A 72089-nucleotide genomic window follows, 5' to 3' on the forward strand; every position below is an offset into this window, starting at 1 on the left:
GCCGGTAACGAGATTGAACGAGGTATTGGGATACCGACGATCGAATCTCGGGCGAGTAACGTACCGATTGACAAAGGGAATTGTATACGGGATTGATTGAATCCTCGACATCGTGGTTCATTCGATGAGACCATCGAGGAGCATGTGGGATCCAACATGGGTATCCAGATCCCGCTGTTGGTTATTGACCGGAGAGTCGTCTCGGTCATGTTTGCGTGTCTCCCGAACCCGTAGGGTCTACACACTTAAGGTTCGGTGACGCTAGGGTTGTTGAGATATTAGTATGCGGTAACCCGAAAGTTGTTCGGGGTCCCGGATGAGATCCCGGATGTCACGAGGAGTTACGGAATGGTCCGGAGGTGAAGAATTGTATATAGGAAGTCCAGTTTCGGCCACCGGTAAAGTTTCGGGGGTCACCGGTATTGTATCGGGACCACCGGAGGGTCCCGGGGGTCCACCGGGTGGGGCCACCTATCTCGGAGGGCCCCATGGGCTGAAGTGGGAGGGGAACCAGCCCCTGGTGGGCTGGTGCGCCCCCCTTGGGCCTCCCCCTGCGCCTAGGGTTGGAAACCCTAGGGGCGGGGCGCCCCACTTGGCTTGGGGGGCAAGCCACCCCCTTGCCCGCCACCCCCCCATCTAGATGGGACCTAGAGGGGCCAGCGCCCCCCTGGACCCCTATATAAAGGGGAGGGCTGCGCACCCTAGCCCCTGGCGCCTCCCTCTCCCTCCCGTGACACCTCTCCCTCTCGCTGAGCTTGGCGAAGCCCTGCCGAGATCACCACTGCTTCCACCACCACGCCGTCGTGTTGCTGGATCTCCATCAACCTCTCCTTCCCCCTTGCTGGATCAAGAAGGAGGAGACGTCTTCCCCAACCATACGTGTGTTGAACGCGGAGGTACCGTCCGTTCGGCGCTCGGTCATCGGTGATTTGGATCACGACGAGTACGACTCCATCAACCCCGTTCTCTTGAGCGCTTCCGCTCACGATCTACAAGGGTATGTAGATGCACTCCCCTTTCCCTCGTTGCTAGATAACTCCATAGATTGATCTTGGTGATGCGTAGAAAATTTTAAATTCTGCTACCTTCCCCAACAGTGGTATTAGAGCCGGATCTATGCGTAGTTTCTATGCACGAATAGAACACAAGTTGTTGTGGGCATTGATTTTGTCAATTTACTTGTCGTTACTAGTCTTATCTTGATTCGGTGGCATCGTGGGATGAAGCGGCCCGGACCGACCTTACACGTACGCTTACGTGAGACTGGTTCCACCGAGTGACATGCACTAGTTGCATAAGGTGGCTAGCGGGTGTCTGTCTCTCCCACTTTAGTCGGATCAGATTCGATGAAAAGGGTCCTTATGAAGGGTAAATAGAAATTGGCATATCATGTTGTGGTTTTGGCGTAGGTAAGAAACGTTCTTGCTAAGAAACCTATAGCAGCCACGTAAAAATTTGCAACAACAATTAGAGGACGTCTAACTTGTTTTTGCAGCATGTGCCGTGTGATGTGATATGACCAAAAGGATATGATGAATGATATATGTGATGTATGAGATTGATCATGTTCTTGTAATAGGAATCACGACTTGCATGTCGATGAGTATGACAACCAGCAGGAGCCATAGGAGTTGTCTTAATTTATTTATGACCTGCGTGTCAACATATAACGTCATGTAATTACTTTACTTTATTGCTAAACTGTTAGCCATAGTAGTAGAAGTAATAGATGACGAGACAACTTCATGAAGACACGATGATGGAGATCATGGTGTCATGCCGGTGACGACGATGATCATGGCGCCCCAAAGATGGAGATCATAAGGAGCAAAATGATATTGGCCATACCATGTCACTATTTGATTGCATGTGATGTTTATCATGTTTTACATCTTATTTGCTTAGAACGACAGTAGCTTAAATAAGATGATCCCTCGTAATAATTTCAAGAAAGTGTTCCCCCTAACTGTGCACCGTTGCGAAGGTTCATTGTTTCGAAGCACCATGTGATGATCGGGTGTGATAGATTCTAACGTTCGAATACAACGGGTGTAAGCCAGATTTACACACGCAATACACTTAGGTTGAGTTGACGAGCCTAGCATGTACAGACATGCCCTCGGAACACGGAAGACCAAAAGGTCGAGCATGAGTCGTATAGAAGATACGATCAACATGAAGATGTTCACCGATGTTGACTAGTCTGTCTCACGTGATGATCGGACACGGCCTAGTTGACTCGGATCATGTTTCACTTAGATGACTAGAGGGATGTCTATCTGAGTGGGATTTCATTGAATAATTTGATTAGATGAACTTAATTATCATGAACGTAGTCTAAAATCATTACAATATGTCTTGTAGATCAAATGGCCCACGCTAATGTTGCCCTCAACTTCAACGCGTTCCTAGAGAAAACCAAGCTGAAAGATGATGGCAGCAACTATATGGACTGGGTCCGGAACCTGAGGATCATCCTGATAGCTGCCAAGAAAGATTATGTCCTAGAAGCACCGCTAGGTGACGCACCCATCCCAGAGAACCAAGACGTTATGAACGCTTGGCAGCAGCGTGTTGATGATTACTCCCTCGTTCAGTGCGGCATGCTTTACAGCTTAGAACCGGGGCTCCAAAAGCGTTTTGAGCAACACGGAGCATATGAGATGTTCGAAGAGCTGAAAATGGTTTTCCAAGCTCATGCCCGGGTCGAGAGATATGAAGTCTCCGACAAGTTCTTCAGTTGTAAGATGGAGGAAAACAGTTCTGCCAGTGAGCACATACTCAAAATGTCTGGGTTGCACAACCGCTTGACTCAGCTGGGAGTTAATCTCCCGGATGACGCGGTCATTGACAGAATCCTTCAGTCGCTCCCACCGAGCTACAAGAGCTTTGTGATGAACTTTAATATGCAGGGGATGGAAAAGACCATTCCCGAGGTATATTCAATGCTGAAATCAGCGGAGGTGGAGATCAAAAAGGAACATCAAGTGTTGATGGTGAATAAAACCACTAAGTTTAAGAAAGGCAAGGGTAAGAAGAACTTCAAGAAGGACGGCAAGGGGGTTGCCGCGCCCGGTAAGCAAGCTGCCGGGAAGAAGCCAAAGAATGGACCCAAGCCCGATACTGAGTGTTTTTATTGCAAGGGAAATGGTCACTGGAAGCGGAACTGCCCCAAATACTTAGCGGACAAGAAGGCCAGCAACACTAAAGGTATATGTGATATACATGTAATTGATGTGTACCTTACCAGTACTCGTAGTAGCTCCTGGGTATTTGATACCGGTGCGGTTGCTCACATTAGTAACTCAAAGCAGGAGCTGCGGAATAAGCGGAGACTGGTGAAGGACGAGGTGACAATGCGCGTCGGGAATGGTTCCAAGGTCGATCTGATCGCCGTCGGCACGCTACCTCTACATTTACCTACGAGATTAGTTTTAAACCTCAATAATTGTTATTTAGTGCCAGCTTTGAGCATGAACATTGTATTAGGATCTCATTTAATTCGAGATGGCTACTCATTTAAATCCGAGAATAATGGTTGTTCTATTTATATGAGAGATATGTTTTATGGTCATGCCCCGCTGGTGAATGGTTTATTCTTAATGAATCTCGAGCGTAATGTTACACATATTCATAGTGTGAATACCAAAAGATGTAAGGTTGATAATGATAGTCCCACATACTTGTGGCACTGCCGCCTTGGTCACATAGGTGTCAAACGCATGAAGAAGCTCCATGCAGATGGTATTTTGGAGTCTCTTGATTACGAATCATTTGACACGTGCGAACCATGCCTCATGGGTAAAATGACCAAGACTCCGTTCTCAGGAACAATGGAGCGAGCAACCAACTTATTGGAAATCATACATACTGATGTGTGCGGTCCAATGAGTGTTGAGGCTCGCGGTGGCTATCGTTATGTTCTCACCCTCACTGATGACTTGAGTAGATATGGGTATGTCTACTTAATGAAACACAAGTCTGAGACCTTTGAAAAGTTCAAGGGATTTCAGAGTGAGGTTGAGAATCAACGTGACAGGAAAATCAAGTTCTTGCAATCAGATCGTGGGGGAGAATACTTGAGTCACGAATTTGGCACGCACTTAAGGAAATGTGGAATAGTTTCACAACTCACGCCGCCTAGAACACCTCAGCGTAATGGTGTGTCCGAACGTCGTAATCGCACTCTATTGGATATGGTGCGATCTATGATGTCTCTTACCGATCTACCGTTGTCATTTTGGGGCTATGCTTTAGAGACTGCCGCATTCACTTTAAATAGGGCTCCGTCGAAATCCGTTGAGACGACACCATATGACTTATGGTTTGGGAAGAAACCTAAGCTGTCGTTTCTAAAAGTTTGGGGATGCGATGCTTATGTGAAGAAACTTCAACCTAAAAAGCTCGAACCCAAATCGGAAAAATGCGTCTTCATAGGATACCCTAAAGAAACTATTGGGTATACCTTCTACCTCAGATCTGAAGGCAAGATCTTTGTTGCCAAGAATGGATCCTTTCTAGAGAAAGAGTTTCTCTCGAAAGAAGTAAGTGGGAGGAAAGTAGAACTTGATGAAGTATTACCTCTTGAACCAGAAAGTGGCGCAACTCAGGAAAATGTTCCTGAGGTGCCTGCACCGACTAGAGAGGAAGTTAATGATGATGATCATGAAACTACAGATCAAGTTGCTACTGAACTTCGTAGGTCCACAAGGACACGTTCCGCACCAGAGTGGTACGGCAACCCTGTATTGGAAATCATGTTGTTAGACAACGGTGAACCTTCGAACTATGAGGAAGTGATGGCGGGCCCAGATTCCGACAAATGGCTAGAAGCCATGAAATCCGAGATAGGATCCATGTATGAAAACAAAGTATGGACTTTGACTGACTTGCCCGGTGATCGGTGAGCCATAGAAAATAAATGGATCTTTAAGAAGAAGACAGACGCAGATGGTAATGTGACCATCTACAAGGCTCGACTCGTCGCTAAGGGTTATCGACAAGTTTAAGGGGTTGACTACGATGAGACTTTCTCACCCGTAGCGAAGCTGAAGTCCGTCCGAATCATGTTAGCAATTGTCGCATTCTATGATTATGAGATATGGCAAATGGACGTCAAACGGCATTCCTTAACGGCTTTCTTAAGGAAGAATTGTATATGATGCAGCCGGAAGGTTTTGTCGATCCTAAGAATGCTAACAAGGTGTGCAAGCTCCAACGCTCAATCTATGGGCTGGTGCAAGCATCTCGGAGTTGGAACATTCGATTTGATGAGATGATCAAAGCATTTGGGTTTACACAGACTTATGGAGAAGCCTGTGTTTACAAAAAAGTGAGTGACCGTAGCATTTCTCATATTATATGTGGATGACATACTGTTGATGGGAAATGATATAGAATTCTTGGAAAGCATAAAGGCCTACTTGAACAAGTGTTTTCAATGAAGGACCTTGGAGAAGCTGCTTATATATTAGGCATCAAAATCTATAGAGATAGATCGAGACGCCTCATTGGTCTTTCACAAAGTACGTACCTTGACAAGATATTGAAGAAGTTTAATATGGATCAGTGCAAGAAGGGGTTCTTGCCTGTATTGCAAGGTGTGCAATTTAGCACGGCTCAATGCCCGACCACGGCAGAAGATAGAGAAAATATGAGTGTCGTCCCCTATGCCTCGGCCACAGGGTCTATTATGTATGCCATGCTGTGTACCAGACCTGATGTAAACCTTGCCATAAGTTTGGTAGGAAGGTACCAAAGTAATCCCGGCATGGAACACTGGACAGCGGTCAAGAATATCCTGAAGTACCCGAAGAGGACTAAGGATATGTTTCTCGTTTATGGAGGTGACGAAGAGCTCGTCGTAAAGGGTTACATCGATGCTAGCTTCGACACAGATCTGGATGACTCTAAGTCACAAACCGGATACATGTATATTTTTGAATGGTGGGGCACTAAGCTGGTGCAGTTGCAAGCAAAGTGTTGTGCGGGATATACATGTGAAGCGGAGTACATGGCAGCCTCGGAGGCAGCACAAGAAGCAATCTGGGTGAAGGAGTTCATTACCGACCTAGGAGTCATTCCCAATGCGTCGGGCCCGATGACTCTCTTCTGTGACAACACTGGAGCTATTGCCCTTGCCAAGGAGCCCAGGTTTCATAGGAAGACCAGGCATATCAAGCGTCACTTCAACTCCATTCATGAAAGTGTTCAAAATGGAGACATAGGTATTTGTAAAGTACATACGGACCTGAATGTAGCAGATCCGTTGACTAAACCTCTCCCTAGAGCAAAACATGATCAACACCAGAACTCTATGGGTGTTCGACTCATCACAATGTAACTAGATTATTGACTCTAGTGCAAGTGGGAGACTGTTGGAAATATGCCCTAGAGGCAATAATAAAATGGTTATTATTATATTTCCTTGTTCATGATAATTGTCTATTGTTCATGCTATAATTGTGTTATCCGGAAATCTTAATACATGTGTGAATACATAGACCACAACACGTCCCTAGTGAGCCTCTAGTTGACTAGCTCGTTGATCAAAAGATAGTCATGGTTTCCTGACTATGGACATTAGATGTCATTGATAACGGGATCACATCATTAGGAGAATGATGTGATGGACAAGACCCAATCCTAAGCATAGCACAAGATCGTGTAGTTCGTTTGCTAGAGCTTTTCCGAATGTCAAGTATCATTTCCTTAGACCATGAGATTGTGCAACTCCCAGATACCGTAGGAGTGCTTTGGGTGTGCCAAACGTCACAACGTAACTGGGTGACTATAAAGGTGCACTACGGGTATCTCCGAAAGTGTCTGTTGGGTTGGCATGAATCGAGACTGGGATTTGTCACTCCGTATGACGGAGAGGTATCTCTGGGCCCACTCGGTAATGCATCATCATAATGAGCTCAATGTGACCAAGTGGTTGATCATGGGATCATGCATTACGGTATGAGTAAAGTGACTTGCCGGTAACGAGATTGAATGAGGTATTGGGATACCGACGATCGAATCTCAGGCGAGTAACGTACCGATTGACAAAGGGAATTGTATACGGGATTGATTGAATCCTCGACATCGTGGTTCATCCGATGAGACCATCGAGGAGCATGTGGGATCCAACATGGGTATCTAGATCCCGTTGTTGGTTATTGACCGGAGAGTCGTCTCGATCATGTCTGCGTGTCTCCCGAACCCGTAGGGTCTACACACTTAAGGTTCGGTGACGCTAGGGTTATTGAGATATTAGTATGCGATAACCTGAAAGTTGTTCGGAGTCCCGGATGAGATCCCGGACGTCATGAGGAGTTCCGAAATGGTCCGAAGGTGAAGAATGGTATATAGGAAGTCCAGTTTCGGCCACCGGGAAAGTTTCGAGGGTCACCGGTATTGTACCGGGACCACCGGAAGGGTCCCGGGGGTCCACCGGGTGGGGCCACCTATCCCGGAGGGCCCCATGGGCTGAAGTGGGAGGGGAACCAGCCCCTGGTGGGCTGGTGCGCCCCCTTGGGCCTCCCCCTGCGCCTAGGGTTGGAAACCCTAGGGGTGGGGGGCGCCCCACTTGGCTTGGGGGGCAAGCCACCCCCTTGGCCGCGGCCCCCCCATCTAGATGGGATCTAGAGGGGCTGGCGCCCCCCTGGACCCCTATATAAAGGGGGAGGGCTGCGCACCCTAGCCCCTGGCGCCTCCCTCTCCCTCCCGTGACACCTCTCCCTCTCGCTGAGCTTGGCGAAGCCCTGCCGAGATCACCACTGCTTCCACCACCACGCCGTCGTGCTGCTGGATCTCCATCAACCTCTCCTTCCCCCTTGCTGGATCAAGAAGGAGGAGACGTCTTCCCCAACCGTACATGTGTTGAACGCGGAGGTGCCGTCCATTCGGCGCTCGGTCATCGGTGATTTGGATCACGACGAGTACGACTCCATCAACCCCGTTCTCTTGAACGCTTCCGCTCGCGATCTACAAGGGTATGTAGATGCACTCCCCTTTCCCTCGTTGCCAGATAACTCCATAGATTGATCTTGGTGATGCGTGGAAAATTTTAAATTCTGCTACGTTCCCCAACAGGTAGCATTCCACATCAAAAATTCTGTTTTTATCATTTACCTACTCGAGGATGAGCAGGAATTAAGTTTGGGGATGCTTGATACGTCTCCAACGTGTGTATACTTTTTGATTGTTCCATGCTATTATATTATCTGTTTTGGATGTTAATGGGCTTTATTTTACACTTTTATTTTATTTTTGGGACTAACCTATTAACCCAAGGCCCAGTGCAAATTGCTGTTTTTTTGCCTAATTCAGTGTTTCACAGAAAAGGAATATCAAACGGAATCCAAACAGAATGAAACCTTCGGGAACGTGATTTTTGGAACAAACGTGATCCAGAGGACTTGGAGTGGACGTCAAGAAACAAACAAGGAGTCCACGAGGCAGGGGGCGCGCCTACCCCCCTGGGCACGCCCTCCCCCCTCGTGGGCCCCTCATGGCTCAACCGACCTACTTCTTCCTCCTATATATACTCATATACCCTGAAAACATCCAGGAGCACCAAGAAACCCTATTTCCACCGCCGCAACCTTCTGTACCCAAGAGATCCCATCTTGGGGCCTTTTCCGGAGCTCCGCCGGAGGGGGCATCGATCATGGAGGGCCTCTACATCAACTCCTTGGCCCCTCCGATGATGTGTAAGTAGTTTACTTCAGACCTTCGGGTCCATAGTTATTAGCTAGATGGACTCTTCTCTCTCTTTGAATCTCAATACAAAGTTCCCCTCGATCTTCTTGGAGATCTACTCGATATAACTCTTTTTGCGGTGTGTTTGTCGAGATCCGATGAATTGTGGGTTTACGATCAAGTCTATCTATGAACAATATTTGATTCTTCTCTGAAATCTTTTATGTATGATTGGTTATCTTTGCAAGTCTCTTCGAATTATCAGGTTGGTTTGGCCTACTAGATTGATCTTTCTTGCAATGGGAGAAGTGCGTAGCTTTGGGTTCAATCTTGCGGTGCTCGATCCCAGTGACAGAAAGGGAAACGACACATATTGTATTGTTGCCATCAAGGATAAAAAAGATGGGGTTTATATCATATTGCTTGAGTTTATCCCTCTACATGATGTCATCTTACCTAATGCGTCGCTCTATTCTTATGAACTTAATACTCTAGATGCATGCTGGATAGCGGTCGATGTGTGGAGTAATAGTAGTAGATGCAAGCAGGAGTCGGTCTACTTGTCACAGACGTGATGCCTATATACATGATCATGCCTAGATATTCTCATAATTATTCGCTTTTCTATCAATTGCTCGACAGTAATTTGCTCACCCACCATAATACTTATGCTATCTTGAGAGAAGCCACTAGTGAAACCTATGGCCCTCGGGTCTATTCACCATCATATTAATCTTTCGTCAACAAGCTATTTCTATTACCTTTTATTTTGCAATCTTTACTTTTAATCTTTATCATAAAAATACCAAAAAAATTATTTTATCATCTCTATCAGATCTCACTCTCGTAAGTGACCGTGAAGGGATTGACAACCCCTTTATCGCATTGGTTGCGAGGTTCTTATTTGTTTGTGTAGGTACGAGGGACTTGTGTGTGGCCTCCTACTGGATTGATACCTTGGTTCTCAAAAACTGAGGGAAATACTTACGCTACTTTGTTGCATCACCCTTTCCTCTTCAAGGGAAAACCAACGCAGTGCTCAAGAGGTAGCAGTGTCCCACACACTCTTCGTCATTTTGGGGGCTTGTGGGCAGTAGGCTCCTTAATGGGCAAAACCATTGACGTTAATCTCTTCAGTTTGAGAGGATGTGGGGTGATTCGCATTCTGGTAGCCATGATAAATACTCAGGTTTTGTCGAAGGAGAAAGATGATGTTGGGTATTTTATTTCCAAGGATGTGGTGGTAAACTCAAGGGCTATGCATTCACATTCAGGAGAGAACCACTGGGCTATGTTCCGGATCCGGATTTTACTCCATTTACGTAAGGAAGATGATACTGACGATGATAACATTGGGAAGGAGAAGGACGACGAGGTGGATGCCTCAGAGCAAGCCGGTCTTTCCTCAAAACAGGCGCCATCCGGTTCTACACCTACTAATGATGTTCATGTGTCACATGTTCAAGGACATGTCCTTGGTGGCGTGGTCTCCTCCAAGACGTCGAGTACTGGCTATGTAATGATGGCCGTGACTCCTTTTAACCCAAATCCGCAGACTCCTCGACGAATTCAGCTAGTGGAGAATATGAGAGCTAACTCACCATAGTGTGGGTGTCTTGAACGATCGTCAGAGGTGCAGCATCACAAGACTCCGGCGGAAGTCGTCCATTCGCTGGTGCTGGAAAATGATAGGCCACCTGTGCATTCTCTTCAGGAATCGGAGGATCGGACAAACATGCATGCAACTGGATGGAAGCCAACCATGCAGTACAAGTTGATGGGCACAAGAAAGGACGTGCACGTCCACCCGAATCACATGCATGCACCAGGTCCGGTGCCATTCCGGCCGATCGAGAAGCTGGCCAGCTCTCAACCGTCCCACATGCATGCAATGGGTTTGGGGCCGCTACAGCCCACCGAGCACCTGGTCAGCACGCAGGTTGCCCCCGCCCAATCGAAAAATGTTCAGGTGGCAAACACGGCAGGTGGTTTGGAGGGGCCCGACCTGGTAAGCTGCGTCTCCGACATGATCGTTCCTGATCAGGAACTGCTGGAGCCAGGCAGAGCCTCTTCTTCGACGACGACCCTTTCTACAATGATTGTTATGACACCGACATTAACGTCTTCGACGGTTACTATTGGAGAGGGATTTCTACACCACCGCCACCCCCTCCATCGGCAACCACGCACATGCAACAACCATCGTTCGAGGCAATGTCGGTCCGTGACACGCTTCTGATGGTGGCCTCGTCGCTAGAGCCGGCGGTTGAGACTGTCGGGGAGGGGGTTGCTACTTCACCATCTTCCCGTCCTCCAGCGACAGAGCCGACGTCGCGACCACAGCTGGGAGTGACTCCTACACGTCGAAGTTGTCGGCATACGGTTGCCGACGACGGTTCTGCGGACACTGATGAGGACTCCTTGGCCAAGGCTATGCGGCGTAAAGCAAGGCACAACCTCGACAACCAAGGTATTACGTCGTCATCGAAATCATTTTTAGCCAAGAATGATAAGAATATTTCTTTTTCGACTAACGCTTTGAAACATTTGGAATATGACCGATTAAAAGTTACTCCACGTGTTTCTAGCAAGTCTTATGCCTCCCATACTGATGAGGAGGAGCTGCATGCCACATCAGATGGTCAGCTACTCTCTCATTTAGTAGGAGCGGTTTCGGAGGGTCTAGATGAACCCGGGCTCAGTTCATTGATTGAGCTTACAGCATCCGGACGTAAATCAAAGACCGCACATTTGAAAAAAGATAGTAAGTCCCATAAGAGGGCGAAGTGTTCTAAATCTCCTATTGTTTCCTCATGAATGGAATGTTTTTTAATAGCAGAGATCTTCGTGACTTCACTAAACATTTATTCATTGTGGAATGTAATAGAGAATACAATTTAGATTTTTCTTGGCTATCTCTGAAACGGGGAGACGTGATTTCTCAGTAAGTCTGCTTAACCGTCTTTCTGGCAGGATATACTTTACTTGGGTTTCACGACCGCCTAGAGGTCGTTCTGAGGGCATTTTACTTGGCGTAAATATAGGGACTATGGATGTGTTGGCTAGTTCGGATGGTGAGTTTCATGTTAAACCCCATATTCGCAACAAGGCCGACAACTTCACATGGACCCTCGTCGCCGTGTATGGGGCAGCCCAGGATGAGTTCAAGGCCGATTTTCTCCGTGAATTGGTTAATCTGGCGAAAGATAATCCCTATCCCATTCTTATAGGTGGGGATTTCAATTTGGTTCGATTTCCAAATGAGAAAAGCCGCGGTAGGTTTGATAATCATTGGCCTTTCCTTTTCAATGCTGTCATCGACAGTCTAGATATGCGAGAGGTTTCGATGATTGGAAGACAATTCACTTGGGCGAACAGTCTTCCCGAGCCGACATATGAGAAACTAGATCGCGTTTTAATGGATACCGACTGGGAATCTAAATTTCCTATCGTCTCTGTTCGTGCTCTACCTCGTATCGAGCCTATAACAGACCACACACCCATTCTCCTAACTACTGGGTTGCCACGACCACAACATAGACGCAAGTTCAAGTTTGAACTTGGGTGGTTGCTTCGGGATGGCTTCCATGGCATGGTTAAGAGGTGTGGGAGAAACCAGTAGCCGGGCATACCCCAATACACACATGGAATAACAAAATGCATGCATTACATGTTGGGTTTCGTAGTAATTTCAAAAAAATTCCTACGCACACGCAAGATCATGCGATGCATAGCAACGAGAGGGGAGAGTGTTGTCTACGTACCCAACGCAGACCGACTGCGGAAGCGATGACACAACGTAGAGGAAGTAGTCGTACGTCTTCATGATCCAACCGATCAAGCACCGAAACTACGGCACCTCCGAGTTCGAGCACACGTTCAGCTCGATGACGATCCCTGGACTCCGATCCAGCAAAGTGTCGGGGAAGAGTTCCGTCAGCACGACGGCGTGGTGACGATCTTGATGCACTACAGCAGCAGGGCTTCGCCTAAACTCCGCTACAGTATTATCGAGGAATATGGTGGCAGGGGGCACCGCACACGGCTAAGGAATAGATCACGTGGATCAACTTGTGTGTTCTAGGGTGCCTCTGCCTCAGTATATAAAGGACTAGAGGGGGGAGGCTGGCCGGCCATAGGAGGCGCGCCAGGAGAGTCCTACTCCCTCTGGGAGTAGGATTCCCCCCCCCCCCAATCCTAGTTGGAATAGGATTCGCGGAGGGGGAAAAGAGAGAGAGGGGGCCGGCCACCTCTCCTAGTCCTAATAGGACTAGGGGAAGGGGGTGGCGCACAGCCCATGTAGGGATGCCTCTTCTCTTTTCCACTAAGGCCCATCATGGCCCATTTAGCTCCCGGGGGGTTCCGGTAACCTTCCCGGTACTCCGGTAAAATCCCGATTTCACCCGGAACACTTCCGATATCCAAACATAGGCTTCCAATATATCAATCTTTATGTCTCGACCATTTCGAGACTCCTCGTCATGTCCGTGATCACATCCGGGACTCCGAACAACCTTCAGTACATCAAAATGCATAAACTCATAATATAACTGTCATCGTAACCTTAAGTGTGCGGACCCTACGGGTTCGAGAACAATGTAGACATGACCGAGACACGTCTCCGGTCAATAACCAATAGCGGGACCTGGATGCCCATATTGGCTCCCACATATTCTACGAAGATCTTTATCGGTCAGACCGCATAACAACATACGTTGTTCCCTTTGTCATCGGTATGTTACTTGCCCGAGATTCGATCGTCGGTATTCCAGTACCTAGTTCAATCTCGTTACCGGCAAGTCTCTTTACTCGTTCTGTAATACATCATCCCGCAACTAACTCATTTAGTTGCAATGCTTGCAAGGCTTAAGTGATGTGCATTACCGAGAGGGCCCAGAGATACCTCTCCGACAATCGGAGTGACAAAACCTAATCTCGAAATACGCCAACCCAACATCTACCTTTGGAGACACCTGTAATGCTCCTTTATAATAACCCAGTTACGTTGTGACGTTTGGTAGCACCCAAAGTGTTCCTCCGGCAAACGGGAGTTGCATAATCTCATAGTTATAGGAACATGTATAAGTCATGAAGAAAGCAGTAGCAACATACTAAACGATCGGGTGCTAAGCTAATGGAATGGGTCATGTCAATCAGATCATTCAACTAATGATGTGACCTCGTTAATCAAATAACAACTCATTGTTCATGGTTAGGAAACATAACCATCTTTGATTAACGAGCTAGTCAAGTAGAGGCATACTAGTGACACTTTGTTTGTCTATGTATTCACACATGTATTATGTTTCCGGTTAATACAATTCTAGCATGAATAATAAACATTTATCATGATTATAAGGAAATAAATAATAACTTTATTATTGCCTCTAGGGCATATTTCCTTCAGTCTCCCACTTGCACTAGAGTCAATAATCTAGATTACACTGTAATGATTCTAACACCCATGGAGCCTTGGTGCTGATCATGTTTTGCTCGTGGAAGGGGCTTAGTCAATGGGTCTGCAACATTCAGATCCGTATGTATCTTGCAAATCTCTATGTCTCCCACCTGGACTAGATCCTGGATGGAATTGAAGCGTCTCCTGATGTGCTTGGTTCTCTTGTGAAATCTGGATTCCTTTGCCAAGGCAATTGCACCAGTATTGTCACAAAAGATTTTCATTGGACCCGATGCACTAGGTATGACACCTAGATCGGATATGAACTCCTTCATCCAGACTCCTTCATTTGCTGCTTCCGAAGCAGCTATGTACTCCGCTTCACATGTAGATCCCGCTACGACGCTTTGTTTAGAACTGCACCAACTGACAGCTCCACCGTTTAATGTAAACACGTATCCGGTTTGCGATTTAGAATCGTCCGGATCAGTGTCAAAGCTTGCATCAACGTAACCTTTTACGACGAGCTCTTTGTCACCTCCATATACGAGAAGCATATCCTTAGTCCTTTTCAGGTATTTCAGGATGTTCTTGACCGCTGTCCAGTGATCCACTCCTGGATTACTTTGGTACCTCCCTGCTAGACTTATAGCAAGGCACACATCAGGTCTGGTACACAGCATTGCATACATGATAGATCCTATTGCTGATGCATAGGGAACATCTTTCATATTCTCTCTATCTTCTGCAGTGGTCGGGCATTGAGTCTTACTCAATTTCACACCTTGTAACACAGGCAAGAATCCTTTCTTTGCTTGATCCATTTTGAACTTCTTCAAAATTTTGTCAAGGTATGTTGTTTGTGAAAGTCCAATTAAGCGTCTTGATCTATCTCTATAGATCTTAATGCCTAATATGTAAGCAGCTTCACCGAGGTCTTTCATTGAAAAACTCTTATTCAAGTATCCCTTTATGCTATCCAGAAATTCTATATTATTTCCAATTAACAATATGTCATCCACATATAATATCAGAAATGCTACAGAGCTCCCACTCACTTTCTTGTAAATACAGGCTTCTCCAAAAGTCTGTATAAAACCAAATGCTTTGATCACACTATCAAAATGTTTATTCCAACTCCGAGAGGCTTGCACCAGTCCATAAATGGATCGCTGGAGCTTGCACACTTTGTTAGCTCCCTTTGGATCGACAAAACCTTCTGGTTGCATCATATACAACTCTTCTTCCAGAAATCCATTCAGGAATGCAGTTTTGACATCCATCTGCCAAATTTCATAATCATAAAATGCGGCAATTGCTAACACGATTCGGACAGACTTAAGCATCGCTACGGGTGAGAAGGTCTCATCGTAGTTAATCCCTTGAACTTGCCGAAAACCTTTTGCGACAAGTCGAGCTTTGTAGACAGTAACATTACCGTCAGCGTCAGTCTTCTTCTTGAAGATCCATTTATTCTCAATTGCTTGCCGATCATCGGATAAGTCAACCAAAGTCCATACTTTGTTCTCATACATGGATCCCATCTCAGATTTCATGGCTTCAAGCCACTTTGCGGAATCTGGGCTCACCATCGCTTCTTCATAGTTCGTAGGTTCATCATGATCTAATAACATGACTTCTAGAACAGGATTACCGTACCACTCTGGTGCGGATCTTACTCCTGTTGATCTACGAGGTTCAGTAGTATCTTGTTCTGAAGTTTCATGATCATCATCATTAGCTTCCTCACTGACTGGTGTAGGTGTCGCAGAAACAGTTTTCTGTGATGTACTACTTTCCAATAAGGGAGCAGGTACAGTTACCTCGTCAAGTTCTACTTTCCTCCCACTCACTTCTTTCGAGAGAAACTCCTTCTCCAGAAAGTTTCCGAATTTAGCAACAAAAGTCTTGCCTTCGGATCTGTGATAGAAGGTGTATCCAATAGTTTCCTTTGGATATCCTATGAAGACACATTTCTCCGATTTGGGTTCGAACTTATCAGGTTGAAGCTTTTTCACATAAGCATCGCAGCCCCAAACTTTTAGAAACGACAACTTTGGTTTCTTGCCAAACCACAGTTCATAAGGCGTCGTCTCAACGGATTTTGATGGTGCCCTATTTAATGTGAATGTGGCCGTCTCTAGAGCGTATCCCCAAAACGATAGCGGTAAATCAGTAAGAGACATCATAGATCGCACCATATCCAGTAAAGTACGATTACGACGTTCGGACACACCATTATGCTGAGGTGTTTCGGGTGGCGTGAGTTGCGAAACTATTCCACAATTTTTCAAATGTACACCAAACTCGTAACTCAAATATTCTCCTCCACGATCAGATCGTAGAAACTTTATTTTCTTGTTACGATGATTTTCAACTTCACTCTGAAATTCTTTGAACTTTTCAAATGTTTCAGACTTATGTTTCATTAAGTAGATATACCCATATCTGCTTAAATCATCTGTGAAGGTGAGAAAATAACGATATCCGCCACGAGCCTCAATATTCATCGGACCACATACATCTGTATGTATGATTTCCAGCAAATCTGTTGCTCTCTCCATAGTACCGGAGAACGGTGTTTTTGTCATCTTGCCTATAACGCACGGTTCGCAAGTACCAAGTGATTCATAATCAAGTGGTTCCAAAAGTCCATCAGAATGGAGTTTCTTCATGCACTTTACACCGATATGACCTAAACGGCAGTGCCACAAATAAGTCGCACTATCATTATCAACTCTGCATCTTTTGGCTTCAACATTATGAATATGTGTGTTACTACTATCGAGATCCAACAAGAATAGACCACTCTTCAAGGGTGCATGACCATAAAAGATATTACTCATATAAATAGAACAACCATTATTCTCTGATTTAAATGAATAACCGTCTCGCATCAAACAAGATCCAGATATAATGTTCATGCTTAACGCTGGCACCAAATAACAATTATTTAGGTCTAATACTAATCCCGAAGGTAGATGTAGAGGTAGCGTGCCGACTGCGATCACATCGACTTTGGAACCGTTTCCCACACGCATCGTCACCTCGTCCTTAACCAATCTTCGCTTGATCCGTAGTCCCTGTTTCAAGTTGCAAATATTAGCAACAGAACCAGTATCAAATACCCAGGTGCTACTGCGAGCATTAGTAAGGTACACATCAATAACATGTATATCACATATACCTTTGTTCACCTTGCCATCCTTCTTATCCGCCAAATACTTGGGGCAGTTCCGCTTCCAGTGACCAGTCTGCTTGCAATAGAAGCACTCAGTTTCAGGCTTAGGTCCAGGTTTGGGTTTCTTCTCTTGAGTAGCAACTTGCTTGCCGCTCTTTTTGAAGTTCCCCTTCTTCTTCCCTTTGCCCTTTTTCTTGAAACTAGTGATCTTATTGACCATCAACACTTGATGCTCCTTCTTGATTTCTACCTCCGCAGCTTTCAGCATCGCGAAGAGCTCGGGAATAGTCTTGTTCATCCCTTGCATATTATAGTTCATCACGAAGCTCTTGTAGCTTGGTGGCAGTGATTGAAGAATTCTGTCAATGACGCTGTCATCTGGAAGATTAACTCCCAATTGAATCAAGTGATTATTATACCCATACATTTTGAGTATATGCTCACTGACAGAACTGTTCTCCTCCATCTTGCAGCTATAGAACTTATTGGAGACTTCATATCTCTCAATTCGGGCATTTGCTTGAAATATTAACTTCAACTCCTGAAACATCTCATATGCTCCATGACGTTCAAAACGTCGTTGAAGTCCCGATTCTAAGCCGTAAAGCATGGCACACTGAACTATCGAGTAGTCATCAGCTTTGCTCTGCCAGACGTTCATAACATCTGGCGTTGCTCCTGCAGCAGGCCTGGCACCCAGCGGTGCTTCCAGGACGTAATTCTTCTGTGCAGCAATGAGGATAATCCTCAAGTTACGGACCCAGTCCGTGTAATTGCTACCATCATCTTTCAACTTTGCTTTCTCAAGGAACGCATTAAAATTCAACGGAACAACAGCACGAGCCATCTATCTACAATCAAACATAAACAAGCAAGATACTAATCAGGTACTAAGTTTCATGATAAATTTAAGTTCATTAATCAAGTTTAAAGAACTCCCACTTATATAGACATCCCTCTAATCCTCTAAGTGATTACGTGATCCAAATCAACTAAACCATAACCGATCATCACATGAGATGGAGTAGTTTTCAATGGTAAACATCGTTATGTTGATCATATCTACTATATGATTCACGCTCGACCTTTCGGTCTCCGTGTTCCGAGGCCATATCTGTATATGCTTGGCTCGTCAAGTATAACCTGAGTATTCCGCGTGTGTAACTGTTTTGCACCCGCTGTATTTGAAAGTAGAACCTATCACACCCGATCATCACGTGGTGTCTCGGCACGAAGAACTTTTGCAATGGTGCATACTCAGGGAGAACACTTCTTGATAATTTAGTGAGAGATCATCTTATAATGCTACCGTCAATCAAAACAAGATAAGATGCATAAAAGGATAAACATCACATGCAATCAATATAAGTGATATGATATGGCCATCATTATCTTGTGCTTGTGATCTCCATCTCCGAAGCACCGTCGTGATCACCATCGTCACCGGCGTGACACCTTGATCTCCATCGTAGCATCGTTGTCGTCTCGCCAAGCTTATGCTTCCACGACTATCACTACCGCTTAGTAATAAAGTAAAGCATTACATCACGATTTCATTGCATACAATAAAACGACAACCATAAGGCTCCTGCCAGTTGCCGATAACTCGGTTACAAAACATGATCATCTCATACAATAAAATTCAGCATCATGTCTTGACCATATCACATCACAACATGCCCTACAAAAACAAGTTAGACGTCCTCTACTTTGTTGTTGCAAGTTTTACATGGCTGCTACGGGCTTAAGCAAGAACCAATCTCACCTACGCATCAAAACCACAATGATAGTTTGTCAAATAGACTCCGTTTTAACCTTCGCAAGGACCGGGCGTAGCCATACTTGGTTCAACTAAAGTTGGAGAGACAGTCGCCCGCAAGCCACCTATGTGCAAAGCACGTCGGGGGAACCGGTCTCGCGTAAGCGTACGCGTAAGGTTGGTCCGGGTCGTCTCGTCCAACAATGCCGCCGAACCAAAGTATGACATGCTGGTAGGCAGTATGACTTATATCGCCCACAACTCACTTGTGTTCTACTCGTGCAAATAACATCAACATAAATAACCTAGGCTCGGATGCCACTGTTGGGTTTCGTAGTAATTTCAAAAAAATTCCTACGCACACGCAAGATCATGTGATGCATAGCAACAAGAGGGGAGAGTGTTTTCTACGTACCCAACGCAGACCGACTGCGGAAGCGATGACACAACGTAGAGGAAGTAGTCGTACGTCTTCACGATCCAACCGATCAAGCACCGAAACTACGGCACCTCCGAGTTCGAGCACACGTTCAGCTCGATGATGATCCCCGGACTCCGATCCAGCAAAGTGTCGGGGAAGAGTTCCGTCAGCACGATGGCGTGGTGACGATCTTGATGCACTACAGCAGCAGGGCTTCGCCTAAACTCCGCTACAGTATTATCGAGGAATATGGTGGCAGGGGGCACCGCACACGGCTAAGGAATAGATCACGTGGATCAACTTGTGTGTTCTAGGGTGCCTCTGCCTCAGTATATAAAGGACTAGAGGGGGGGAGGCTGGCCGGCCATAGGAGGCGCGCCAGGAGAGTCCTACTCCCTCTGGGAGTAGGATTCCCCCCCCCCCCCTCAATCCTAGTTGGAATAGGATTCGCGGAGGGGGAAAAGAGAGAGAGGGGGCCGGCCACCTCTCCTAGTCCTAATAGGACTAGGGGAAGGGGGTGGCGCACAGCCCATGTAGGGCTGCCTCTTCTCTTTTCCACTAAGGCCCATCATGGCCCATTTAGCTCCCGGGGGGTTCCGGTAACCTTCCCGGTACTCCGGTAAAATCCCGATTTCACCCGGAACACTTCCGATATCCAAACATAGGCTTCCAATATATCAATCTTTATGTCTCGACCATTTCGAGACTCCTCGTCATGTCCGTGATCACATCCGGGACTCCGAACAACCTTCAGTACATCAAAATGCATAAACTCATAATATAACTATCATCGTAACCTTAAGTGTGCGGACCCTACGGGTTCGAGAACAATGTAGACATGACCGAGACACGTCTCCGGTCAATAACCAATAGCGGGACCTGGATGCCCATATTGGCTCCCACATATTCTACGAAGATCTTTATCGGTCAGACCGCATAACAACATACGTTGTTCCCTTTGTCATCGGTATGTTACTTGCCCGAGATTCGATCGTCGGTATTCCAGTACCTAGTTCAATCTCGTTACCGGCAAGTCTCTTTACTCGTTCTGTAATACATCATCCCGCAACTAACTCATTTAGTTGCAATGCTTGCAAGGCTTAAGTGATGTGCATTACCGAGAGGGCCCAGAGATACCTCTCCGACAATCGGAGTGACAAAACCTAATCTCGAAATACGCCAACCCAACATCTACCTTTGGAGACACCTGTAATGCTCCTTTATAATAACCCAGTTACGTTGTGACGTTTGGTAGCACCCAAAGTGTTCCTCCGGCAAACGGGAGTTGCATAATCTCATAGTTATAGGAACATGTATAAGTCATGAAGAAAGCAGTAGCAACATACTAAACGATCAGGTGCTAAGCTAATGGAATGGGTCATGTCAATCAGATCATTCAACTAATGATGTGACCTTGTTAATCAAATAACAACTCATTGTTCATGGTTAGGAAACATAACCATCTTTGATTAACGAGCTAGTCAAGTAGAGGCATACTAGTGACACTTTGTTTGTCTATGTATTCACACATGTATTATGTTTCCGGTTAATACAATTCTAGCATGAATAATAAATATTTATCATGATTATAAGGAAATAAATAATAACTTTATTATTGCCTCTAGGGCATATTTCCTTCATTACATAAATTCCTTGGTGGCTGGGCTAGGCATACGATGGGTATCCTCAAAAAGGAAAGGCTTCGTCTTTCATCTATCATTGATGAATTAGAAGCTTTGACAGAGGTTAGACCTTTATCTGAGCATGAAATCGAGATCAAGAATCATTCGAATGCACAGATAGCTAACATGTTGCGTGAAGAGGAACTAAATGGTACAAACATTCTAACTCTCAATTTATCCTAAAAGGTGATTCAAATACTAGATATTTCCATGGAGTCGCCAATGGCAGACAACAGAAGAAAATTATTCATTCCCTACAACAGGATGAGGGCACGATTGAGGGGCATGAGCAACTTAAATCACATATCACTAGTTATTACAAAAGTTTGTTCGGAGCGCCAGAGGAAGGAAACTTCATGATGGATGAGCCCCGAACAGATGACATCTCCCAGGTCTCCGATGAGGAAAACAACCTTCTAACAGCCCCATACTCCGAGGAGGAAGTTAGAAAGGCGGTTTTCCTAATGGAGCTTAACAAAGCCCCGAGTTCGGACGGTTTTCCCGCTGAGTTATATCAGAACTTCTGGGAAGTCATCAAACATGATCTCCTACTTTTGTTTAGCGACCTACATGCTGGCCAACTAGAATTGTTTCGCTTAAACTTCAGTGAGATTATTTTATTACCTAAGGTTAATGAGGCTGAAAGGATACAACAATATAGACCTATTTGCCTCCTTAATGTTAGTTTTAAAATATTCACGAAGGTTGCGACTATTAGGCTAAATTCGGTTGCCGAACATGTGGTCCGGCCTTCACAGACAGCTTTTATGCAAGGCAGACACATCCTAGATGGAGTTGTTATCCTTCATGAAGCAGTCCATGAATTACACCGGAAAAAGTTGAATGGGGTGGTACTCAAAATAGACTTTGAAAAGGCTTATGACAAAGTCAAGTGGCCCTTTCTTCATCAGTCTCTCAGAATGAAAGGATTTTCCGCAGAGTGGCGTGCTATGATACATAACTTCGTTTCTGGAGGTAGTGTTGCCATTAAGGTCAATGATGATGTTGGACACTATTTCCAAACGAAGAAGGGATTGTGACAAGGTGACTCGGTATCGCCCATGCTATTTAATATAGTGGCGGATATGCTAGCGGTCATGATTGAGCATGCCAAGGTTGATGGCCAAATTGATGGGGTAGTAAATCATCTAGTTGATGGCGGTCTCTCTATACTTCAATATGCCGATGATACGATTCTCTTCATGGATCATGACCCCGAGAAAGCAAGAAATCTGAAACTGATTTTACCAGCATTCGAGCAACTCTCGGGTCTTAAGATCAATTTTCATAGAAGTGAATTGTTTTACTTTGGCGAGGCTCAAGACAAGGCCCACCTGTACGCTGAACTATTCGGATGCGGGTTGGGTCAATTTACTATCACATATTTGGGGATACCAATACATTATCGAAGACTCACAAATGCTGAATGGAAACACGTTGAGGAGAGACTGCAAAAAGACTTAGCAGTTGGAAAGGTAAACTGTTGTCTCTGGGTGGAAGATTGGTCCTCATAAATTCTGTACTACTAAGTAATATGGTACTATATATGATTTCCCTCTTTCAGTAGCCGAAAGGAGTTTTACATAGATTGGATTACTTCCGATCAAGATTCTTTCGACAAGGAGATAGCGAGAAAAAAATATCGGCTGGCTAAATGAAGTGTGGTTTGCCATCCCAAAGACCAAGGCGGGTTGGGCATTCATGACCTTGAGGTTAAGAATAGGGCCCTCCTCGGCAAATGGTTGTTTAAATTACTAACGGAAGATGGTGTATGGCAAATCCTTCTAAGAAGGAAATATGTGGGTTCCAAGGCGGTATCCCAAATATATTGAAAGCCTGGGGATTCTCACTTTTGGGCGGGTCTAATGGCTACGAAAAAAAATATTTCTTCTGCTATGGATCCTTCTTGATTAAGGACGGCTCAGAAATTAGATTCTGGGAGGACAGGTGGCTAGGAAATTCCACACTCCGGGAACAATATCCGGCTCTATACAACATTGTGCGCCACAAGGGTGATACTATCGCCATGGTGATGGAATCATTTCCGCCGAATGTGACGTTCACAAGAGATTTAATTGGACCCAGACTACAATGGTGGAACATTCTGCTTCAGCGGTTATCCACGATGCAATTGTCACATGGGTCTGATGTATTCCGATGGAACCTCCATGGGAATGGGCAATTCTGAGCGGAGTCTATGTATAGAGCGTTAATCCAGTCTGATGTGCCAGTTGATAATAATAAGAAGATCTGAAAGATGAAGATACCACTTAAGAATAAAATCTTTGCATGGTATCTTCGTCGCGGAGTCATTCTTACTAAAGATAACCTTATTAAGAGGAATTGGCATGGAAGTCCGCAATGTGTTTTTTTGTCACCATGAGGAGACAATAAAACATTTATTCTTCCAATGCAAATTAGCTCGTTCTATATGGTCAGTCATCCAAATAGCTCTTGGCTTGTATCCTCCCTGTAGTGTTGCTAATGTATTTTGCAACTGGTTGCATGGGATTGATCATAAGTTTAGAACTCTTCTCAGGGTGGGAGGACTTGCCATTATTTGGTCGCTTTGGCTATGTAGAAATGATAATGTTTTTAACGATAAAAGTATGTCTCTGCTGTAGGTTATCTATAAATGTACCGGGACTCTTCGTTTATGGTCCTCTCTACAACGCGTGGAGAAGCGAGACTTTTTTTACGGAGGTGTGTACACGATTGGAGGATACAGCAAGGGATACTTTTAGAGAGAATTCCTTATTTTACACCGTGTTTAAATTTTATGCCCCATTTGACATCGACATATAATTTCTTCCTTGTCTAACAATGAGTCTAAATTTTATGCCTTTTATAACACTTTTGTCCATTTTGAATCTAAATGACATCTGAAAAGACCATTTTGCCCTCATATGGTACATTTATGTGCACGTGTGTATTGCTGCTGCATGTGTGTGTGCGCGTACATGTGTGTTCCTACTGCGTGTGTGTGTGCGCGCACTGCTGAGTGTGTGTGCATGCGTGTTGCTGAGTGTGTGTGTGCGCGCGCGTTCGTGTTGCTGAGTGTGTGTGTGTGTGCGCGCGCGTGCGCGAGCGCGCGTGCGTGCTGCTGAGTGTGTGTTTGCTGCTGCTTGTGTACGTGTGTGTGCTACTGCTGCGGCGTGTGTGTGTTGATGCTGCTGTGTGTGTGCGCGCGCGTGTGCGTGTGCATGTGTTGCTGCGAGTGTCTACTGCTGTGTGTGCGTGTGCGTGTGTATGTGCCGCTACTTGTGCGCTACTGCTCTGACACTGATGCTGCGCATGTGTGCTACCGCCCCGTACACACAAATACCACATGAGGGGTAAAAAGGTCTTTTCAGGTGTCGTTTAGGCTTAAAATGAACGAAAGTGTCATAAAAGACATAAAATTTAAACTCGTTGTTAGATAGGGAGAAAAAGTTTTTTAGTGTTAAATAAGGAAACAAAATTTAAGATAGTGTTAAATAAGAAATTGTTTCATACTTTTACCCAACATGGGTGGCAACATGATCTTAGGATTGGGCCCCCTCCGCTTTAGACGTTTCACAGAAGTTTCTTTGTATTTTGTCTATTTTTTTTCTGTTTGTGTGAGAAAACTTTATTTGGCTGTGTGCATCTTAGTTATGCAAAGGTCGGATGTAATGCTTAATTTTTTAAGTAATAAAACGCCTCTTTTTGAAAAAGAATAAGGAATTCTTTCTATATTTTTCCACGGTCTGTTCAGTCCAGCAATTCCCTCCCTCAGCAAAAATACGAAGGCCCAAGGCCCAAGGCCCAGTCCTTCATCGAAGTCCCGCAGCAAACCCTAGCTGCAACCCAAGTCCCTCCGCAACGACGCCGTTCTAAACCCTCCCTTCTCCCACTTCTCCACCCCTCTCCCTCGGCAAGAAAAGCCGCCGCCGTCGCATCCGCAGCAGGCGAGCGAGATGGTAAGATCCTGAAGCCTCTTTGGATCTAAATGCCGTTCCTCACCAGTAGCTTCTTTTCTGATTGATTCGAGTCCATAGTGTATTCATGTGCATTTTTGGATGGATTTTCAGGTGTTTGTGAAGAACCAGAAGACCAGGGCCTACTCCAAGCGGTTCCAAGTGAAGTTCAAGAGAAGGAGACGTACGTTGAGCCCCGTCCCTCGACGATTCTGTACTTGGCTTAGTCGATAGTGTCACTGATGGGCTGCCTTTCGTTTGCGCTTGTTTTGCAGAGGGGAAGACCGATTACAGGGCCAGGCTCAGGCTCACTAACCAAGATAAGAACAAGTACAACACGCCCAAGTACCGGTTTGTTGTACGATTTGTATCCTTAAGTTGTCCATTGTCACACGTTGCGCTGGTTAATCGTCTATTCATCTCCATTGTGATTATCTATGGCCATAGTTTTTAGTACTAGTAGATGGATATTGTATCTCTTAACAATAGTACCTTAGACCAACAAAGATGTCACTGCGCAAATTGTGTACGCTACCATTGCTGGTGATATTGTGATGGCTGCTGCCTATTCCCATGAGCTTCCTCGGTATGGTCTTGAAGTTGGCCTCACCAATTATGCTGCAGGTAGATTTTCAACTTAAAAATGCATAATTTTTATCTTGATGCATGCAGCCCTATTTATTCAGTTCAACTGATTTAATTCGTCATGTAGCGTACTGCACTGGTCTGCTTTTGGCCCGCCGTGTGCTCAAGTGCCGTGATTTGGATCAGGAATATGAGGGCAATGTTGAGGTATAATTTGCTTTGAAATGTTCATTTTCATACGAACTTTCTCTGATGCTGCGTTTATTAAATACTTGTAATTCTGCTTATGACTCCAGGCCACCGGGGAGGACTTCTCTGTTGAGCCAGCTGATGAGAGGAGGCCTTTCCGCGCGCTCTTGGATGTCGGCCTTATTAGGACCACTACTGGAAACCGTGTGTTTGGTGCCCTCAAGGTATGTGATCTTTTATGATGTGATTGTATAACTGCAAGAAATTATGAATGATTGGTTGCACACTTGCACTTAGTTTTGCCAGCACACATATTTATGACTTGAATGTCTCAGGCATACAATTTGTGTCGGGTTATTTAGATTCAAGACTTTTGTCACTTTTACGCTCTCAGAGTTTATGTAGTTCATTTTATTTGGTGATGTTCCTACCTGATCTACAACAGAACTATATGCTATTTAACTTTGTGAAACGATCAATCTTACAGCCTAGGATTAATCTATGCCCCGCTATAGGGTGACCCGTTATATGTCCATACTAAACTATTACTCCCTTAACTTTTTATAAGACGTTTTTAGAGTCCATGATATTGTCAAAAAACGTCTTATATTAAGTTAGAGGGTGTACTGTTTTGTCCTCAGGATATTAACACCTTTTTTTAATGGCCACTTGTTAATGAAAAAAACCTTGTTGAACACTTCAATACTTGGTGCAACTCGGATTGCTGCATGATGGTTGTGAGATTCTGTTTGCTGATGCAGGGAGCTTTGGATGGTGGTCTTGATATTCCGCACAGTGACAAGAGATTTGCTGGCTTCAAGAAGGATGAGAAGCAGCTGGACGCTGAGATTCACCGCAAATACATCTATGGAGGGCATGTTGCTGACTACATGAAGGTGAGTTGCATCCATTGCCCTCGTGGTATTATAATGCCATTTCTTCATTCCGTAGTGTTATCGTTGTTGTATACATGGATTCTTTCTGAATGATATCTGGGGCCTGATTCACCCATATAAAGTATCCTAAAGCAGTGTACTTTATTCTTATTTCTGAAGCAGCTTACTGAATCTCGTTTTAACTTCTGCCCTACCCTTATTTCAGTCACTGGCTGATGAGGAGCCTGAGAAGTACCAATCTCACTTCAGTGAGTACATCAAGAAGGGGATTGAGATTGATGACATGGAAGCACTGTACAAGAAGGTTCATGCTGCTATTCGTGCTGATCCTACCGTGGCAAAATCAACCAAGGAACCTCCAAAGACGCACAAGAGGTAGATATATCTTGCTGTTTGTTTATGTCAGACAACTGATTTCAGCACTTTGATTGGATTGCAAGTTAACGTGACTGTTCGCTGCAGGTACAATCCCAAGAAGCTGACCTACGAGCAGAGGAAGGCCAATCTCGTGGAGCGGCTCAACGCCCTCAACTCATCTGCTGGTGCTGATGTCGATGAGGACGACGACGAATGAGTGTAATCGACCCTAGTCCCCCTATAGTGCTGTCTTCATGCTTCCAAATGAACTTGCTCCATGCATTAAGGAGCAGTATCGCGAGAGACATATATGCATATTGTACCTGCCCCTTGGTTTTGAGTACCATGCTGGAGTTTTGGATTATCTTACATTGTACAAGGTGCTGGCATTTTGACGTTGCTTCAGAGTTTGTTGATCTGGATCTCTGTTGGTTTCTGTTTATCAAGGTCTGGTTGCCGTGGATGTGATGTTCTGCTAAATGTTTTCTCTTTTCATTTATATGCGGTTGTTGGCGTATTAATGTTGAAACATGCCTCTCGATTAAACCGTGTAGATGTCCGTCACTAGTTGTTGACTATTGCCCAGTTTCAGCTGCGGTTGGGATCATTGGGTGTAATCATATTTTGAACAGGGTGGGTCCTGTTTCGATCGCAGTTGCAGGCATACTTGCTGACCCCCCCCCCCCCCCCCCCCCCCCCAATCTAGTCTAGCTGCCTTGAAACGGCATTAGTCCAGAGGGCTGATTTAGGGCTAAAGACCAAGGAGCAAAAGGCATGCATGCGGACACGGAGTCGACTCACGTCCGCAATATGAAAATTATGCCTAGCATGATTGATTATATTAAAGTAACTTAGTTTGAACAAAACTTTGCATTGATAATATTTTAAGTAATATTTTTAGGAAGTCAAGTCAATGGAGAGTATTCTACAAAAAGTACTTCAAAATGACTTAACAATCTAATTTATGAGATGCAACCAATTCTTTTTTTAGAAACGGAGGCAAAAGTTTTGCCTCATCCATTAAATAAGAAAGAAAAGAGTGTTACGGCACGTACAATGGTTGATAAAATAGTCTTATCTTAAGTCTTGCATATAATTTAGAGATAACAAAAAAAGATGTCTACAATGGGTCATTTGTTAGCCTTATCTTCAATAACTAGCAATTCCTAAAAACGTGGTGAGACATATTGTGCTAAGAGATCATCTCTCGTCTTCTCTTAAATAAGAGTAGACAAGTCTTTTCTTATGAGTTCCCTCTCCTTCACCCCATCATTTATCCTACGTGACACTTTTAAGATAGAACCATTGTACATGCCCTAAGGCTAACAAATGACCCATTGTAGACATCTTTTCTTGTCATCTCTAAATTACATGTAAGACTTAAGTCTTATCAATCATTGTGTATGCCCCTACAGGTAAGGGCACTACAATGGTGCTATCTTAGGAGTGCCACGTAGGATAAATAATGAGGTGGAAGAGAGAGAGAGAGCTCGTAGAAAAATGCTTGTCTTTTCTTATTTAAGAGAAGACAAGAGATGATCTCTTAGCATAATATGTCTCACCACATTTTTAGGAATAGATAGTTATTGAAGATAAAACTAAGATATGATCCATTGTAGACGTCTTTTTTGTCATCTCTAAATTACATGTATGACTTAAAATAAAACTATCTTATCAACCATTGTACATGCCCTAATCCAAATACACGCCATGAGATTACTCTTGCAAAATAATGGGTCCTAAATTTTTAAAAAGGGCGCGAATTGGAGTATTCGATTCCGATTTCGATGAGAGATGTTTTAAACTGGAGGTAGTACGATTTCTGCCCCGCGACAGCTCCCGGTCTCCTAGTTCTCGAGACCTAGGGCGTGTTTGGTTGTCGTAGTGAATAGTAGTTGCGTTGCATACACATCTCAACCTAGCCTGGTTTTGAAAAAACAGCCTCATATGCGACATCTGCGAGTTGTTTGGTTGCTTGCATTTAGGGTCTCTGCATTAGGTAATACGCAAGTGTACTTTGTTTGGTTGCCTACATTGCCTCAAGGGGCACATGAACTCGGTGTTTGGTTGCACGCATGAGGTATGATTAAGAGCTAGCACTTCACTTAGCAGACAGGGTTAAGAGCTAGCAGAGGGAAGGGAAGAAGTGCAGTGTGCGTCGGACAATGGCGACTACGGTGGATAGTGGCCGTGGCGCCGTGTCCGGCATGACAAGCATGGAGTCGTGAACGAGCAACCCCGTCGGCGGCACGGCGCGCGACACCGTCGGCACGGCGCGCGACACCGTCAGCGAACTAGTTGCGGTGCTCGCTGGACAGAGAAGGAGAATGCAGTGCTCGCGCCATGCTATCGTCAATGCAGTGGACGAGAGAGGAGGCCGAGATGATCGACGCCAGAAACGACTCCAGTGTAGTAGGGCAAGAGAGAGGAGGCGAAGATGATCGACCCCGTCAGCGGCGCGGCGAACTGCAGTGTGCACGGAGGCAGAGGACACAAGAAAGTAGTGTGCGCGTCATTGCAGCGTCAGTATAGTAGGAGGACGACAGAGAGTAGGCCGAGATGAGCGACGCCAGAAACGACTCTAGTATAGTAGCACACGGGCAAGGAGATCAAGGGGAAGGTCTTCGGCGTCGAGAGGGACAAATAGGAGGGCTCTGAGGAGAGGATAGAGGAGCTTGACATGACGGCGTCAGTGCAGTAGACTGCTGTTCAAAGAGAGATGAAGCTACGATCGTCGAAACCAAAAACTTACAACACGAATGTTGCGAGGAACTGCGTGATTAGACTGCTGGTCAAAGGAAATTTCAAATGATCGATTGTGCGTGACGAATCTGACAAAATTGGTCCAGAATAGCTCCAAACGGGAACACGAGATTAAGAACTTACGGTCGACGAAACTACGAACCGATCGCCTGAATGGAATCGTAGCATCAATGTGCATCTTTTTCATGTAGAGCTTACCATGAATCGAAGCATCATTGTGTAGATTAGAGGGGCATGGAAAAGAGGAGATTAGAGAGGAGCTTACTCGAGGTTGAAGAAGACACCACCTAAACACCTCGCATCTCTCCAGTTTCTCCTAGTGCAGAGGCCCGTTCGGCCTGGCTCCACAGAAACTGCCGATTCTTAGGCTTCCAGTCAGCCAGCCCAGAGGTGCTTTAAAAAATGTGCGATGCAGGCCCAATACCAATAGTGTATACGGGCTACCAAACAGGCTTCTTACTTCCCGCGTGGGTCCCCGTTTCGCTCCAGACCCCCGCGTCCCTCCTCGAGGTGACACGGGGGGAACCCTCGATTGCCGCCGTCGGCCGACCCTCGTCCCTCCCATCCCCCTCGCTGCCGCCGAGGGCCGCTCCCGGGCAGGGCCGGCGGCGGCGGGGCCTCTCCACGGCGCGACTCCCCACCCCATGGCCATGGCGCGTGGCTCGGTCCCCGGCGGCGCTTGGTGGCGTGGTGCTGCGATTCGCGGCGGCGGCGGCCTGGCGCGGTGGCTGCGGGGGTGGTTTGAGCCCCGTACGGTGGTGCTGCCTGCGGCGGTGATGGCCGCTGGTTTCGAGTCCGCCCCGATCCTCTTCTTTGGATCTGGATCTGGCCGGCCCGTTCTCGGTCGTGGCTGCCGGCAGGCGTGGTGACGCCGGACCTCCACGGCTGCCAGGCACGGTGGTGGTGCTGGCGGTTGCGTTGGGAGCTTGGTGTGGTGGTGGCCGACGACGGAGCACAACGGACGGCATGGAGTCTTGGCGGGGTCTGCAGCGGTGTGGTGTGGTGTGACGGCTTGGTGGCGACGGCGCGTGCTGGAGATGGCAGTGCGAACCACCGTCCAGATTGGTGGCGGAGCTGCGATGGCTCGGCTAGGATGGAGTTCCTGGCGAGCAGCGAGCGTCCGGGCCCCTCTGGGCTTGTGTGGTGAGCGACGGTGCTCTCTCGGTGGTGCCGGCGTGGGAGTTGTCTGCGGCTTGGTGTTGGATCGCCGCAAGGCTGTCACTTGGAGCGGATGATAGCCTTCGGTGGCGGTCCCGGCCCTTGCTGGAGAAGTTGGGTGGCTGCGAATCCTTGGCAAGGTTGTAGGTGTTTTGGTGGGCGGTGTTTTTCCTGCTGTGCTGTCTGTCGGTGGCTCTCGGCTATGCAGCTACGACGGCGAGGCGCTGCGGTGGCGGCGGTGCGAAGCATATTGGATGGTGCTGCCCAATTCCTTCGAGGTGGTGAAATGTGTGATGTTGGGATGAAAATCTTGCACGGCTCTTGCTGGGCCGGCGGCGGTGGCGCCCGTGGGTGTCATTTCCCTCCTTGGAGGCGTTGCCGAGTGTATTTAACATTTTCCTCGCTCATTTGGAGTTGGTTGTTGTCTCCGGGCAAAAGCCTTGATTCGGTCGGATCGACATGATGGCGGCGTACTTGATCTCGTTTCTCTGTTGAGAGCATCGTGTTTGGAGACATGGCCTGGTTACTTGTTGCTCTCCTCCGATGTTCGCTGTGGCCCAATTTTGATTATCGGCGGCGCTATGCACGGCCGTCGTCGCTGTGTCCAAGACGGTGTTTTCCTTGGATCGGATCAAGTCCTGTCATTTACTTGCCACTTCCTCTTCGGCATTCAGGGTGGCTGGTGCGTTGACAAGTGAAGTTTTGTGGGAGCAGTTGGTCCTCGGAGGTGCCGACATGGGTTGAGACGCGGTGTTATTATCTGTTGGGCAAGCGCTTGTGCTTTGTAGTGTTGTATGGTTGTTGGTGGCCTGGGTGTGGTAGTTGTGCTATACTCGTTGTTCGCAGCGAGTGATAGTCATCTTGTACTTATCATTCTGCCTTCTATAAAGGTATGATACGCCTAGGCGTACTCTTGAAAAAAAAAACTTCTCGCGCGGGTCTGGTTGGGCTGTATGCAGTAACCAAACACGCCCCTAGCGACGAACTGGCCGCCCGCTTCTCCCGGCTCCGTCCCCCCAGCCGACTCACCCCGCTTCCCAAGGAAAGGAAAGAAGGCATAGCCATGGCCATGGCGGCGTTGCGTGAGGCCTCCCGCGTCTGGCCTTCACCTCCACACGGACCCCCGCCGGCGGCGCCACGCGCCCGCTGCTCCTCACGCACTCTCGCGGCATCACACACAAGCTCTTCATCGGAGGTTAAAGTCTTCACCCCTCCACTCCCGTTTCCTGACGCGCACCGCACATCCCCCCTTACATCACATCCCCGGCCAGTCTCACTTCAACCCGCTGTTCTCTCTCGGCTCTCACGCGTGCAGCGGTTACAAGAAGCGTGTGAATGCGCTCGTGGCTCCGTGGACGCATGCATAGCAAGTGTTCGACGAAATGCTCGTTCGTGTAGGCAGCAGTTTCATGCCTTGTTCGACAAATTGCAATACTGCCATTTACCAGTGCAGCTGCTTGTGTTTTACTTGTGGTGATCTTTCATAGATGCTTTGCCATACGTGGCTGCTCATTTTGTTTTGCTAGCTTAAGTGACAACTAATGCTCTCGGGAATAAGTTTAGGAGATGTAACCCATCTTTTAGCAGAGATTTTGTTGATCAGATCAGCATGGGTAACCAGATGTTATATATCTTCCGGTTTTTGTTCCGAAAATGTCTGCTTTCAACATGCCAACAGTGAGTAGGACCTGCTATGTAGGGGCTTACGCTCTTGGATTTTATAACCAAAAGCATGGAATACCTCTCGCTCCATTATAAATGCCACATGAGTGATCAGGTTACTTAGGTAAATTTAATTAAAAGGGTTTACCATCTTTTCAAAAAAGGGTAAATTTAACTAAAAGAGCCGAAGTAATTCAAACTAGCATTTGTTATACATTACTAAGGTCAACTTCACTATTATAACTTCAATTTTTTCCTATCATTATGTCTAGATTTTATTAGTACAACATATAAGCTTTTGTTAGTTGCTGCTGATCTACAATGAACGATCATGGGTTAACACTTAACATACTAATTTCAGTTCATTTCATGTTCTTCTTGCAAGTACTCTGGGTTTTGGCACTAATATATTTCTCAGTTGATTGATATAAAAGATATTTTTGTCTCACTCCATCCAAGCTGAAATTATTACTGGATCGAAGAACCTACATATTTGAGAATCGTTGGGCTCTGTTCAGTTGGATACAGTTGTTACATGCAATTTAGGAACGAACTGTCTCTCTGACACAGTCTTAGTTTTTAATCGTATTACAGGCTTGTCACAATTTGCAACGGAAGACAGCCTAGCAGAAGCTTTCACGCGCAGCAGAAGCTTTCACGCGCTATGGCCAAGTATTAGAAGGTTTATCCTTGTCACTTGCCAGAACAAACTTCCGCTGCTAGTTGTTTTGCTTGTTGTTGCGATCTAAGTTGCAACTTGTTATTATTCGAGCTCAGCAACCATTGTCACGGATAAGATGACCAGCCGATCAAAAGGATTCGGCTTTGTGAAATTTGCCTCCGAGGAAGAGGCCAGTAAAGCACGGGAAGAGATGAACGGGAAGGCAAGTTTTTCTTTTCTTCTCTTCTTTTGAAGAACTAGCAGGAACCGTGCGTTTATCACTATAGTGCTGTTGCTAGTTCAGTATATCAGTAATCTGTATTTTTTGCCGCTCCATTTGAAAAAAAAGAAGAGCTGAGCAATGCAAGCTTGCAACAGGTACTTAATGGGCGAGTTATATATGTCGACATTGCAAAGGCTAAACAGGACCGTGCCGCAGACGTAGTTCCAATAGCAAGAGGCCCTCCTAAGCCAGTCGGCAACACCTGAAAAAATGCGTGTTGTGCTGATGCTTGTAGCTTCAAAAATAATATAAATAAAGTAGATTGCGATGCTCTTAGAGAAAAGCCGATGTGTAATTATGCTGAATTTTATGTTTTGCAAGAACATAATTTTTTAATGTAATCGACGCGTAATATTGTGCTGAATTTTATGTTCTGCAAGAACAACACATCCAAGGGCATATCAGATGATGTTCCTGTTCTTTAAACCTCGTGGACATCGACAGGTTGCTGATGCAATCCTGTGCTAGAACAATGTTTTCCCCGTGGCTGCCCTGGAGCCAATGCTTTGCTGTTCCTACTTAGCAGGAGTACTTCAAAGAAACTTCATTAATTGCTGTAGGTGGGGGAACAGTAGATTTTGATCGTACTTGCGTACTGTGGCTGCCAGTGCACTCAGTGGTAGATACTTTTCCCCCCATACCTAAGGAGGGAGAACTGTGTCATTTGAATGTCACACATTGCATGGCAGATTTTTCTGTCTCTCCACTTCTCTGTCATTTTCACCTAAATTTATTAGGAGGAAAAGTTTGTCACTAGAATGGATGTAACACTCTAGCTGCCAGGGAGAAGATGTAAATACACGTTAGTTCTTGTTTTTTTTTTTGCGGGATACGTTAGTTCTTGCTTGATGCCGTCTTATTTGGAGCGCAGAAATGCCATATAGGAATCTTACACGAAACAATTCATTTCACGCATGATGCTTACTGTGCACCTACATCATCATGCATGAATGAACTCATTGCTGGATCCGCCCGTCGGTGGCAAAAAGAACTTGTTACCGGAGCACGACGGTGGCAAAGAAGGCCATCACGGCGACGGCGCTGGCGGCGGAGCAGCACAGGTCAACGAGCACCTCTCTTCGCGCCTTGCTCTCCTTCCTCCCCTTCTTGCTCTTGACGAACACCTCGTACCTCGCCTTGGCCTCCTCCCGCTCTCTCTCGCCTCCCCTTCTCGGCCCCTCCATTGCCGAGGCCAGAAGCCGGAGGGCGCCCTCGCCGCTCACCGCCGCGCCGTCGGCGTTCTCCACGGCGAGGCTGACCTCGCTGACGTGCCCGGCCTCCTCGGAGCAGGCCACGGTGGTCTCGAAGTTGCACCCGCCCAGCACCACCGCGAACCGCACCAGCGTCTCGCCGGTGTACCAGTGCCGGCCCAGGGCCACCGCCCGCCTGCTCGACACGTTCACCGCCCGGCCGCGGGCGGGGTCGACGACCACCCAGCTCAGCTCGAGCTCCGCCGGAGAGAACGCCGCCGCCACCGGCGCCGGCTTCTTGCAGTCCACGGCGTCGACGCGGAACGGCGAGCTGAGGAACCACGGCGACGACGCGGGCGTCTCCGCCACGCGGGACAGCACGGGCGCGCCCCTGCAGTACACGTCCACCGCGGAGACGAGCCTCGCGGGGAGGCCGCCGGCGCCGGGCTCCCCGGCGTCCGGGCAAGGGAAAGGGGACGCGTCGGCGAAGAGGCGGCGCGGCGGCACCGCTGAGAGGAGCCAGTGCTGGGCCGCGAGGGACGGCCACTCGGCGAGGCAGAGCGCGCGCCACGTGTCCGGGTCCGCGGCGAGCGCGCGGAGCCCCGCCGTGGCGCAGCTCGCGGCGGCCAGCGAGCGCCCGTCCAGGCGGCGCAGCGCGCAGGCCAGCACGTCCGCGTGCAGGTCCTCGATCGTGGCCACCATGTCGTTTCGTTCGGTCCCTGAAGATCGGCGATGGAAGCTTTGAGTGTCTCGCTTGGCTGTGCGTGGCGGGCTATATAGATGGCGAGGATGCGCGCCCCGGTTTCCGGGGAAACGACGGCCCGACCAGTATAACTTCGCGATGTACAGTACAGTGGTGTGGCAGGGCGCGGTGGCAGGCGCGCAGGCTGCACGCGTCGGCGCTTGTACGGCTCAGGCCGTGCCGGCTGCACGCGTGGCACTTGGTCAATGGGGGTCCCGTAACTGAACGCGCAGCCTGCCATTCCTCTTTCACCCCCGAAGGATCGAAACTACTACGTAGACGATGGATGAGTGCACGACACTGGTCCAGTTGGGCTGCGAGATCCATTGTGCAGTGGTCTGTATGCCTGCAGATACTATTCATTCAGAGACCCTGAGTATTTTTTTGATAAATCCGGCCCTTTTGCACGATTTGAGGCATGCCCGGCCCTTGGGCAAAACTAATTCGAAATCTGGCCCCTGGGTCAGCGCCATATAGCATGGAGCCGAAGTTGTATATGTCGACGTCACACTACACGGAGCCGACATGTACAAGTTCGACGCCGTGCTACATGGAGCCGATCTCAAATGGATCCATAGAAACCCTAAGGGTCAGATTTGTTCGGCTCCACATAGTATGGCGTTAAACTTATACATCTCGGCGCCATGTAGTGTGGCGTTGACATGTACAACTTCAACGCCATGCTATGTGGCGTCGATCCCGGGGCCAGATTCCAAATTAGTTTTGTCTAAGGGCCAGATGTGCCTCAAGTCGCTCAAAAGGGTCAAATTTGTCAAAAAATACAGACCCTGAAGAAGCGGAGACCTGCAAATGAGTCTCGGGATGTTGCTGCTCTGCTGCATCACGGGTCTGTTTAGCCGGCCCAACATTTTCCTCCCCGCGATGCACGATGGTGAGCGACGGCCGGTCGTGATAAGGATGGAAGGGTGGACTCCATCGTCGTTCATGTAAACGCAAGGGACGTGCTCTCGCGTCGCGTGGCGTGCCTTTCATGAGCGTATCTTTCATCTCATGAACATTACGACCGTGCGTGCTCGGATGATATTAGGTACTAGTGGCCGTCGGAGTTTCTTGAGCTAGTCCCGGTGCTGGGGACTTGATTGCGTCAAAGCACATCCATCGTTCTTCTTGAGGAAAGGAGAGGCCATATGTCTATGCATCTTCTTCCTCGGGCGATCGATCGGCATCTGGGCCGCTGGCCAAGGGGCAGTTGGAGGAGATTAATGTCTTATCATATGAGGTCCTACTGGAGTACTGTACATAGGAGGCTCAAAAACCACGCGTATTTTCTCTCTTCTTTTCCAGACCACTGAAACAACGTGCCTCTTCTTCTTGAGATGTTCAGTCAGCTCGGAGATTTCATGTCAAAATGGGAGCGTTAACACGGGAATTTATGATTCCGTGTCTAAGCCACATGATAAGCTTAGAGTAACTCTAGCAGACCCCGCAAAACGCCAGCCCGCAAAACGCGTTTACAGTTCGCGCAAAACAGCTTTTGCGAGCCGGCGCGGGCTGGCACAGATGCAGACTTCTCAAACGGATCCGTAAAAAAATATATTCGCGAAATATGCTTTTTTACGGGTCGCCTATGCGGGTTCTGCTTTTTGCGCCGCTGCATCCTCGTATATCATCAGCCCGCAAATCTCAAATCCAACATAATACAACAATCGAAAACAAACTGAATTATTCAAATCAAACATAAAACAATAATCATCCGCATTACAAATAATTATTCAAATCACCGTAGCAAACTTAAAATAATGCAATACAAAACTTGTCATGAATACAAATACAAATGAATACAAAAATTAGTCACTGTCCAGCCCTTTGCCAATGGTGCTCAATGAGATCTTTCTGTAGCTGAAAGTGTGTGTCTGCATTTTCAATCTCCTTGTATGTCTGAAGAAAAGCTCTAATGCGGTTTGGGTCTCTAACTGGTTTGACACAGCTACCCACATTGTCGTAAAAGAATTCTAAGTTCATTCCTCTCTTATCTTCAAAAATCATATTGTGCAGGATAACACAACAAGTCATGATGTTCTCCAGGGTTTTCTTATCCCAAAAACGAGCAGGACCACGGACAATGGCAAACCTAGATTGCAAAACACCGAATGTTCTTTCAATGTCTTTTCGGGCTGCCTCTTGCACCCTTGCAAATTCACATTGTTTTTTTTAGTTTTGGGTTCTTTGATGCTCTTGACAAATATGCACCAAGGAGGATATATACCATTTGTAAGATAGTACCCCTTTGTGTATTCATGCCCATTGATAGTGTAGTTGCAAGAAGGAACATCACCACTAGCAAGCCTAGCAAACAAATGAGAGCGTTGCAACATATTGATATCATTGAGTGTGCCGGGCATACCAAAAAAGCAATGCCAAATCCATAAATCCTCGGATGCTACAACCTCTAGCAGAATTGTTGCATCACGAGACTTGCCACAATACATTCCTTGCCAAGCCTTGGGGCAATTTTTCCAATTCCAATGCATACAATCAATGCTACCTAGCATCCCAGGCCAACCTCTCCTCTCATTAGCTGCCATCAATTTCTTTGTGTCATCTTCATTTGGTGCCCGAAGATACTCGGGACCAAAGACACGGACGATCACTTTCGCAAATCTACGCACATACTCAATTGTGCTATCTTCACGAATGCGAAGATACTCATCGGCATAGTCAGCCGGAACGCCATATGCAATCACCCGCATAGCTGCGGAGATTTTTTGATATGCATTAAATCCCTTTAAGCCCGCGGCATTCCTTCTTTGAGTGAAATACCGGCAATTTGCCTCGCAAGCTTCAACAATTTTCACAAAAAGGGATCGGCGCATTCGGTACCTTCTGCGGAAGAGGTGTGCAGGATATGTAGGATTCTCCGAAAAATAATCTTGCATCAACATCTCGTTTCCAAGATGGCGATTCCACAGAATGCACAGACGCCCGACAGTAGATCCTCGCCTCCTCTTCCGGTACTCGTCTTCATGCTCCTTCACGGCAAGCGCCATGACCAATGTTTGCTGCCGAAAGGTCGCAAGCATGGTCTCCACATCTGAGTCGTCCGAATCGGATAGCAAGAACTTCTCGCACGGGGTCAACTCCATCTACACGCACATCGGCGCGTCAATCTACTACACAGCTCGCAAAAATCACAAAAAAGGGACTAACCGGTGGGGAGTTTGATGCGGTCGGCGGCGACGAGGGTGGTGCGCTCGGCGGTGGTCGATCCCAGCGGCGGCGGGCGACTAGGGGGTGGCTCTTCTCGCCGGATCCAGAGGGGCGGTGCAGCGGCTCGGCGCGGGAGGGTGTGGGGCGGCCCCGCGGAGCGATTCTGCTCGCAGATATGGCCGGAATCGCCGGCGGCGGGCGGGCGGAAACAAGGGCGGGCGGCGGCGGGAGGAGGGGGAAAAGAGCGCGGGCTGAAATGCCCCTCCCGCGAACTGCTTCTCTGTGATGCAGGGCACCACAGCCGCGAGGGGGATACCCGCGTTTTCCCAGGTTGGGGTCGTGAATTTGCCGCGCCCCCTAAAATTTTTTGCGGGCCGAGATGGGATGTGGGGTCTGGTCGGGTAGGCTTTTCGGCCCGTACCCGCATTTTGGCGGTTATTTTGCGGGTCGGGGGCGGATGCGGGGTCTGCTAGAGTTGCTCTTAACAGGATCTTTGCTCCTCAATTTTCAACTTTCAGATTGACTGAGAGCCAATGACCAGAGATAAATAAATTAAGACACGAATTTGCTCTTCCTAAAGAATCTATCTATTTCCCTAACCAAATGCAGGTCGTTCTCGCAATAGGACCAGATTTGACATAAGATTGACTGAGCAAATAATTAAGACCCGAGTGGCTTTTATTATGGGTCCCTGTGACATCATTATCTAGGTATTGCAGTCCTAATCTCTTTATGGCAAGCATGGCTGGCCATCATGGCATGTGAACCTTGCTGCATCAAACTTGATGGCGCTGGTTCTTCCAGAATCACTCAATAGAGAGTGGGTTGCACAGACTTGGTATGTTTGTAATAGCTAGAATGATCATGCACGAGAACTCATCTTACAAGTTTGGTTTTCATCCACGCGACAACAATTTCAGTATTAGTTTGGTGCAATCTTCTGTGATACCTTCTTTTTTCTTTTATGTTTTGGTTAATCCCGATGTAATTGTATTATGTACTATACCTAGCTCTCAGTACGATGTAATGTCAGATTGAGTAACAAGTTAGTATTAACATCTTCATCCTTGCCCTCCAAAGCTAGAATCCGTCCGCAGCTCGTTGCTTGCCTCCTCGGCTCCTCCCCATCACTTACTGATGTCGCAGAGGGTCAGCTTGTAGATGAGCAGCCCCTCAAATCTGTGAGAGCTTCACCTTGCAACCTTCCCAATAAATAAAGGAAACATGCATAACATGTTAACTCAAAATGTTGCTTGTTCCAAAGAGCCCAGCATATTACAGCTAAACCCACAATCTAAATGTTACTCCTCTACAGTCTGCAGGTACTTTAGACCACTCACATGGAATATTGGGTAGATTAAACATTCATGTTAATGTCTGCCCAAATAGCATTTCTTAGGGAATGTTTAGAAACAATCGGCTGATTACGGCCTTGTCTTCTCGCGATCACATCCATACGTTTCTTTCTTTTTCCTCGGGCACCCTCTCATCCCTCCTCTTCCCTCTTGTATCTCCCTGCCGCCCATCACTAGCTCTCATAACTCACGACCGAGCTGTCACCGCTGCTGTAAGGGAGTAAGCACCGGACGCAACAAGAAAGGGGGTGGCAGTGTTGCAAGCACAACAACATCCATGTTGCAAATTGGCATCGCCATTGCAAGCGGCTTCCTGGGGCGACACCTAGCTGCAACCTAGGCTCCAATGCCGCACCCATGTCCACTGTTCATCTCGCTTTGCTACAGGTGAGACTACAAGGACGTTGATGGCACACCGGCAGCGATGCTACGTTGCAACGTATGGCCAGCTGTAGACATGCTGCCACGACTTGATGGCGATGCTGCATTGCAACATGTGGTCTGTTGCTCGAGGACTTCGATTATCTCCTTTTCCACTATAAGGAAGTTTTCAACATTCTCAATGTACTCATCGTGTTCGACAAGTAACTTCAAGAGAATACTAAAACAAGCAAGAACCTCACCCGAAGAGTCTTGATAAAGGTCAACGAGGCATCCTCATCATCATTCACACGACCTTCACATTCATCCTCCAGATCGTCGTTACATGAAGCATACAAAGTACTAGAAGATTTGAGACTGAAATGGGGTGGGTTAGAGGAGGACTTTGATAGTACCTCTTTAGCCATGAGGCACCGATAAGTGATGGGCTTGTTCTCACTGGGGCCGTCGAAGAGGCCGGCGGTAGAGGGGGAGGAAGTGGATTTCACAATAACGGCAGGACCTGTACTCCTCATGAACAACTGTCTTGTCGTCCTTGCTCTTGGTGAACTTCTTCTTGAGAACGAGCTTCTCGATCTTGTCTTCTCTTCATTCATAGGGGCAACCCACAACATAGTGTTGTGGGCTATCACAATTGCAACACTTCTTACAAAGGACTTGCCTTTGAGATTCTTCCATTCGTTTGCATGGTGCACAAATATTTCTCGATCAAGAGAGTTAAGTCTTCCTAGAAGTCAATAATCGGGCAAGTACTGCCATCGTATTCTTCTTTAGGACCTTCTTCTTCTTCTTCTCTTGGTGCATGCACAAGCACCTTCTAGGCCATCAAAGCGAGATTTGAGCTCTTGGTCCTGCGAGCAATTGCAATGGCTTGGTTTAACTTAACCTTCAACGGATAATGGGTGGTGAAGGTTGCCACTACTTCATTGGGAGAAATGGTTTCAAAGTCCGGTCGTTGATGAATGAACATGAGCATACTATTATCGATCAAAACCATGGCCCCAAGAAACTTGTCAATGAAAAAAATGATCAACCACTCAAGTACACCCAAAGTTCCTCAAATCGAAAACAGGAGTCTTCAACCTTTAATATATCTCTTTCGTGGTCTCACCATCACTCTTCGCAATCAAATTGGCCTCTTACTCTAGCAAATCCAACCTAGATCTTTGAATATGAACTTCACCTTGGAATATGTCATGAAGGCAATCCCAAATCTCCTTTGAGGTCTTGAGGAGAGCATTGGAGTCTCGATACTCACCAGTCACGGATGAAGTGTTGAGTGCGGTGACATTAAGTTGGTCATCCGAATTCCTTGGAGTAAGACTTGCTGGGTCCTTAGGCTTGCAACCATTTATGGTCACCCACCAAAATTGCATTGAGGCACCGCGAATGTGAAACTCCATACCGACTTTCCACTTAGCAAAGTCTTTAGTATTCAAAGGAGGCAATGAACCATGAGAATTAATATGTGGACAAGGGATGGGTTGAGGTGCATAGGAATGCTTTGCGATATTGTTGAAGGAAATATGCCCTAGAGGCAATAATAAAGTTGTTATTTATATTTCCTTATATCATGATAAATGTTTATTATTCATGCTATAATTGTATTAACCGGAAACTTAGTACATGTGTGAATACATAGACAAACAGAGTGTCACTAGTATGCCTCTACTTGACTAGCTCGTTGATCAAAGATTGTTAAGTTTCCTAGCCATAGACAAAGAGTTGTCATTTGATAAACATGATCACTTAATTAGAGAATGATGTGATTGACTTGACACATCCGTTAGCTTAGCACGATGATCGTTTAGTTTATTGTTATTGCTTTCTCCATAACTTATACATGTTCCTATGACTATGAGATCATGCAACTCCCGAATACCGGAGGAACACTTAGTGTGCTATCAAACGTCACAACGTAATGACTATAAAGATGCTCTACAGGTGTCTCCGATGGTGTTTGTTGAGTTGGCATAGATCGAGATTAGGATTTGTCACTCTGAGTATCGAAGAGGTATCTCTGGGCCCTCTCGGTATGTACATCACTATAAGCCTTGCAAGCAATGTAACTATGGGTTAGTTACGGAATGTAGCATTATGGAACGAGTAAAGAGACTTGACGGTAACGAGATTGAACTAGGTATGATGATACCGACGATTGAATCTTGGGCAAGTAACATACCGATGACAAAGGGAACAACGTATGTTGTTATGCGATTTGACCGATAAAGATCTTCGTAGAATATGTAGGAACCAATATGAGCATCCAGGTTCCGCTATTGTTTATTGACCAGAGATGAGTCTCGCTCATGTCTACATAGTTCTCGAACCTGTAGGGTCCGCACGCTTAAAGTTCGGTGACGATCGGTATTAGGAGTTTATGTGTTTTGATGTACCAAAGGTAGTTTGGAGTCCCGGATATGATCACGGACATGACGAGGAGTCTCGAAATGGTCGAGACATAAAGATTGATATATTGAATAACTATGTTTGGACATCGGAATGGTTCCGGGTAAGTTTGGGCATTTACCGGAGTACTGGGAGGTTACCGGGACCCCTTGGGGAGTGTATGGGCCTTATTGGGCTTTAGTGGGAGAGAGGAGGAGGCGGCCTAGGAGGGGGCGCGCCCCCCAAGCCCAATCCGAATTGGGAGGGGGGGGGGCGGCCTCCCTTTCCTTCCTCCCTCCCTCCTCCTTCCTTCCTCTCCTACTCCTACTTGGAAAGGGGGGAATCCTACTCCCGGTAAGAGTAGGACTCCCCTAGGGCGCGCCATAGAGGGTAGGCCCTCCCCCCTCCTCCACTCCTTTATATACGGGGGAGGGGGGCACCCCATAGACACACAAGTTGATCATTGTCTTAGCCGTGTGCGGTGCCCCCCTCCACCATAATCTACCTCGGTCATATCGTAGTAGTGCTTAGGCAAAGCCATGTTCCGGTAGCTTCATCATCACCATCATCACGTCGTCGTGCTGACGAAACTCTCCCTCGACACTCAGCTGGATCTAGAGTTCATGGGACGTCACCGAGCTGAAGGTGTGCAGATTGCGGAGGTGCCGTACCTTCGGTGCTAGGATCGGTCGGATCGTGAAGACGTTCGACTACATCAACCGCGTTGTCATAACGCTTTCGCTTATGGTCTACGAGGGTACGTGGACAACACTCTCTCCTCTCATTGCTATGCATCACCTAGATGGATCTTGCGTGTGCGTAGGAATTTTTTTGAAATTACTGCGTTCCCCAATAGTGGCATCTGAGCCAGGTCTATGCGTAGATGTTATATGCACGAGTAGAACACAAAGGAGTTGTGGGCGTGGGTATATACATATTGCTTGCCGTCACTAGTTGATTCTTGATTCAGCGGTATTGTTGGAAGAAGCGGCCCAGACCGACATTACGTGTATGCTTACGCGAGACTGGTTCTATCGACGTGCTTTGCACACAGGTGGCTAGTGGGTGTCTGTTTCTCCAGCTTTAGTTGAATCAGGTTCAATGAACAGGGTTCTTTCTGAAGATCAAAAAGCAATCACTATACCGCGTTGTGGTTTTTGATGCGTAGGTAAGAACGGTTCTTGCTCAGCCCGTAGCAGCTGTCGTGGATCTAAGACTGATAGTAGAATGGGTGGTAGGTATGCGGAGGCAAGATCCTAGCTATGGCGAAGTTGTACACGCAAGTTTTACGAGTTCAGGCCCTTCGCGGAGGAAGTAATAGCCCTACGTCTCGGTGCCCGGAGGCGGTCGACTGGATTATGCCTGTATGTGTTACAGGGGGTGCGAACCCTTGTGCCGGAGGAGGAGGGTGGCTTATATAGAGTGCGCCAGGACCCCGACCATCCTCTGTTACCAAGAGTTCAATGTACATAAAGAGGTGACGTTACTGGTAACACCAATCTTAAATGCCTTAATGGCCTTAAAGACTACGGAGTGGACGCTTGCCCATTGCTGTTCTGGATGACTCCTGATCTTCTAACAAGTCGACTAGATTCTTGCATGGTCGAATGATCGAGTGGTCGAGTGACATTTCTGAGTGACTGGTAGGTCGAGTGGATTGCACTCAACACCTTTGTTGGGCCCTCCCTGTTGTCTCTTGAGCTTCTTTGCTTCTAAGACAGTGACCTTGGATAGGACGTATAGGTCAGGCCTAATACCCTACCCTAGGTCTATGTCCTCATCATTAGCCCCCTAATGGATTGAGGTCCGAGTGAAAAGAAGGTTGAAGTTGATCTTGCTTTGACTCTTGTGTTTCTCAACTATTCATCTCTGAACAGAGGCCAGTGTTAGAACTTCAGCTTCGTTTCATTCGCCTTGATCGATTCAGAAATTGCCGATTGGTTTTATAACGTCACCCGTCGAGTGTTGTCTTTGACGCGGAATCTTTGGCGTGATAGGTTGCGACGGATCCCGGATTTCACGGGATTCAAAATTTCGGGGGAAGCGCGCCGGACGGAGTGCGCTGTGGCAAGCGGAGTGGATAAACATGAACGTTTCGATTTCCGCGCCACCTTTTCGCCACGTATCCCGCGTGCGACTGTTGAGGGATTTGACAGGATCACCCGGGCCCACGCGTCAGCCACTCGGAAGTGGGCCTTTAAAAGCGGCGAGGCCGAGGCGTCTGCACTGTGCGCGCTCATTCTCCTTCTTCCTCCTCTTGCTCCTCCACCGCATCCGGCTTCTCCACTCTCGACGCCGCTGTTCCGCCGCCATGGGGAAGGAAAAGACGGCGGCGTTGGAATGCGCGAAGAAGGCGACGGGGGCGGAGAAGGGCAAGAAGACAAATCGGGGATCTTCGTCGCGCTCGGGGTTGCCGCCAGGTTGGATCTAGGGTGATTGGATCCGATCTTCGATTCGGTAGGAAGATTTGGATGAGCTGAACGAGTCAGGGCTGATCGTCCATAAAGCTGCCCGGTTGCCGGAGGGGGAGACGGAGCCGCAGCCGCGGCCGGGTGAGTGCGTTCTGCTCGCTACCCATGTCGACCGTGGTTTCTCGCTTCCTCCGCATCCTTTTTTCTAGGGTTTCTTGAATTTCTTCAGGGCCCAACTCCATCACTTTACTCCCAACACCATCACATATCTTGCTACGTTCGTGTCCATGTGCGAGAATTTCTTGTGGTGTTGACCGCACTGGGGTCTTTTCAAGCACATTTCACCATCCGGTCCCAGACAGTGAAGAAAGCAAATTCGAATGACGAGAAAACCCACGTTATCCAGATGTGTGGGGGTTTGGGTATCCAGAAGAGGAAGAGGAGTTCTTTCCCTTCGATGACTCTTCCTGAGTCGGTCAGAGGCTAGTAGTCGACCTGGTTCTACTACCAGGATATCGCGACTCCAGGCCAGTCGACTGGATTTCCTCCTTTTTCTTTCGATCGTGTTTAGACTCCCTCTTCGTTGAAAGTGACTGCTGCGGAGAAGGCGGAGACAGGCATGCTGGTCGAGAGGGTGGTCCAGCTGATCAACCAAGGCGTCACCGGCATGGATTTGTTGGAGGTGTTCCTCAGTCGGCGCATTCAACTGCTCCAGGCCCGTGACCACTCCATGTGGATGTACTCCGGAGCCGACGACACCGCTCGGGTTCATCTAGAGGAGGTGCCGGCCAAAAAAGTGGCCCAATGGCTGAGGAGCATCACCTGAAACAAGGACAACCCCAGGGGCGCCAGGAGAGTCGACCCTTTCAGCAACAACAACCAGCCGGACAAGGTTCGGCCGCTATAACCGATTGCATTCGGATGCGTTTTCCGACTATTTGTTAATCCGACTGATTTCCACTTGACTTCTTGTCTTGTAGATTTACACAGAGATGTACTCAATGCCCAATGGTGAACAAGCTCTGGAGCAGGACCATGAGGACGAGGACAACACGGAGGAGAGTGGTGAATGGGAGTCACCAGACGACGACGATGAAGATGAGAGCGACGAGTCAGACGACCAGGAGGTAGTCGACTCACCGCCTCGTTCAGAACGTCGATCCAAGCAGCACCATGATCCCACGGGCGGGCGCGGTAAGGCTGTGGCCTCGAGCACTCCATCTCAAAAGTGCACTCGGTCTTCGACCCCAGAGCTGGCTGAGAAAGTCACCAAGCAACCCAAGATCAATCCCTCGAAGGTCCGGAAGACCTTGCCTAAGATCAAAATGGATGTTCCTGTTGCTTCTGGGTAAATGCTCTTCCCGTGTTTTCTTGCTCCGGCTGATTCTCCTATCTTGACCGAGTGGATGATGAACTTTTCCAGCCCGGCCTCTACCACGACTGATATGGATATCGACAAGCTCCCAAACGACGAGGAAACCGATGATGCAGCTACCTCCAAAGCTAGTAAGTCTGCCCGACTCGAATTTATTCGGTCGACTGGATTGTTCGTCAGTTGTCTCTCTGATTTTTTCTGTTTGCTGCAGCTCCACGAGATGTTGTTGTGCTTCCGGACAATGAAGAAGAAGTGCCCCTGAAGGAAAGGAGGAGGAGGGACAAAGGACTGAGCGGGAAAGCGCCCGAGGTTCAGGTTCCTCAGTCGACACTGATGTCCGGAATGGCGGTCGAGCGATTTACAGATCTGACTCGCACCAACGTCACTTTCACTATCCCGCTGTCGACTGACTGTCCATCAGGGTCAGCTGCTCAGACCCCTGCTGCTCCAATACAACTCCACGCATCAGACCCAACAGCCGCTTCGACTGCCCTGCCATCATCGCTTTTCACTGCGTACCAGACTCCAGACGATCCACCGAGTGCCGCCAAGGAAGCTCTTCTTCAGTTGAATCTTGTGATGGGGCAAATGAAAGTGGTGCACGAGGCCAGTCAGGTGGCCTTCAACGCCGGCGCTGCTCTGCAAACCAATGTCCAGGTTAGTTGATTTCCGGCTGATCTTATTTCCCATCCGATCACCCACTGGGGTTTGTCTGCCTTAAAGTTGTATAGGTCTTCCACTTGAGTCGACTTGAATTGAGTCGATTGAATTTTTGAGCTAGTGGGGGCACGCTAAGTGCACCCACTGGGTGTAGTCTCCGAGACTGTGGTCTGTGAAGCTGAATTTTCTCACGCAGCCTGGGCAGACCATGCCGAGTGTAAATCTGGACCAGTGGGGGGCACGCTAAGTGCACCCACTGGGTGTAGTCCCCGAGACCGTGGTGGACTGCGGGCAGTCGACCATGGTCTGAGAACAACTTTCTTCGCCTCTTTTTTTTGACTCGAGTTGGGCAGACCATGCCGAGTGTTGAATCAAACCAGTGGGGGCACGCTAAGTGCACCACTGGGGTGTAGTCCCCGAGACTACCGTTGAATGTTTAATTCGGCGGTAGTCTTAGAGTAACTTTCATTGTGATGCTCTTTTGTTTCTGTCGACTGATATGTCTTATATATTGACTGCAGAAATCTTGTGATCTTGGGGCTCAACTTTCTACACCAAACAAGCAGCAAATCAGCCTCAACCTTGATCTGGAACTGGCCAGGAAGAATCTCAAGACTGCTCGTGACGAAGTAGCTGCCATGGGAGGTAACCAATCATCAACTGTCCATCTTACGACTGTCACTTTTCCTTTCCATTTTTGAACCGAGTGCATGCGATAGAAGAAGTCAATGTGTTGAGTGGAAAGATGGATGGACTTATGAAATTATTTGCTACTAAGAGTGTTTCTTCTGATCCTAATGATATGCCTTTGTCCACTTTGATTGAGAATAACAATGAATCTATGGATGTGAATTTTATTGGTAGGAATAATTTTGGTAACAACGCTTATAGAGGGAATTTTAATCCTAGGCCATATCCTAGTAATCATTCTAATAATTATGGGAATGCCTACAACAACTCTTATGGAAATTATAATAAGATGCCCTCTGAATTAGAGAATAGTGTTAAAGAATTTATGAATTCACAAAAGAATTTTTAATGCTTTGCTTGAAGAGAAATTGCTTAAAGTTGATGATTTGGCTAGGAACGTTGATAGAATTTCTCTTGAGGTTGATTCTTTAAAGCTTAGATCTATTCCTCCTAAGCACGATATCAATGAGTCTCTCAAAGCCATGAGAATTTCCATTGATGAGTGCAAGGAAAGAACCGCTAGGATGCATGCTTCCAAAGATGCCTTTATTAAAGCGTGTTCTTCCAATTCCTATGAAAATCAAGATAAAGATCTAAAAGTTATTGATGTGTCCCCTATTAAATCTTTGTTTTGCAATATGAATCTTGATGAAACTGAATATGATCTTCCTTTACCTAGAAGGCGTTCTAAAAATTCGGAGTATTTAGATCTTAATGATGAAATTGATGAAAGTGGGATTGAAAGAAATAAAAATCTAGATGTTGCTAAACCCACTATATTGGATTTCAGGGAATTTAATTATGAAAGTTGCTCTTTAATTGATTGTATTTCCTTCTTGCAATCCGTGCTAAATTCTCCACATGCTTATAGTCAAAATAAAGCCTTCACCGAACATATTGTTGATGCCTTGATGCAATCTGATGAAGAAAAACTTGAGTTGAAAGTTTCTATACCTAGAAAACTCTATGATGAGTGGGAACCAACTATTAAAATTAAAGATCATGAGTTTTATGCTTTGTGTGATTTGGGTGCTAGTGTCTCTACTATTCCCAAGACTTTGTGTGATTTACTAGATTTCTTGATGATTGCTCTCTAAACTTGCATCTTGCGGATTCCACTATTAAGAAACCTATGGGAAGGATTCATGATGTTCTTATTGTTGCAAATAGGAATTATGTGCCCATACATTTCATTGTTCTTGATATAGATTGCAATCCTTCTTGCCCTATTATTCTTGGTAGACCTTTCCTTAGAACGGCTGGTGCGATTATTGATATGAAGGAAGGGAATATTAGATTTCAATTTCCATTAAAAAAGGGCATGGAACACTTTCGAAGAAAGCAAATAAAATTACCATATGAAACTATCATGAGATCCACTTATGGATTGCCTACCAAAGATGGCAATACCTAGATCTATCCCCGCTTTTATGCCTAGCTAGGGGCGTTAAATGATAGCGCTTGTTGGGAGGCAACCCAATTTTATTTTTATTCCTTTATTTTTCTCCTGCTTAGTAATAAATAAATTATTTAGCCTCTGTTTTGGTTGTGTTTTTTGTGTTTAATTAGTGTTTGTGCCAAGTAGAACCGTTGGGAAGACTTGGGGAAAGTCTTGTTGAACTTGCTGTAAAAAACAGAAACCTTAGCGCTCACGAGAACTGCTTTAATTTTTATTTGAAGAGTGCTATTTAGTTAATTATTTTTGCAGATGATTAATAGATAAATTCCTCACGTCCAGCAATTTATTTTAGAATTTTTGGGGTTCCAGATCTTGCGCTAGCTACAGATTACTACAGACTGTTCTGTTTTTAACAGATTCTGTTTTTCGTGTGTTGTTTGCTTATTTTGATGAATCTATGGTTAGTAAAATAGTTTATAATCCATAGAGAAGTTGGAATACAGTAGGTTTAACACCAATATAAATAAATAATGATTTCATTACAGTATCTTGAAGTGGTCTTTTGTTTTCTTTCGCTAACGGAGCTCAGGAGTTTTCTATTTTGAGTTTTGTGTTGTGAAGTTTTCAAGTTTTGGGTGAATTCTTTTGATGGATCATGGAACAAGGAGTGGCAAGAGCCTAAGCTTGGGGATGACCATGGAACCCCCAAGATAATCCAAGGACACAAAAAGTCAAAGCTTGGGGATGCCCCGGAAGGCATCCCCTCTTTCGTCCACTTCCATCGGTAATTTACTTGGAGCTATATTTTTATTCACCAACATGATATGTGTTTTGCTTGGAGCGTCTTGTATTATTTGTGTCTTTGTGTATTAGTATGCCACAATCATACTTGCTTTACACACCTTTTGAGAGAGCCATACATGAATTAAAATTTGATAGAATACTCTATGTGCTTCACTTATATCTTTTGAGCTAAGTAGTTTTGCTCTATGTGCTTCACTTATATCTTTTGAGCTAAGTAGTTTTGCTCTATGTGCTTCACTTATATCTTTTGAGCGTTATAATTTTGCTCTATGTGCTTCACTTAGATATTTTAGAGCATGATGGTGGATTTGTTTTAAAGAAACTATTGATCTCTCATGCTTCACTTAAATTATTTTGAGAGTCTCTTAATAGCATGGTGATTTGCTTAATAATAATATGCTTGGTATTCAAGATTTGTGAAACTTTCTTTTGAATGTGTTGAATACTAAGAAAAGATTGAAGCTTGATAATTGTTTTGAGATATGGAGGTGATAATATTAAAGTCATGCTAGTCGAGTAGTTGTGAATTTAAAGAATACTTGTGTTAAAGTTTGTGATTCCTGTAGCATGCACGTATGGTGAACCGTTATGTGATGAAGTCGGAGCATGATTTATTTATTGATTGTCTTCCTTATGAGTGGTGGTCGGGGATGAGCGATTGTCTTTTCCTACCAATCTATCCCCCTAGGAGCATGCGCGTAATACTTTGCTTTGATAACTTATAGATTTTTGCAATAAGTATATGAGTTCTTTATGACTAATGTTGAGTCCATGGATCATACGCACTCTCACCCTTCCACCTTTGCTAGCCTCTCTAATACCGCACATCTTTCGCCGGTATCATACACCTACCATATACCTTCCTCAAAACAGCCACCATACCTACCTATTATGGCATTTCCATAGCCATTCCGAGATATATTGCCATGCAACTTTCCACCATCTAGTTCATCATGACACACTCCATCATTGTCATATTGCATATCCCGGTACACCGCCGGATGCATTCATATAGAGTCATATTTTGTTCTAAGTATCGAGTTGTAATTGTTGAGTTATAAGAAAAATAAAAGTGTGATGATCATCATTATTAGAGCATTGTCCCAAGTGAGGAAAGAATGATGGAGACTATGATTCCCCCATAAGTCGGGATGAGACTCCGGACGAAAAATAAATAAAAGAGGACAAAGAAGCCCAAATAAAAAGAGGCCATAAAATAAAAAAGGAGAAAAGTTCCAAATAAAAAAATGAGAGAAAAAGAGAGAAGGGACAATGTTACTATCCTCTTACCACACTTGTGCTTCAAAGTAGCACCATGATCTTCATAGTAGAGAGTCTCTCATGTTATCACTTTCATATACTAGTGGGAATTTTACATTATAGAACTTGGCTTGTATATTCCAATGATGGGCTTCCTCAAATTGCCCTAGGTCTTCATGAGCAAGCAAGTTGGATGCACACCCACTTAGTTTCTTTTTGAGCTTTCATATACTTATAGCTCTAGTGCACCCGTTGCATGGCAATCCCTACTCACTCACATTGATATCTATTGATGGGCATCTCCATAGCCCGTTGATACGCCTAGTTGATGTGAGACTATCTTCTCCTTTTTGTCTTCTCCGCAACCACCATTCTATTCCAACTATAGTGCTATATCCATGGCTCATGCTCATGTATTGCGTGAAGATTGAAAAGGTTTTGAAAAAGTTAGAGTATGAAACAATTGCTTGGCTTGTCATCGGGGTTGTGCATGATTTAAATACTTTGTGTGGTGAATATGGAGCATAGCCAGACTATATGATTTTGTAGGGATAACTTTCTTTGGCCATGTTATTTTGAGAAGACATAATTGCTTTGTTAGTATGCTTGAAGTATTATTATTTTTTATGTCAATATAAACTTTTGTCTTGAATCTTTCTAATCTGAATATTCATACCACAATTAAGAAGATTTGCATTGAAATTATGCCAAGTAGCACTCCGCATCAAAAATTCTCTTTTTATCATTTACCTACTCGAGGACGAGCAGGAATTAAGCTTGGGGATGCCTGATACGTCTCCAACGTATCTATAATTTTTGATTGCTCCATGCTATATTATCTACTGTTTTGGACTATATTGGGCTTTATTTTCCACTTTTATATTATTTTTGGGACTAACCTATTAACCGGAGGCCCAACCCAGAATTGCTGTTTTTTGCCTATTTCAGTGTTTCGAAGAAACGGAATATCAAACGGAGTCCAAACGGAATAAAATCTTCGGGAACGTGATTTTCTCACCGAACGTGATTCAGGAGACTTGGAATCTGCTCCAAGGAACAAAAGAGGCAGTCACGAGGGTGGGGGGCGCGCCCCCTCCTAGAGCGCGCCCTCCTGCCTTGTTGGCCCCTCGTGGCTCCTCCGGCGTACTTCTTCCTCCTATATATACACATGTACCCCCAAACGACCAGAACAGGAGCCAAAAACCTAATTCCACTGCCGCAACTTTCTGTATCCACGAGATCCCATCTTGGGGCCTGTTCCGGAGCTCCGCCGGAAGAGGGCCGTCATCACGGAGGGCTTCTACGTCATCATAGCCTCTCCAATGAAGTGTGAGTAGTTTACCTCAGACCTTCGGGTCCATAGTTAGTAGCTAGATGGCTTCTTCTCTCTCTTTGAATCTCAATACAAAGTTCTCCCCCTCTCTTGTGGAGATCTATTCGATGTAATCTTCTTTTTGCGGTGTGTTTGTTGAGACCGATGAATTGTGGGTTTATGATCAAGTCTATCTATGAATAGTATTTGAATCTTCTCTGAATTCTTTTATGTATGATTGGTTATCTTTGCTAGTCTCTTCGAATTATCTGTTTGGTTTGGCCAACTAGATTGGTAGTTCTTGCCATGGGAGAAGTGCTTAGCTTTGGGTTCGATCTTGCGGTGTCCTTACCCAGTGACAGAAGGGGCAGCAAGGCACATATTGCATCGTTGCCATCGAGGATAACAAGATGGGGTTTATTTCATATTGCATGAATTTATCTCTCTACATCATGTCATCTTGCTTAAGGCGTTACTCTGTTTTAACTTAATACTTTAGATGCATGCTGGATAGCGGTCAATGAGTGGAGTAATAGTAGTAGATGCAGAATCGTTTCAATCTACTTGTCACGGACGTGATGCCTATATACATGATCATGCCTAGATATTCTCATAACTATGCTCAATTTTGTCAATTGCTCAACAGTAATTTGTTCACCCACCGTAGAATACTTATGCTCTTGAGAGAAGCCACTAGTGAAACCTATGGCCCCCGGGTCTATTCTCATCATATCAATCTCCATCACTTTAATCTTGCTTTGCTTTTTTACTTTGCTTTTACTTTTTTACTTTGCATCTTTATACCAAAAATACCAAAAATATTATATCTATCAGATCTCACTCTCGTAAGTGACCGTGAAGGGATTGATAACCCCTAATCGCGTTGGTTGCGAGTAGCTATCGTTTTGTGCAGGTACGAGGGACTTGAGCGTGGCCTCCTACTAGATTGATACCTTGGTTCTCAAAAACTGAGGGAAATACTTACGCTACTCTGCTGCATCATCCCTTCCTCTTCGGGGAAAACCAACGCAAGCTCAAGACGTAGCACTCACCACTCGGTAGGATTTTTTAAACTTAGGCGAGTAATGGACTCCAGCTAAGCCCCCGAGTGAGAGGTTTGCTCACCACTCGGTAGGATTTTACAAACTTAGGTGAGTATTGGACTGCAGCTAAGCCCCCGAGTGAGAGGCTTGCTCATCACTCGATAGGATTTTTTAAACTTAGGCGAGTACTGGACTGCAGCTAAGCCCCCGAGTGAGAGGGTTGCTCACCACTTGGTAGGATTTTTAAAACTTAGGCGAGTACTGGACTGCAGCTAAGCCCTCGAGTGTGAGGGTTGCTCATCACTCGGTAGGATTTTTTAAACTTAGACGAGTACTGGACTGCAGCTAAGCCCCCGAGTGAGAGGCTTGCTCATCATTCGGTAGGATTTTTTAAACTTAGGCGAGTACTGGACTACAGCTAAGCCCATGAGTGAGAGGCTTGCTCATCACTCGGTAGGATTTTTTAAACTTAGGCGAGTACTGGACTACAGCTAAGCCCCCGAGTGAGAGGCTTGCTCATCACTTGGTAGGATTTTTAAACTTAGGCGAGTACTGGACTGCAGCTAAGCCCCCGAGTGAGAGGCTTGCTTATCACTCGGTAGGATTTTTTAAACTTAGGCGAGTACTAGACTGCAGCTAAGCCCCCGAGTGAGAAGGTTGCTCATCACTCGGTATGATCTTTTAAACTTAGGCGAGTACTGGACTGCAGCTAAGCCCCCGAGTGAGAGGGCTGCGCACCATTCGGTAGGATTTTTTAAACTTAGGCGAGTACTGGACTGGAGCTAAGCCCCCGAGTGAGAGGCTTGCTCATCACTCGGTAGGATTTTTAAACTTAGGCGAGTACTGGACTGCAGCTAAGCCCCCGAGTGAGAAGCTTGCTCATCACTCGGTAGGATTTTTTAAACTTAGGCGAAACGGATTCGCAGCTAAGCCTCTGAGTGAGAGCCTTGCTCGCCACTCGGTAGGATTTAACAACAAACATTTAAGAGACTGTAAAACTGTGTCTTTGATAATCAAACTAAAGGGTATCTCTTATTACATCTCAATCAGTCTGAATGTTTAAGTGTAAAAGGGGCGGAGCAGCTCCGCATTCAAAGCGCGTGGCTCGTCTTTCTTGTGCTCGACATTGTATAAGTGGTATGCTCCATTGTGGAGCACTCTGGTGATGATGAAGGGACCTTCCCAAGTAGGGGCGAGCTTGTGTGGCTTCTGCTGATCCACTCGAAGAACCAACTCTCCTTCTTGAAATGCTCGACCCCTCACGTTTCTGGCGTGGAATCGACGCAGGTCTTGCTGATAAATGGTCGACCGATCAGGGCCATCTCTCTTTCCTCTTCCAGGAGATCAACTGCATCTTGCCGAGCCTGTTCTGCTTCATCTTCTGAGAAAAGTTTGACTCTGGGTGCATTCTGAAGCAAGTCACTCGGAAGTACAACTTCAGCTCCATAGACCAAGAAGAATGGAGTTCGGCCAGTCGACTGATTAGGAGTTGTCCTCAAACCCCAAAGCACTGATGGAAGTTCATCAACCCAGGCACCTGCCACGTGCTTGAGATCACACATCAGTCGGGGTTTCAGTCATTTGAGAATCAACCCGTTTGCTCTTTCAGCTTGTCCATTCGACTGGGGATGGGCGACTGAAGCATAGTTGACTCGAGTGCCTTGGGAAGCGCATAAGGCTCTGAACTCATCAGAATCGAAGTTCGACCCATTGTCAGTGATGATGTTGTGTGGAACACCATATCTGAATGTTAACTCTCTGATGAAACTGACCGCAATACTGGCTTCAAGACTTTTGATAGGTTTGGCTTCAATCCATTTGGTGAACTTGTCGACTGCCATGAGTACATGAGTGAAGCCGCTCCTACCCGTTCTCAGAGGTCCAACCATGTCCAAACCCCAAACAGCGAAGGGCCAGATGAGTGGAATGGTCTTCAGGGCTGACGCAGGCTTGCGGGACATGTTGGAGTAAAACTGGCAACCTTCACATCTGTCAACTATTTCTTGTGCCATCTCATTTGCCCGTGGCCAATAAAATCCCGCTCGGTATGCTTTGGCCACAATGGTCCGAGAGGACGCATGATGACCACAGGTCCCCGAGTGGATGTCGTTGAGGATCACTCGACTTTCTTCTGGTGTTATGCATTTCTGGCTGACTCTAGTTACACTTTCTCTGAACAGCTGCCCTCTTATCACAGTAAAAGCTTTGGATTGGCGGACGATCTGTCGGGCCTCTTCTTCGTTCTCTGGAAGTTCTTTCCTAAGAATGTACGCGATATACGGCACCGTCCAGTCGGGAGTGATGACTAAAACCTCCATGATTAAGTCGACCACGGTCGGGACTTCGACTTCAGTCGGATCTGTGGCACTCTTTGATTGTGGGGGCTCTTCAATGAAGGGATCTTCTTGAACTGAATGTGTATGAATATGTTCTAGGAACACATTGCTGGGAATGGCCTCCCTCTTGGAACCTATATTTGCCAAATCATCAGCTGCTTGATTTTTCAGTCGGGGTATATGATGGAGCTCTAACCCCTCAAACTTCTTCTCTAACTTTCTCACTGCATTGCAATAGCCAGTCATAGCTGGGCTTTTGATGTCCCACTCCTTCATTACTTGATTCACCACCAAATCTGAATCGACGTAGACCATGAGGCGACGGACGCCGAGTGAAATGGCCATATGCAACTCGTACAAAAGTGCCTCATATTCAACTTCATTGTTGGAGGAATCAAAATGAATCTGGAGAACATAGCGGAGCTTGTCACCTCGGGGGGATACCAATACTACCCCCACACCAGAACCATTCAACATCTTAGATCCATCAAAGAACATGGTCCAATGGTCTGAGTGAATCTGAGTTGGCAGTTTCTATTCGATCCACTCGGCGAGGAAATATGCTATTGCCTGGGACTTGATAGCTTTCTTTGCCTCAAACTTGATATCCAAGGGAAGGAGTTCAATCGCCCACTTTGCCACTCGACCGGTTGCATCTCTGTTGTTCAGAATTTCTGACAATGGTGCGTTGCTGACGACTGTAATAGAATGATCAGAGAAATAATGTGCAACCTTCTTCGTGGTCATGTAAATCCCATAGACAAGCTTCTGATAATGTGGATATCTTTGCTTGGATGGAGTCAGAACTTCAGAAACATAGTATACTGGGCACTGAACTTTATAGGCTTTTCCTTCTTCTTCCCGCTTGACCATGAGTACCGTATTGACGACTTGTCCAGTGGCTGCAATATAAAGTAGTAAAGTATCTTTGCTGATTGGGGCAGCGAGCACCGACTGGGTGGAAAGCAGGGCTTTGAGATCTGCAAACGCTGTGTTAGCTTCAGGAGTCCACTTGAACTTGTCAGATTTCTTCATCAGTCGGTAAAGAGGCAATGCCTTTTCACCGAGGCGAGAGGTGAATCGACTTGAGGCGACCAAGCAACCAGTAAGCTTCTGGACATCATGCACACGCATAGGGCGCTTCATCCGGAGTATGGCACCAACTTTCTCCGGGTTCGCGTTGATCCCTCGTTCAGAAACGAGAAAACCGAGTAACTTTCCACCAGGAACTCCAAATGTGCATTTTGACGGATTAAGCTTGATATCATACCTTCTCAGGTTGGCAAAGGTTTTAGCAAGGTCAGTCAGCAGGTCAGAACCTTTGCGTGACTTGACCACAATGTCATCCATATATGCTTCCACATTCCGACTGATTTGTGTGAGCAGGCACTTTTGAATCATCCTCATGAATGTGGCACCAGCGTTCTTGAGACCGAATGGCATGGTGACATAGCAAAAACACCCGAATGGAGTGATGAAAGCTGTTTTTATCTCATCGGGACCATATAGACGGATCTGATGATACCCAGAATAGGCGTCTAAAAAAGACAAACGCTCACACCCCGCAGTCGAGTCGACAATCTGATCGATACGGGGGAGAGGGAAATGATCCTTCGGGCAGGCCCGATTGATATGCTTGAAGTCAATGCACATGCGAAGTGAGTCGTCCTTCTTGGGGACCATGAAAACATTGGCAAGCCACTCGGAGTGGTAAATCTCACGGATGAACTCAGCTGCCAGGAGCCGAGCCACTTCCTCACCACTTGCTTTTCTCTTCTGTACGGCGGACCATCGAAGATGTTCCTTGACTGGTTTTACTTTCGGGTCGACTTGCAAACGATGCTCAGCCAGTCCCCTGGGTACACCCGGCATGTCAGAAGGTTTCCATGCAAAGATGTCCCAGTTCTCACGGAGGAACTGGATGAGCGCTTCTTCCTATTTGCTGTCGAGTGATGTTGAGATATGAGTAGGAGCAGCATTAGGATCAGTCAGGTGAATATGAATCGGCTTGGTTTCACCGGACGACTGAAATGCAGAATGTGTGGCAGGCTTCTTGGAGCGCAGCAAATCACTCGGATCTGCATTTTTCTGGTATTCTTGCATTTTGACTGCTGCCATTTGTGCATCCGTGATTTTTGAGCCCTTTTGGAAGCACTTTTCTGCCTTCTGCCGATTGCCAGTGATAGTGATCACTCCCCTGGGACCAGGCATCTTCAACTTGAGGTACACGTAACATGGTCGAGCCATGAAACGTACATAGGCAAGCCTACCCAGGATGGCATGATAAGCAATCTGAAAATCCACTACTTCAAATGTCAACTTTTCCTTGCGGTAATTCTTGGAATCACCGAAAACCACATCAAGGGCGATCTGGCCGAGTGATTTAGCCTTCTTGCCAGGTATAACTCCATGGAAACTCATATTACTTTCGCTGAGCTTGGACATCGGAATCCCCATTCCCTTCAAGGTTTCAACATAAAGGATATTCAGGCCACTACCACCATCCATCAGCACTTTGTCGAGTGCCTTCAACAACTGGGTCGACCACCAATGCTTGCCTCCCAGGGGTGGCTATACGTGCTGGATGGTCAGAATGGTCGAACGTGATGGCAGTCTGGGACCACTTCAAATAACTTGGTGTTGCCAGAGCAACCATGTTCACTTCTCTGTTGATAATTTTCAATCGACTTTTGCTCTCGACATCAGCAAAAATCATCAGAGTGGAATTGACGTTGGGAAAACCATCATCACTCTCTTCCTTATCTTCACCCTTGTCCGACTCCTTTTCCTTCTCCTTGGGATGTTTCTCTCGGAACTGCTGGATCAGGAGTCGACACTGCCGAGTGGTGTGCTTAGGATAAATTAGATCACCCTCTTCATCTTTCTTGATGTGAATGTGGCACGATAAATCCATCACATCATTTCCGTCTTGATCTTTCACTTTCTTGGGGTTCCAGGGCCCTTTGGGCTCCCCCTTGAACTTTCCTTGAGCCACAACTAAAGCCTCACTAGGAGCAGCTGGCTCGGCCTTACGCTTCTGTTTCTGACTGGAAGTACCTCCACCGGCGTCCTGGGCGATTGTTTTGTTCTTGCCACTCCGGAGTCGGTCTTCTTCTTCGCCGTTAGCGTATTTGGTGGCAATCTCCATCATCCGAGTCAAGGACATATCTCCTGTCCGACCGAATTTCAGATTCAATTCCCGATACTTAACGCCTTCCTTGAAGGCACAAACTGCTTGGTGATCTGACACATTCTCCACTATATGGTGTAACGTGATCCATCTCTGAATATAGTCTCTCAGGGTTTCATTCAGTTTTTGCACACAACTCTGCAATTTAGTCAACCCCGCTGGTCGCTTGCAAGTACCTTCAAAAGTCCTAACAAACACTCGGGCGAGTTCTTCCCAACTGAAAATACTGCCGGGTGCCAACTGGTTCAACCATGCCCTGGCTGAGCCTTCCAACATCAGAGGAAGGTGCTTCATGGTGACTTCATCATTGCCACCACCAATTTGTACAGCCACTCGGTAGTCCTCAAGCCAAGTGTCATGCTTAGACTCACCCGTAAATTTGTTGACTCCAGTCGCCAACCTGAAATTGGGAGGAATCACTGCAGCCTTGATGGCTCTGCTGAAACACTCGGGACCTGAAACGTGCACTCTGCTGCCAGTCGGATAATCTCTGTCATGGCCTTCTGTGTGTGCTCTGTTCTTGTCAACCAGACCTCGAACGAGAATAGATCTCGTAGCAAAGCCTGGCTCCCTTGGGTCGACTGGTATTCTTCGCTCGCCGCTGTGAGGGCGTCTGTCATCATGCCGCCGAGGCACATATGACCCACTCCTTGGGGGAGGTGTGGGCACTCAACGACGGTCATCGTGGCCGAGGCGATGATCATATTGCTCATGGTTTTTGTACTGATCTTGCCTGTGCCCACGTCCTTCACGCCGCGGGGGCGATCTTGGGCTATGGGCCGACTATACTGTATCCACCACCACAGACCTGCTATGAATTCTATTCCGCGACTAAGACACTGCTGTGTTCTGTTCCCCAGCTGCTCGGAGCAAGGCCCAGATCTGCATCAAACCTCTGCCTGCCTCCGACTGGGAGGGCTGGATTGACTCTGCTATTCGGGCCGCAGCTGTGAGATTTTGAATCAGAGTGCGATACACCTGAGTTTGAGTCATAAAAAGCTGCCTAGTGCATGCTGCAGGTTCTCCAGTCGGGTGTGCTCAGCCAGGTTGGCCAGGCGCACTTCCTCCAAGGCCCGGGCCTCGGGGATTTCTCCAATGATAGGAGTATGAAGTGCATCCATATTGCGGCGGCTAAGTTCTTCCCTTCGCTGCGAAGAAAGTGGCTCGGGGCGGTACTCCTCATGAACGCACGACGGATCGCCGCCGCCATCTCCACCGTCGTCGCGGGGGAAGCCAAGAGGACTGGGTGGTCCATTGACCATCAAGACTTCCGCCACGGGATCGCTGTTGTCGCACTCGGATGCGGTCTTGACGGAGCCAGTCGACAGGTCGAATAGGCCGTAGAGAGTTTCGTCGGGCTCAATTGCCGTGACTTGTGAGGTGACTGACTGGCGGGCCACCGAGTGCCTTACCCACCATTGAAGCCGCGACCGACCGGAACGCTTGCGCCGACGAACAGCGGGGGATGAGGACACCATATGAGCCGACCGATACTGGGTCGACGGCTGCCGGAGAAGGACGACGCGGACGCACACACGAAAGTGTGTCGCCCCACGGACGGGGAGCGCATCGAAGTCGAGTGGAGCTTCCTGAAGCCAGGCGGAGTCGTCGGCGATGAACACGAGCGCACCGAGACGGATCTCGTGACCCTCAACCAGTCCGCTGACGGAAACCATGATGATGAGAATCGTAAAAATCGCAACTCCACCAAAAAGTCGCTAAGACACCTGCCCCACGGTGGGCGCCAATTGTCGTGGATCTAAGACTAACAGTAGAATGGGGGGTAGGTATGAGGAGGCAAGATCCTAGCTATGGCGAAGTTGCACACGCAAGTTTTACGAGTTCAGGCCCTTCGCGGAGGAATTAATAGCCCTACATCTCGGTGCCCGGAGGCGGTCGACTGGATTATGCGTGTATGTGTTACAGGGGTGCAAACCCTTGTGCCGGAGGAGGAGGGTGGCTTATATAGAGGGTGCTAGGACCCCGGCGATCCTCCGTTACCAAGAGTTCAATGTACATAAAGAGGTGATGTTACTGGTAATGCCAATCTTAAATGCCTTAATGGCCTTAAAGACTACGGAGTGGACGCTTGCCCGTTGCTGTTCTGGATGACTCCTGATCTTCAAACAAGTCGAATGGATTCTTGCATGGTCGAATGATCGAGTGGTCAAATGACCTAAGGAAGGAGGGGTTTTCGAGTGACTAGTAGGTTGAGTGGATTGCACTCGACACCTTTGTTGGGCCCCCCTGTTGTCTCTTGAGCTTCTTTGCTTCTAAGATAGTGACCTTGGATAGGACGTATATGTCAGGCCTAATACCCTACCCCAGGTCTATGTCCTCATCAGCAGCCACGTTAAACTTGCAACAACAAAGTAGAGGACGTCTAACTTGTTTTTGCAGAGCATGTTGTGATATGATATGGTCAAGACATGATGCTAAATTTTATTGTATGAGATGATCATGTTTTGTAACAGAGTTATCAGCAGCTGGCAGGAGCCATATGGTTGTCGCTTTATTGTATGAAATGCAATTGCCATGTAATTGCGTTACTTTATCTCTAAGCGGTAGCGATAGTCGTAGAAGCAATAGTTGGCGAGATGACAACGATGCTTCGATGGAGATCAAGGTGTCAAGCCGGTGACGATGGTGATCATGATGGTGCTTTGGAGATGGAATCAAAGGCACAAGATGATGATGGCCATATCATATCACTTATATTGATTGCATGTGATGTTTATCCTTTATGCATCTTATTTTCCTTAGTTCAGCGGTAGCATTATAAGAGATCTCTCATTAAATTTCAAGGTAAAAGTGTTCTCCCTGAGTATGCACCGTTGCTACAGTTCTCGTGTCGAGACACCACGTGATGATCGGGTGTGATAAGCTCTACGTTCACATACAACGGGTGCAAGCCAGTTTTGCACACACAGAATACTCGGGTTAAACTTGACGAGCCTAGCATATGCAGATATGGCATGGGAACACTGAGACTGAAAGGTCGAGCGTGAATCATATAGTAGATATGATCAACATAGTGATGTTCACCATTGAAAACTACTCCATCTCACGTGATGATCGGACATGGTTTAGTTGATATGGATCACATGATCACTTAGATGATTAGAGGGATGTCTATCTAAGTGGGAGTTCTTAAGTAATTTGATTAATTGAACTTTAATTTATCATGAACTTAGTACCTGATAGTATTTTGCATGTCTACGTTGTTGTAGATAGATGGCCTGTGCTGTTGTTCCGTTGAATTTTAATGCGTTCCTACAGAAAGCTAAGTTGAAAGATGATGGTAGCAATTACACGGATTGGGTGCATAACTTGAGGATTATCCTCATTGCTGCACAGAAGAATTACATCCTGGAAGCACCGCTGGGTGACAAACCCGCTGCAGGAGCAACGCCAGATGTTGTGAACACCTGGCAGAGCAAAGCTGATGACTACTCGATAGTTCAATGTGCCATGCTTTATGGCTTAGAACTGGGACTTCAACAACGTTTTGAACATCATGGAGCATATGAGATGTTCCAAGAGTTGAAGTTAATATTTCAAGAAAATGCCCGGATTGAGAGATACGAAGTCTCCAATAAATTCTACAGCTACAAAATGGAGGAGAATAGTTCTGTCAGTGAACATATACTCAGAATGTCTGGGTTCCACAACCACTTGACTCAGCTGGGAGTTAATCTTCCTGATGATAGTGTCATTGACAGAGTTCTTCAATCACTGCCACCAAGCTATAAGAGCTTCGTGATGAACTATAATATGCAAGGGATGGATAAGACGATTCCCGAGCTCTTCGCATTGCTAAAGGCTGCGGAGGTAGAAATCAAGAAGGAGCATCAAGTGTTGATGGTCAACATGACCACCAGTTTCAAGAAAAAGGGTAAAGGGAAGAAGGGGAACTTCAAGAAGAAGGACAAGCAAGTTGCTGCTCAAGTGAAGAAACCCAAGTATGGACCTAAGCCTGAGACTGAGTGCTTCTACTGCAAAGGGACTGGTCACTGAAAGCGGAACTGCCCCAAGTATTTGGCGGAGAAGAAGGATGGCAAAGTGAAAGGTATATTTGATATACATGTTATTGATGTGTACCTTACTAATGCTCGCAATAGTGGTTGGGTATTTGATACTGGTTCCGTTGCTAATATTTGCAACTCGAAACAGGGGCTACAGATTAAGCAAAGATTGGCTAAGGACGAAGTGACGATGCACGTGGGAAATGGTTCCAAAGTCGATGTGATCGCCGTCGCCACGCTACCTCTACATCTACCTTCGGGATTAGTTTTAGACCTAAATAATTGTTAATTGGTGCCAGCGTTGAGAATGAACATTATATCTAGATCTTGTTTGATGCGAGATGGTTATACATTTAAATCATAGAATAATGGTTGTTCTGTTTTATATAGATAATATCTTTTATGGTCATGCACCCTTGATGAGTGGTCTGTTTTTACTAAATCTTGATAGTAGTGATACACATGTTCATAGTATTGAAGCCAGAAGATATAAGTTTAATAATGATAGTGCAACTTATTTGTGGCACTGCCGTTTAGGTCATATTGGTGTAAAGAGCATGAAGAAACTCCATGCTGATGGACTTTTGGAATCACTTGATGCTTGCGAACCATGCCTCATGGGCAAGATGACTAAGACTCCGTTCTCCAGAATAATGGTGCGAGCAACAAACTTGTTGGAAATAATACGTACTGATGTATGCAGTCCGATGAGTGTTGATGCTCGCAACGGGTATCGTTATTTTCTTACCTTCACAGATGATTTGAGCAGATATGGGTATATCTACTTGATGAAACATAAGTCTGAAACATTTGAAAAGTTCAAAGAATTTCAGAGTGAAGTGGAAAATCATCATAACAAGAAAATAAGTTTCTACAATCCGATCGTGGAGGTGAATATTTGAGTTATGAGTTTAGTCTTCATTTGAAACAATGCGGAATAGTTTCGCAACTCACGCCACCTAGAACACTACAACGTAATGGTGTGTCCGAACGTCGTAACCACACTTTATTAGATATGGTGCGATCTATGATGTCTCTCACTAATTTACCGCTATCGTTTTGGGGTTATGCTTTAGAGACAGCTGCATTCACGTTAAATAGGGCACCATCAAAATCCGTTGGGATGACACCTTATGAACTGTTGTTTGGCAAGAAACCCAAGTTGTCGTTTCTTAAAGTTTGGGGCTGTGATGCTAATGTGAAAAAGCTTCAACCTGATAAGCTCGAACCCAAATCGGAGAAATGTGCCTTCATAGGATACCCAAAGGAGAATGTTGGGTACACCTTCTATCACAGATCCGAAGGCAAGATATTTGTTGCTAAGAATGGATCCTTTCTAGAGAAGGAGTTTCTCTTGAAAGAAGTGAATGGGAGGAAAGTAGAACTTGACGAGGTAATTGTACCTACTCCCTTATTTAAAGTAGTTCATCACTGAAATTAGTCCCAGTGATTCCTACACCAGTAAGTGAGGAAGCTAATGATGATGATCATGAATCTTCTGATCAAGTTACTACCGAACCTCGTAGGTCAACCAGAGTAAGATCCGCACCAGAGTGGTATGGCAATCCTGTTCTGGAGGTCATGTTACTTGACCATAACGAACCTACAAACTATGAGGAAGCGATGATGATCCCAGATTCCGCAAAATGGCTTGAGGCCATGAAATCTGAGATGGGATCCATGTATGAGAACAAAGTGTGGACTTTGGATGACTTTCCTGATGACCGGCAAGCCATAGAGAATAAATGGATCTTCAAGAAGAAGACTGACGCTGACGGTAATGTTACTGTCTATAAAGCTCGACTTGTCGCAAAAGGTTTTCGACAAGTTCAAGGAGTTGAATACGATGAGACTTTCTCACCCGTAGCGATGCTTAAGTCCGTCCAAATCATGTTAGCAATTGCCGCATTTTATGATTATGAAATTTGGCAAATGGATGTCAAAACTGCATTCCTTAATGGACATCTTAAAGAAGAGTTGTATATGATGCAACCAGAAGTTTTTGTCGATCCAAAAGGTGCTAACAAAGTGTGCAAGCTCCAGCGATCCATTTATGGAGTGGTGCAAGCCTCTCGGAGTTGGAATATACGCTTTGATAGTGTGATCAAAGCATATGGTTTTATACAGACTTTTGGAGAAGCCTGTATTTACAAGAAAGTGAGTGGGAGCTCTGTAGCATTTCTGATATTATATGTGGATGCCATATTGCTGATCAGAAATGACACTGAATTTCTAAATAGCATAAAATGATACTTGAATAAGAATTTTTTAATGAAAGACCTCAGTGAAGATGCTTATATATTGGGCATCAAGATCTATAGAGATAGATCAAGACACTTAATTGGACTTTCACAAAGCACATACCTTGATAAAGTTTTGAAGAAGTTCAAAATGGATCAAGCAAAGAAAGGGTTCTTGCTAGTGTTACAAGGTGTGAAGTTGAGTCAGACTCAGTGCCCGACCACTGCAGATGATAAAGAGAAAATGAAAGTCATTCCCTATGCTTCAGCCATAGGTTCTATCATGTATGCAATGCTGTGTACCAGACCTGATGTTTGCCTTGCTATTAGTTTAGTAGGGAGGTACCAAAGTAATCCAGGAGTGGATCACTGGACAGCGGTCAAGAACATCCTGAAATACCTGAAAAGGACTAAGGATATGTTTCTCGTTTATGGAGGTGACAAAGAGCTCGTCGTAAACGGTTATGTCGATGAAAACTTTGACACTGATCTGGATGACTCTAAGTCACAAACCGGATACGTACTTTTATTAAATGGTGGAGCTGTCAGTTGGTGCAGTTCCAAGCAGAGCATCGTGGCGGGATCTAAATGTGAAGAGGAGTACATAGCTGCTTCAGAAGCAGCAAATGAAGTAGTCTGGACGAAGGAGTTCATATCTGATCTAGGTGTCATACCTAGTGCATCGGGTCCAATGAAAAACTTTTGTGACAATACTGGTGCAATTGCCTTGGCAAAGGAATCCAAATTTCACTAGAGAACCAAGCACATCAAGAGATGCTTCAATTCCATCCACGATCAAGTCAAGGAGGGAGACATGGAGATTTGCAAGATACATACGGATCTGAATGTTGCAGACCCGTTGACTAAGCCTCTTTCACGAGCAAAACATGATCAGGACCAATACTCCATGGGTGTTAGAATCATTACAATGTAATCTAGATTATTGACTCTAGTGCAAGTGGGAGACTGAAGGAAATATGCCCTAGAGGCAATAATAAAGTTGTTATTTATATTTCCTTATATCATGACAAATGTTTATTATTCATGCTAGAATTGTATTAACCGGAAACTTAGTACATGTGCGAATACATAGACAAACAGAGTGTCACTAGTATGCCTCTACTTGACTAGCTCGTTGATCAAAGATGGTTAAGTTTCCTAGCCATAGACAAAGAGTTGTCATTTGATAAATGGGATCACATCATTAGAGAATGATGTGATTGACTTGACCCATCTGTTAGCTTAGCACGATGATTGTTTAGTTTACTGCTATTGCTTTCTCCATAACTTATACATGTTCCTATGACTATGAGATCATGCAACTCCCGAATACCGGAGGAACACTTAGTGTGCTATCAAACGTCACAACGTAACTGGGTGACTATAAAGATGCTCTATAGGTGTCTTCGATGGTGTTTGTTGAGTTGGCATAGATCGAGATTAGGATTAGTCACTCCAAGTATCAAAGAGGTATCTCTGGGCCCTCTCGGTAATGTACATCACTATAAGCCTTGCAAGCAATGTAATTAATGAGTTAGTTACGCAATGTAGCATTACGGAACGAGTAAAGAGACTTGCTGGTAACGAGATTGAACTAAGTATGATGATACCGACGATCGAATCTCGGGCAAGTAACATACCGATGACAAAGGGAACAACGTATGTTGTTATGCGGTTTGACCACTAAAGATCTTCGTAGAATATGTAGGAACCAATATGAGCATCTAGGTTCCGCTATTGGCTATTGACCGAAGATGAGTCTAGGTCATGTCTACATAGTTCTCGAACCCGTAGGGTCCGCTTGCTTAACGTTCGGTGACGATCGGTATTATGAGTTTATGTGTTTTGATGTACTGAAGGTAGTTCAGAGTCTCGGATATGATCACGGACATGACGAGGAGTCTCGAAATGGTCGAGACATAAAGATCTATATATCGGATAACTATGTTTGGACATCGGAATGGTTCCGGGTAAGTTCGGGCATTTACCGGAGTACCGGGAGGTTACCGAAACCCCTTGGGGAGTGTATGGGCCTTATTGGGATTTAGTGGGAGAGAGGAGGAGGCGGCCTAGGAAGGGGCGCGCCCCCAAGCCCAATCGAATTGGGAGGGGGGGCCCTTTCCTTCCTTCCTCCCTCTCTCCTCCTTCCTTCCTCTCCTACTCCTACTTGGAAAGGGGGGAATCCTACTCCCGGTGGGAGTAGGACTCCCATAGGGCGCGCCATAGAGGGCCGGCCCTCCCCCTCCTCCACTCCTTTATATACGGGGGAGGGGGGCACCCCATAAACACACAAGTTGATCATTGTCTTAGCCATGTGCGGTGCCCCCCTCCACCATAATCTACCTCGGTCATATCGAAGCAGTGCTTTGGCGAAGCCCTGTTCTGGTAGCTTTATCATCACCGTCATCACGCCGTCGTGCTGACGAAACTCTCCCTCGACACTCAGCTGGATCTTGAGTTCGTGGGACGTCACTGAGCTGAACGTGTGCAGATCACGGAGGTGCCGTACCTTCGGTGCTAGGATCGGTCGGATCGTGAAGACGTTCGACTACATCAACCGCATTGTCATAACGCTTCTACTTATGATCTACAAGGGTACGTGGACAAAACTGTAACACCCTCGATGCGACTATATCTCCCACGTGTCAAGGCACGACTTAGAGGCATAATCGCATTGAAGGCATATGTCGCAAGTGAGGTAATCTTCACACAACCCATGTAATATCATAAGGGAAAGAGATACATAGTTGGCTTACAATCGCCACTTCACACAATTACATGAATAAAACATTACATCATCCAAATACACTCATGGTCCTACTACGAAACCAAAATAAAAGAAGAACCCCAAATGCGACAAAGGTCCCCGATCGACCCCAACTGGGCTCCACTACTGAACAACTGAAACGAAACAACACAAAAGGACATGATCTTCATCGAGCTCCTCCTGAGCCTGGTTGTGTCATCTGCACGGACTCATCGGCACCTGCAAGCTGGTTTTGGAAGTATCTGTGAGCCACAGGGACTCAGCAATCTCGCACCCTCGCGATCAAGACTATTTAAGCTTATGGGTAAGGTAAAGGTATGAGGTGGAGCTGCAGCAAGCGACTAGCATATATGGTGGCTAACATACGCAAATGAGAGCGAGAAGAGAAGGCAAAGCATGGTCGATAAAAGTATGATCAAGAAGTGATCCTGGACTACCTACGTCAAGCATAACTCCAACAACCGTGTTCACTTCCCGGACTCCGCCGGAAAGAGACCATCACGGTTACACACGCGGTGGATGTATTTTAATTAAGGCCGACTTCAGGTTTTCTACAACCGGACGTTAACAAATTCCCATCTGCCCATAACCGCGGGCACGGCTTTCAAAAGTTCAAATCCCTGCAGGGTGTCCCAACTTAGCCCATCACAAGCTCTCACGGTCAACGAAGGAATAGACCTCCACCCGAGACGTTCCGATCAGACTCGGTATCCCGGTACAACAAGACATTTCGACAGGGTAAAACTAAACCAGCAACACCGCCCGATGTGCCGACATCCTGATGGGAGCTGCACATATCTCGTTCTCAGGGCACACCGGATTGTCTAAACTTCCGGTAGGCCAGCCCAGAGTTGCCCCTGGTAGCCACCGGCGGCTGACAGTTTGGACCAACACTTAGACAAGCACTGGCCCGGGGGGTTAAAATAAGATGACCCTCGGGATGCGCGACTCCCAAGGGAAAAAAAGGCTGGGTGGCAAATGGTAAAACCAAGGTTGGGCATTGCTGGCAAAGCTTTACTTAAGGCGAACTGTCAAGGGGTTCCCATTATATCCCAACCGCGTAAGGGACGCAAAATCCGGGAACATAACACCGATATGACGGAAACTAGGACGGCAAGAGTGGAACAAAACACCAGGCATAAGGCCGAGCCTTCCACCCTTTACCAAGTATATAGATGCATTAATTAAATAAGATATATAGTGATATCCCAACAAGTAAGTAAATGTTCCAACAAGGAACGGCCTCCAATCTTCACCTGCAACTAGCAACGCTATAAGAGGGGCTGAGCAAAGCGGTAACATAGCCAATCAACGGTTTGCTAGGACATGGTGGGTTAGAGGTTTGACATGGCAATTGGGAGGCTGACAAGCAAAAGGTAGGCATCGTAGCATTGGCATAGCAAAGAGCGGGCAAACTAGCATAGCAAAGATAGTAGTGATTTCGAGGGTATGATCATCTTGCCTGAGATCCCGCAAGGAAGAAGAACGAGTCCATGAAGAAGACAAACGGACGAAGTTGAACGGATCCTCACAAACTCGACGTTAACGGAACCAACCCGAAGAAGCAACACCGGAAAGAAGCAAACAATCACGGTAAACAACCATCACATAATCATGGCATGATGCACAACAAGTATGATGCATGTCCGGTTTAAGTATGCATGGCATGGCAAAGTGCACAAGCAATCCTACAAATTAAGTGAAGCTCAATATGCATCGGGATGCATATTGACAAAACACCACATCGATTATTTAGTTCTCTCTCGGTTATGTACCCAACAATATTAAATGTTGATTAACATGGCAAGAGGAGAAGCATAATAAAACTACCTATCTAGGCAAATTTAAATGAGGCCGGAAGCAATGAACAACGATTCCGGAAAATCCTCATATGCATAATTTAAGGTTTGGTACGTTCTGCCCTAAACATAATTTTAGAGTTGTTAAGCATGCAAAATAAGGCCAACATGTTAAACTAGGCAAAATTCTACCCCATTTACATATAAAGATTATTAAAATCCGAGTTACGGTTATTTAGTTATGAATAAAATCATTTTAACATGGCATAGGAGCAAATTAATGCAAACAGCATTTTAAATATTCAAACATAGATGAAAGTTGGATATTATTAATCTACACAAAATTCTGAGCAAGTTTCACATATAACTCATTTTAATCCGATGCACGGTTGTGAAGTTATTAAATGCATGAACTAGGGGGACTATTCTGCAAAACTAGCAATCTCTGGATAAATAGCTAAATTCGTAGAACTGGGAAAAACATGGCACGGGCCGCATCTGAACAGTGCACTGGGCAAGCCCAACGGCAGGGAAAAAAAATAACAAGAGGAGGGGGCGTTGGGGGTGTGGCCTCACCCAAGTGGGCTCGACCCGTGAAGGAGGAGGAGGCAGGCCGCGGATCTGGCATGGAGATGGGCCGGACTCGGGCGAAGGGGAGGCAGGCTAGGCCTGCTGGATCTGCTCAGGCCCACGAGGCGCGAGGGCGTCCTCCTCCTCGATCCCGCCTGGATCGAGGGAGGCAGGGGGGCGGCGGCGGCGCCGTTCGCCGATGGGCAGCGGCAAGGAGGGGCGGAGGAGGCCGGCGAGTGCAGGGAACGCGCGGATCCGGGCGCGGGGAGCGGAGGCCGAGGTTGCGGGGCCTGTTCCCGAGGTCAGCAGGGCTCGGCGACGCTGGCGTCGAAGATCGGAGAGGCGGCGACGCAGTGTTCCGGCGTGGGCGGCGCGGCCTGGGCGCGGCGAAGCAGGCGCGGGGAGGCGGGAGCCTCGGAGTGGCCCGGTTCGGCCCCGGGGCGGGATGGATCTGGGCCCCGGGAGGATGGCGGCGAAGTGGGCGCAGGGGAGGTGAGGTGGCGGCTCGGGATAGGCTGGCGGCGGCGGCGAGGTGACGTGGCAGCCTCTGGTTGGCTGGAGCGGCGTGGAGGGGCGCGGACATGTCCGGTGAAGGTGGGGATGGCACGCTGGGCCTGGGAGGCCACGGCGGGGAGGATGGGACAAGGGCCCTCGGTTTTAGGGTTTTGTCCAAAGAGCACTAGGAGTATATATATAAAAAGGAAAAGGGAGACATTTAGGGGCTAAACCGTCCCTCCAAATAAATCGAGCGGTCGAGAAAAATAGGGTAGGAAGTACAATTAACAAAACGGAGACGTTTTGTAGATGTTTGGGGATGATCCGGACACAACGGTGGCGACAGTCCGGGTCGGGTCCGGGACAGATTTCGGACGCGCGCGGGAGGAGGTCCGCGGGCAGACGAGAGAGGTTAGGTAGGGCCTGGTGGTGAGAGGTAGTGCAGAAGGCAGAGGGCTGCGAAGAGAGAAGAGGAGAGGCCCGTCGACTGTTTCCGGAGACCGAAAACGTCCGACGTTTTGACCGGCTACTATTGCCGCTATATTTATCCGTTGGGGCGTCAAACGAACTCCGATTGCGATGAAACTTGACAGGCGGTCTGTCTACACTATAATAAGACCACACGTCAAATCTCATCCCGTTCCGAGAACATTTTCCGGCCACTTATAAAATAATATTTCGGACATGCCGCGGGTGCGTGCAAGTGTGTCTGGGCTCAGAACGGACAACAGAGAGAACGAGGAGGCCGGGACGGATGCAAGTTTTAAAAACATGATGATGAAATGCACATGATGACATGATAAGATGCAACACGCAAGCAAATGACACGGCAATGACAACGAATAACTGAACGACACCTGGCACATCG

At 46.5% G+C, this 72089-nt stretch overlaps 2 protein-coding genes and 2 pseudogenes across 3 annotated transcripts; 3 read left to right on the forward strand and 1 right to left on the reverse strand.

Moving 5' to 3' along the window:
- Positions 1-10450: 10450 nt before the first annotated feature.
- LOC147985606 (uncharacterized) lies at positions 10451-11726 on the forward strand (annotated as a pseudogene).
- Positions 11727-24916: 13190 nt separating this feature from the next.
- Positions 24917-27557, forward strand: LOC125538161 (large ribosomal subunit protein uL18z). Its single transcript, XM_048701454.2, has 9 exons — positions 24917-25070; positions 25182-25251; positions 25343-25434; positions 25565-25691; positions 25780-25859; positions 25949-26065; positions 26603-26737; positions 26943-27112; positions 27200-27557. Exons 1-9 carry the CDS (start codon positions 25068-25070, stop codon positions 27309-27311), a joined length of 906 nt encoding a protein of 301 aa, XP_048557411.1. The 5' UTR covers positions 24917-25067; the 3' UTR covers positions 27312-27557.
- A 2563-nt stretch (positions 27558-30120) lies between these two features.
- LOC125538163 (small RNA-binding protein 11, chloroplastic-like) lies at positions 30121-33962 on the forward strand (annotated as a pseudogene). The gene is made up of 4 exons (XR_015616779.1): positions 30121-32210; positions 33272-33359; positions 33455-33561; positions 33717-33962. The product of XR_015616779.1 is annotated as a small RNA-binding protein 11, chloroplastic-like (transcript).
- A 235-nt stretch (positions 33963-34197) lies between these two features.
- LOC125537122 (putative F-box protein At2g36090) lies at positions 34198-36039 on the reverse strand. Its single transcript, XM_048700420.2, has one exon. It carries the CDS (start codon positions 35511-35513, stop codon positions 34617-34619), a length of 897 nt encoding a protein of 298 aa, XP_048556377.2. The 5' UTR covers positions 35514-36039; the 3' UTR covers positions 34198-34616.
- Between the last annotated feature and the right edge of the window lie 36050 nt (positions 36040-72089).

Source organism: Triticum urartu, chromosome 2A, assembly GCF_056163025.1.
Source record: "Triticum urartu cultivar PI428250 chromosome 2A, HENAU_Tu73, whole genome shotgun sequence".
Classification (NCBI taxonomy): domain Eukaryota; kingdom Viridiplantae; phylum Streptophyta; class Magnoliopsida; order Poales; family Poaceae; genus Triticum; species Triticum urartu.

Coding starts and splice junctions, on each gene's coding strand:
- LOC125538161 (XM_048701454.2), top strand. Junction 25,435..25,564: donor ACCGGTTTGTTGTACGATTT/GTATCCTTAAGT, acceptor ATAGTACCTTAG/ACCAACAAAGATGTCACTGC. Junction 26,066..26,602: donor GTGTGTTTGGTGCCCTCAAG/GTATGTGATCTT, acceptor TTGCTGATGCAG/GGAGCTTTGGATGGTGGTCT.
- LOC125537122 (XM_048700420.2), bottom strand. CDS start 35,513: ATGGTGGCCACGATCGAGGACCTGCACGCGGACGTGCTGGCCTGCGCG.